The 72,089-nt window shown below is 42.8% G+C and overlaps 1 protein-coding gene and 1 pseudogene across 2 annotated transcripts in view; one reads left to right on the top strand and one right to left on the bottom strand.

Annotated features, from left to right (window-relative positions):
• The window catches only part of kcp (kielin cysteine rich BMP regulator), a 151,640-nt gene extending 131,606 nt beyond the window's left edge, over positions 1–20,034 (bottom strand). Inside the window, exon 1 of the mRNA XM_087999293.1 lies at positions 19,323–20,034. Coding sequence (XP_087855419.1) covers positions 19,323–19,437 — 115 coding nt within the window. The 5' untranslated portion in view covers positions 19,438–20,034. The remainder of the gene's footprint in view (positions 1–19,322) is intronic.
• Positions 20,035–36,552: 16,518 nt separating this feature from the next.
• On the top strand, positions 36,553–52,600 carry LOC148145852 (uncharacterized; annotated as a pseudogene). Its single transcript, XR_015761040.1, has 8 exons — positions 36,553–36,651; positions 38,503–38,612; positions 40,372–40,430; positions 41,430–41,846; positions 48,692–48,813; positions 48,989–49,101; positions 50,009–50,161; positions 50,937–52,600. The product of XR_015761040.1 is annotated as an uncharacterized LOC148145852 (transcript).
• Positions 52,601–72,089: the final 19,489 nt, after the last annotated feature.

Here is a 72,089-nt window from a genome sequence, read left to right as displayed (position 1 = left end):
TGACCATTTAAATGCCCATAAAGGTGGAGAGTCCACTACTGTTGCAGGTAGGGCATTCCACACTCTTACTACTCTGAGTAAAGAACCTACCTCTGTCCTATATCTATCACACCTCAATTTAAAGCTATGTCCCCTCATGCTAGCCACTACCATCCAAGGAAAATCCTCTGATCATCTTGTATTCCTCTAAGTTACCTCTTAACCTTCTTTTCTCTAATGAAAACAGCCTCAAGTTCCTCAGCCTTTCCTCACAAGACCTTCCCTCCATACCAGGCAACATCCTGGTAAATCTCCTCTGAACCCTTTCCAATGCTTCCACATCCTTCCTATAATGCGGTGACCAGAACTGTACACAATACTCCAAGTGCAGCCGCACCAAAGTTTTGTACAGCTGCAACATGACCTCTTGACCAATCTCTCTAACAATAAAAGCTAATACACTGGAGGCTTTTTAACAACCCTACCACCTGGGTGGCAACTTTCAGGGATCTATGTACGTGAACACCGAGATCTCTGCTCATCCACACTACCAAGAATCTTACCATGAGCCCAGTACTCTGTGTTCCTATTACTCCTTCCAAAGAGTGAATCACCTCACACTTTTCCACACTAAACTCCATTTAGCACCTCTCAGCCCAGCTCTGCAGCTTATCTATGTCTCTCTGTAACCTGCAATATCCTCCTGCACTGTCCACAACTCCATTGACTTTAATGTCATCCGCAAAATTACTAACGCATCCTTCTTCGCCCTCATCCAGATCATTTATAAAAATGACAAAGAGCAGTGGTCCCAAAACAAATCCTTGTGGTAGACCACTCGTAACTGAACCCCAGGATGAATTTTTCCCATCAACCAACACCCTTTGTCTTCTTACAGCTGGCCAATTTTTGATCCAAACTGCTAAACTGCCCTCAATCCCATGCCTCTGTATTTTCTGCAATAGCCTACTGTAGGGAACCTTATCAAACACCTTATTGAAATCCATACTCACCACATTAACTGCTTTCTCCTCAGCCACCTGTTTGGTCACCTTTTGAAAGAACTCAACAAGGTTTGTTAGGCACGACCTACCCTTCACAAAACCGTGTTGACTATCCCTAATAAAATTATTCCTTTCTAGACGGTTATAAATCCTATCTCTTATAATCCTTTCCAAAACTTTGCCCACAACAGAAATAAGGCTCACTGGTCTTTAATTTACAGGGTTGTCTCTACTCCCTTTCTTGAACAAGGGGACATTTGCTATCCTCCAGGCTTCTGGCACTATTCTTGTACACAATGACGATATGAAGATCAAAGTCAAAGGCTCTGCAATCTCCTCCCTGGCTTCCCAGAGAATCCCAGGATAATCCCATCTGGCCCAGGCGATTTAGCTATTTTCACACTTTCCAGAATTGCTAACACCTCCTCCTTATGAATGTCATCTAGTCTAATAGCCTAGAACTCAGTATTCTCCTCTACAATATTGTCTTTTTCCTGTGTGAATAATGACGAAAAATATTCATTTAGCACCTCTCCTATCTCTTCAAACTCCACATACACTCCCACTACTGTCCTGGACTGACCTAATCTTACTCTAGTCATTCTTTTATTCCTGATATACCTGTAGAAAGTTTTAGGATTTTCCTTTATTCTACCTGCCAAAGACGTCTCATGTCCCCTCCTGGCTCTTTTTAGCTCTCTCTTTAGGGCCTCCCTGACTAAATTGTAACTCTCAAGCACCCTAACTGAGCCTTCATGTCTCATCTTTACATAAGCCTCCTTCTTCCTCTTGACAAGAGACTGAACATCTTTAGTAAACCTCCCACTCGCTCGCTCGACCCTTTCCTCACTACCTGACAGGTACTATTCCTTGAATAAGCTCCACATTTCAATTGTGCCCATCCCCTGCAGTTTCCTTCCCCATCCTATGCATCCTAAATCTTGCCCAACCATATCATAATTGCCTTTCCCTCAGCTATAAATCTTGCCCTGCGGTACATACCTATCCCTTTCTATCGCTCAAGTAAACATAACCAAATTATGGTCACTATCACCAAAGTGCTCACCTACCTCCAAACCTAACACCTGGCCTGGTTCATTCCTCTTGTTGGCCTGTCTACATACTGTGTCAGAAAATCCTCTTGCACACATTGGACAAAAACTGACCCATCTAAAGTACTTGAACTACTGTGTTTCCAGTCAATATTTGGCAAGTTAACGATCCCCATAACAAATACCCTAATACTTGTGCTCCTATCCTGAAACATCTTTGCAATCCTTTCCTGTCCATCTCGGGAACGTTTTGGAGGCCAATAGAAAAACTCACAACAGGGTAACCTCTCCATTCCTGTTTCTAACCTCAACTTATACTACCTCAGTAGACGAGTCCTCATCAAACGTCCTTTCTGCCACTATAATACTGTCCTTGACTAACAACGCCACACCTCCTCCTATTTTACCACCATCTTAATGAAACACCTAAAACCTGGAACCTGCACAAATCATATGCATGTGCCTAAATAGGTGCAATAATGTAATAAATGTCCTACATTTTATTCAACAATGCTCTTCTATTTAGAGTAGAAAGGTAGATATGCTCAACCACAAGCCACCTAACTGGGCTTGAAACACTTCCCATACAACATGGTAGGCGATGGTGGGGTTACAACATGGGCATTGCTATGGATTAGTAAGCAGTGGTGACCAACACTATTTCTAAATGGTGCCAACTAAGAGAAATTGGCATTTAAGAGAAAAGAAAATAGGGACGCAACCCTGAAGATTTCAGGAGAAAAGGAGATGGCTGCTTGCTGATGTCAATGAACCTCAGAAACCTTGTGGGAAACCAAACACAGAAGAATATCTCAGGGAATGACACAGAAAGCATTTCAGACCTAACAGAAGTGAGACAAAATCAAAAGAAATTTCAAGCTCCGTGGAAGATGCAAGGCTACATCGAGGGTCGCTGGTCTGTGAAGTAATCCTGAATTGTGCTGGTGAACCAACCAAAAATTGAAGATGGTCAAAGTTGAAACCAAAAATTCTTTGCGCAAGAAGGGAAACCTTAAACAGTGCAGTAATCAGGCAGATTGGGCATGACCTCCAGGGTGAGGATACCATGAGGCAGGACTAGGAAAATTAAGCTCAGCAAGCCACAAGAAAACTCATCCATTTCAGGAGCAGCGAACCAGTCAAACTACTGACAAAGCCACTTAAAACAGATAAAGATTGAGCAATTTAAAGCACCTGATTTTGGCCTAAGAGAGAAATGTTTGCGTGAAGCAAGGAGAATGCAGCAAGAACATTAGCGAGGCTCCAAACCACAGGAAACCATTCATTCCAGCCGTGAAGCTCACTTTCGATATAGTGATGGGAGAGCCACCATTCTGCAGAATATAAAACTTTAAAAGGAGATAAAATAAACTACTTACATTCAGAAGACATGGTATCAGAAGCAGGAAAATGTAATTTCAGAAATGGGCCTAATAGACCTGAAAATTGGACCAGAAAATTCCTGATGAAGGGCTTTTGCCCGAAACATCAATTTTCCTGCTCCTCGAATGCTGCCAGATCTGCTGTGCTTTTCCAGCACCACTCTAATCTAGACAGAAAATTGGATTTTCTGGAGCATGCAATTCTTGAGGAATGGAATAGCTTCCAAACAGGATAGTATGTAATAGCTGAACAACTAAAGGCACTACTGTAGACAACAAAGTACAGAAAATGATATTATTAATCAACAAGAGCTAAATGAAACAAATTTGAAGAAGTGTTGAAAGTTTTGACAAGTATTTCAATTTCTCAACAAATATAATTCTTGAGTGGGCAAGATTCAAAATGTTTGTCCAGTTGAAGTCATAGATGATTTCATTAATTATGTCAATCGAATCATGGATATGTATGACTATGGAAACTTTATGCCAGAATTCATATGAAATTAAATTATTTAGCCTTCACTGATGCATCTTTTTCAGATTTAATACAGTTCAAGTATGCCCCAACTCTTGAGAAAACTATTCACTTGATGAGTCAAGCAGAGTTCTCAAAATTTGTTATAGGAGATCAATGGAATCTATTCATTTCTTAAGGATCGAAAAGAACCAAATGAGACAATGCAGCAAGTAGGAGATATCATCAGATACTACCAGTCCTTGCCAATGCTGTTGAAACAATAAACTTTATAGTATGTGGTACCCAGCTTTTTAAAATGAATGCTTTTAAGAAAGCAGGTCACTTACAGAAAATGTGACAAAGTAGGACATAGTCACAGAAAACAAACTCCAGTAGAAGTAAAATGCAACATTTTCCTCAGCAGAATCAGTGACCCAAACATTTATATTAACCGGAATCTGACAATTTTCAAGTTAAACCCTGAAGCATGTGTAACAGTATTGTCAGTTTTAAGCCTTGGTTGACAAAAGATCGTCAAGGGGAAAACCAGTTAACATTAAAGGTACAGGTCGATCTGCGATAACGCATGTTTCATTAACACAAATTCACTGTAACACGATTGACAAACTGGGACACTGTTTCTAAAGTGCAATTTTATCTCAGAGACCCCCATGCTCTGTAAATTCCCTGTTGAAAGGAAAACAGGAATAATACCTTCCTGAAAGTGTGAATCATGAACTTGTGAAACGTGTGTTGGCTGTAATGCGATTACATCACGAACACTTTAAGCACTGTTTCGAAAGCACTGCTTTTCCACAAGAATGCATTCATCGCGTTATAGAAGAACTGCCCGTATTCTCCAAAATGGGCATACCAAATACTTTAAAAAGTGCATGTAATTCACAACCAAGAATTTTTACTCCTGAGTAGAAGAATGTGTATTGACGTCAATCTCATTAGAATTTGCAAGGGGATAAACAAGAAGTGGGTAGAAGACTTTGCTGGGCTCTGTATACAGATGGTGAATCTGTAAAGGCCACTTTTATTTATGGACTCTGGACTGAAAATGGGAAAATATACTCCTTTAAACCAAGGCAACTGTGGAAGGAGTTGTTTACAGTTTTACAAACAAAGTTACTGGAGCATATTGTCAGTTGTATCTCTAATGATGCCATTTGAAGAGTGAGGGAGGATTCCAGACAAATCAGCAACATCTGTGTGTTCAGGGCAATTTTGCCCAGAGACCATCTTTTGATTGGCCTTTTAAATGGCACCAGTTGTAATGGGTTCAGGAGAGCTCAGCATAGCACTGAATAGTTGATTGGCTCCTGGGCAGATGGCTACAGCCCAAGTGTAGACAATAAAGTAGAAATATTCAGTCTGCAAAGAGAAAGCATCCATCTCTCTCACCCTCTATCTATTTTTTGTGTGGAAAAGTAAAAAAAAATTGTGCAAGTGTATACTTACACTTGCTCATTTTAGCTCAGTGACCCCCAAGCTCTGTAAATTCCCTGTTGAAAGGAAAACAGGAATAATACCTTCCGAGGCACTGAAAGGGTGAATCATGAACTTGTGAATTAAAGATTAAGAACTGGTATGTCAACAACATTGCGTCATCAGAAAATAGTCTGAAATAATTGAATGGAGCTGGGGAAAAAAACCAACTCATTGATGTCTGTGATCCAGAATGGTGCCAGAACTGTTTTCTCCCTTCCTCACCCATTATGTTTGTGTCTTGTCTGTGTGTGTCTGTTGATGTGTGGGAATTTAAGGAAGATGTAAAACTTAAGAGCTATAATTACCAATTCAATCAGTCTATGTTTTGCCATTGATTAAACAGTCCGATTAAAATAAATTGTTATTTCCTTGTTAATATAAAAACATGGTGTGCGTTTGCTTTTAGAATTAGACAGTTGGAGGTGTTGATGTTGGATTGGGGTGTACAAAGTTAAAAATTACACAACACCAGGGTTATTGTCCAACAGGTTTATTTGGAAGCACTCGCTCCTCCTTCATCAGGTGGTTGTGAAGTGTAAGGATCGTAGGACACAGAGGTTATAGCAGAAGTTTACAGTGTGGTGTAACTGCAATTATATATTGAAAAAGACCTGGATTGTTTTTGAAGTCTCTTATCTTTTAGAATGGGTATGTTGGTTTGAGTTCTTTCATACGTAAATTCCAGAACCTTCTTACAGTTACATTCTCAAGTGAACTTTAACAATGGGTGCCATGTTGGCCCAGACAATGCATTGAAGGTATGAGGTGCTCTGTGTGTGCCCCAATATTCAGACTGATTCTAATGCTTCCAAATAAATCTGTTGTGGACTATAACCTGCTGTTGGGTTAAAATTGAGCAATTTGACGGTTTAATCAAATTTTTGCGATAAATCTGGAAATAATGGTACTTGATCTCCAACACACAGCCCTAGTAAGTCATGAGAAGTCTAAACAAAAAGCAAATCTCCTGAGATTAGTTATGTTGGAAGAATTAAAATAAAAAGTGTAATTGTGTCAATGAGTTGGAAAGGTCCATTTGTAGCAGATTGACAAAAATGTTTTCCACTATTATTAACAACAAAGTGAGTTCAGATTCTAAGTTCCAACAAAATTCAAAACGAAATGCTCGCTTAAAGGCACCAGCTATGCTAACTATATCAATATAAGAGGATGTACAGTGATAGACATCGGAAGCATTTATGACAAATTCAAGTCTAACATTAGATGCCAAGGTAATCAAGAGAGATAACAATCGACAAAAGTATCCAACTTCTCCACCTTCCAGAGAAAAGTCACCAACATCAAGAAAGGGTGTCAGATTAGGCACGAATGAATTTCCAGGTAATACAATTGAGACTGGTTCAATCCTTGGGGGGGGGAAGAGAAGAGAGAGAGAAAACCCAAATTACTGAAGAGTACTGAAGTAATAACTTCACCTATTTTAGCATAGATTGACAGGCAGACTTAATGCATACATCTTAGAACAAGTGACAAACAACATACAAAAATTCAAGGTACTGCAAATGAAAGAAGTGCAGTTGAATGTGAAGTTCATTCTGTTTTGCCTGTGGTCAAGAGCTTAGCAAGAGTTTAATCTTCACAAAGCTAGATGTTATAAACGCTGTGTCTTTTGGTAACTTCTCCTCGGCAAACAGTCCAAAAGTAGCTTACAATCCTCTAGACATTTGGAAGCTTTTGTTTCAACAAATAATCCTTTGGCATTAAATCAGCAACAGAAATCCTCCAGAGAACAAAGTCAAGAATCCTGGAAAGATTGGAAGGAGTCGAATATCACGTGGGTGACATCCTGATCCTTGTATCCATTCAGCACAGAACTTGACACAAGAGTGCGAACTGTGCTGCAACACTTCCAGGAAGCAGGCGCTCCAGTCATCAACAAAAATGTGAACTATTGCAGCCGAGCTGTCGAGTCCCTATGGCACATTGGGGATGCATCCAGCTTTAGTTGATCCACAGATAACAAGATCAATCAAGTAGCCTCATGTTTCTGGGAATGTGACTAAGCTCCAGAGATTCATGGGTATCGTAAACCAATTTGGAAAGTTCTTGCCCAACCCTGCTTTCATCAATGAAAGCTGTTACAACAAGCCAGTTCCTGGGGTTGGTGGGGATCACAACTGGAGGAGAAAGTGAGGTCTGCAGATGCTGGAGATCAAAGTTGAAACTTTATTGCTGGAACAGCACAGCAGGTCAGGCAGCATCCAGGGAACAGGAGATTCGACGTTTCGGGCACAGGCCCTTCTTCAGGAATGAGCAGAGAGTGTTCAGCAGGAGAAGATACAAGGTAGGGAGGAGGGACTTGGAGGAGGGGCGTTGGAAATGTGATAGGTGGAAAGAGGTCAAGGTGAGGGTGATAGGTCGGAGTAGGATGGAGGCGGAGAGGTCAAGAAGAAGACTGCAGGTCAGGAAGGCGGTGCCGGGCTGGAGGGATTCGACTGAGACAAGGTGGGGGGAGGGGGGATGAAGAAACTGGTGAAGTCCAGGGGATCACAACTGAGCACTTTCAAAGAGATGATGATATTACCTGATATTTGAGCTCACAATGATCTAGAGCTACCCAGGATCATTGCTGCTGATGCTGTATCCTTTCATATACAGGTAGACGGAAAACATAGACCAGTTCATTACACACCTTATTCACTGACAAAAACTGAACTGAGATATACAAAGCACAGGCAAGGAGAGAAGACAAGAGGGGTGGGCTTGGGGGCTGAAGCAAGGGAAAGAGAGGACATGGGAGACAGAGCAAAGGAAAAAGATGGCATAGGGAGAGCACAAGGTGAAAGGTAGTGCAGGGGAAAATGGCGAGTTGGATAATAGAAGAGAATGCAGGGTAAAGAGACTAATGAAGAAGACTATCAAGGGGAAGTAGACAGAGGGAACAGAGCCAAGGTCAGACTATGAGTGGAGACAGTCGTATAGAGCAAGTGATTAATAGAGTGCACGAGAAAGAGAGAGAGCGAGAGAGAGAAGTGAAAGACATTTATTAATAGGCTCGAAGCTGTTCAGCTTCAGTGTTAAGTTCAGCTTTTGTTTCTCTAAAGCTCACTAACAAGCAGCTGTGCAATGCCTGGAGAATTGGCCGTTCCTATGGTTTTGAAAATTCCTGATGCAGACATGATTTTGATTGAGGCTGAATATTTCTTGGCAGCGACTGAGTGTTTGGCCCTCTGTTTCCCAAAAGATACATTAGAAACCGTTCAACTGTTGAACAGAGAGTGAAGGACAATTACTCAGTGTCCTCACTGTTCCTACACTGGGTCCAACAGAACCTCCCTGACCGCACGCACTTCTCTTTATGCCAGCGACAGCGAGGTCAAAACAATCTCCATTCCTGCCCAAATGAGACCGGGGGTAAAGCAGAGGCCTTGCATCTTGACCTAATCGCAGAATTTGGTCCTCATTAAGTGCTCTCGCCTTGCTATGCCCACTGTATGGTTTTTAGCACAATGAGTAAAATATTATCCTGGTGGGAGCAATGTCAGTGCTGATCCACGCGAGTATTGGGTGGGATATGGTCTTTTGCATTGCTTTTGGTGTGATGTTGAATTGGGGATGGGGATGCATCATTGTTGGAATGTAGGAAATCACACTGCAACTGGCTCCAGCCTTCCCACTATCAGTTCCTCAACATTCACACAATGCCAACCCTTCAGAACTCACTTCTTCTAACAGAGGTCTCATGATATCCATGTCCTTGAAGCAGCTTAACCTTGCCTCATGAGAAGTGTTTGAAGGGATAATGTATGGATGTTTTACTTCCTACGCAACCTGACTTGACAGCATTTTACAGAATTGTACAATGATGTACCACAAATAGGTAATTCATTTCAATACATGGTGCTGGCTGTTAGGTAAGCCATCTTATAATCCTATTGCTCTGTCTCTCACTATTATCCAGTAGTTTCTCTTCAAGCATTTATCTAATTTCCCACTTAGTGTTACAATTAAATCTGTTTTGACAGGCATTGCATTCCTGATCATCATAAATTGCTGTGTAAAAATGTGCCTCATCTCTCCTCTGGTTCTTTGACAAATATCTGAAATTTATTTCCTTTGGTTACTGACCCTTCTGCCACTGCAAACAGTTTCAAGATTTCAATATATTTACCCCACATGAACATTTCATGATTTGGATCACCTCCATCTTAATTTCTCTGAACATTCTGTGAAGATTAACCCCAGCTTCTTCAATCTCTCCTCACAGCTGAAATGCCTCATTCCTGGCACTATTTGAATCAATCAATCAATCTGGCTCAAAATCCAGGAACTCCTTCTCTAATCGCATTGTGGGTTCAGCTACAGATCTTGGATTGTAGCAGTTCAAGGCTGACTAGGAACGGGCAATAAACATTGGCCTGACCAGCAACACCCACTTTCTGTAAAAAAAAACAAATAATAAAATTTCTACGCCCTCTCCAAAACCATGACACCCTTCCAGTGGTGCCAGAATTGCAAACAGTCCTCCAGCTAAGACCTAAATAATGTTTATAACACTTTGTAATCACAGTTCTCTTGTTACTGTGCTCCATTCCTCTGTTAGTAAGTTTTTAGCTTTATTATTTTTTTCTAAATACAAGACATTGCAATTTAAGATTTCTGTGCATACAACTTTCTATTCCTGCATCTGTTAAAATTATCCAATTTAGTTCAACTTGTCCCATCAAAATTGATCATTTACCTCTGTGTTTTCATTTACCAACTGTTTGGCTAGTTCACTAGTATTTCTGTTCCCTCTGTGCATTTGAGCTAATTGTTTACTACATTTCTGATTTTTGTACTTTTTACAAACTTTGAAATTATGTTCTCTATATAAGAACTTCCTGTGGAAGGGTCGGCCCCTTTAATTTACCACACATGTGCTCCTCATAAAAAAAAGTAAGGGCTGCATGTTCAAACAATTGCCTAAAAACTTCAAAAACACTTCTCTGCAGCCAAGCCTAGGTCATTAACATGTAAGAAAACAGTTCACTACTGCGTATACCTTTCTCCAAATTGAAAAATGACCATTCACCACTGCTCCTTGCTGTCTCTTACTTACTTAGGGGCGGCACGATGGCTCGCAACTGTCTGTTATGGAGTTTACACAATCTCCCTGTGTCTGCGTGGGTTTCCTCCCACAACCCAAAGATACACAGGTCAGGTGAATTGGCCATGCTAAATTGCTCATAATGTTAGGTATATTAGTCAGAGGGGAATGGGTCTGGGTGGGTTACTCTTCGGTGTGGACTTGTTGGGCCAAAGGGCCTGTTTCTATACTGTAGGGAATCTAATCTACCACATTGCTACAGTCCCTCTAATTCCATGGCCATTAAATTTATCAACATGCAAATTTATACATGAAACTTTATTTACACCTTTGAAAGTCTAGAAACATTAACTGCACTAAGCAAATCACTCCTCTATATTGTATTAAGGAACTTAATAAAGTTTCTCTTCATCTAAAAGTTGAAGTTCTAAATTGGAGAAAGGCCAATTTTGACGGTATTAGGCAAGAACTTTCGAAAGCTGATTGGAGGCAGATGTTCGCAGGTAAAGGGACGGCTGGAAAATGGGAAGCCTTCAGAAATTAGATAACAAGAATCCAGAGAAAGTATATTTCTGTCAGGGTGAAAGGGAAGGCTGGTAGGTATTGGGAATGTTGGATGGCTAAAGAAATTGAGGGTTTGGTTAAGAAAAAGAAGGAAGCATATGTCAGGTATAGACAGGATAGATCGAGTGAATCCTTAGAAGAGTATAAAGAAAGTAGGAGTATACTTAAGAGGGAAATCAGGAGGGCAAAAGGGGACATGAGATAGCTTTGGCAAATAGAATTAAGGAGAATTCAAAGGGTTTTTACAAATATATTAAGGACAAAAGGGTAACTAGGGAGAGAATAGGGCCCCACAAAGATCAGCAAGGTGGCCTTTGTGTGGAGTTACAGAAAATGGGGGAGATACTAAATGAATATTTTGCATCAGTATTTACTGTGGAAAAGGATATAGAAGATATAGACTGTAGGGAAATAGATGGTGATATCTTGCAAAATGTCCAGATTACAGAGGAGGAAGTGCTGGATGCCTTGAAACAGTTAAAGGTGGATAAATCCCCAGGACCTGATCAGGTGTACCCAAGAACTCTGTGGGAAGCTAGAGAAGTGATTGCTGGGCCTCTTGCTGAGATATTTGTATCATCGATAGTCACACGTGAGGTGCCAGAAGACTGGAGGTTGGCAAACGTGGTGCCACTGTTTAAGAAGGGTGGTAAAGACAAGCTAGGGAACTATAGACCAGTGAGCCTGACCTTGGTGGTGGGCAAGTTGTTGGCGGGAATCCTGAGGGACAGGATGTACATGTATTTGGAAAGGCAAGGACTGATTCGGGATAGTCAACATGGCTTTGTGCATGGGAAATCATGTCTCACACACTTGATTGAGTTTTTTGAAGAAGTAACAAAGAAGATTGACGATGGCAGAGCAGTAGATGTGATCTGTATGGACTTCAGTAAGGCGTTCGACAAGGTTCCCCATGGGAGACTGATTAGCAAGGTTAGATCTCATGGAATACAGGGAGAACTAGCCACTTGGATACAGAACTGGCTCAAAGGTAGAAGACAGAGGGTGGTGGTGGAGGGTTGTTTTTCAGACTGGAGGCCTGTAACCAGTAGAGTGCCACAAGGATCAGTGCTGGGCCCTCTACTTTTTGTCATTTACATAAATGATTTGGATGCGAGCACAAGAGGTACAATTAGTAAGTTTGCAGATGACACCAAAATTGGAGGTATAGTGGACAGCGAAGAGGGTTCCTCAGATTACAACAGGATCTGGACCAGATGGGCCAATGGGCTGAGAAGTGGCAGATGGAGTTTAATTCAGATAAATGTGAGGTGCTGCATTTTGGGAAAGCAACTCTTAGCAGGACTTATACAATTAATGGTAAGGTCCTAGGAAGTGTTGCTGAACAAAGAGACCTTGGAGTGCAGGTTCATAGCTCCTTCAAAGTGGAGTCTCAGGTAGATAGGATAGTGAAGAAGGCATTCGGTACGCTTTCCTTTATAGATCAAAGTATTGAGTACAGGAATTGGGAGGTCATGTTGCGGCTGTACAGGACATTGGTTAGGCCACTGTTGGAATATTGCATGCAATTCTGGTCTCCTTCCTATCGGAAAGATGTTGTGAAACTTGAAAGGGTTCAGAAAAGATTTACAAGGATGTTGCCAGGGTTGGAGGATTTGAGTTACAGGGAGAGGCTGAACAGGCTGGGGCTATTTTCCTTGGAGCGTCGGAGGCTGAGGGGTGCCCTTATAGAGATTTACAAAATTATGAGGGGCATGGATAAGATAAATAGACAAAGTCTTTTCCCAGAGATCAGGGAGTCCAGAACTAGATGGCATAGGTTTAGGGTGAGAGGGGAAAGATATAAAAGAGACCTAAAGGGCAACTTTTTCACACAGAGGGTGGTACACGTATGGAATGAGCTGCCAGAGGATGTGGTGGAGGCTGGTACAATTGCAACATTTAAGAGGCATTTGGATGGGTATATGAATATGAAGGGTTTGGAGGTGTATGGGCCGGGTGCTGGTTGGGATATCTGGTCAGCATGGACGGGTTGGACCGAAGGGTCTGTTTCCGTGCTGTACACCTCTATTTGACCTATCCAGCCTGCACTAGCTCTATTACCTAGCCCGGCTCAATCACCTTAGTGCCAATCTCTTGCTTTTTCCCCCCAAACTCTTGCAGACTATTTCCAACCAAACAAAACCATCCAATGCCCTTGAGTGCCTCAATTGAACCCATCTCCAGCACATTCACAGACTGTGTTGTTCGGTATGGAACGCACTATGTAAAATCGCTCAAATCGCTCTTAATTTCAATCTCTGCCTTCTCGTTCTTAGTTTCTTTAAGAAGCTTCACCCTATCGACTCTATCCAGCCTGCTCATGATTTTGAAAACCTCAATCAGCTCTCCTTTCTTCAGAGGAAGTCGTCTGAACTTCTTCAGTCTATCTTCATAACTGGAACCATTCCAGCAAAATTACTTCTGCACTTTCTCCAATGCATTTGCATCTTTCCTATATGGTGCCAGAAACTGTACACAATACTCCAGCGGAGGTGTTGTCGCCCTATTGAACATGTAGCTTCTCTTCTGTGTTTGGGTGATCGCTGTTGCGGTTCAGGATCGGATCCGTGTGAGTGGCTTTTCTGGACATTTTTGTTGCGCGTTCTCCTAGATCTTGTAGTCAATGTTTCTATTAACAAATCCAAGAACATTGTGTATTTACTGCTCTCTCCACCTGTTCTGCCACTTTCAATGATCTGAGCACATATGCACCCAGATCCCTCTGCTCCTGCACCCCCTTTAGAATTGTTCTCCCGATTTCAAATTGTTTTTCAGTGTTCTTCCGACCAAAGTGCAGCACCTCACATTTTTTGGCATCGAACCTTATCTGCCACCTATCTGACCACTCCACCAACCTGTCAATGTTCATCTGGAGTACCACACTATTCTCAACATAGCTTATAATTCATCCATGTTTGGTGTCATCAGAGTCATGGATTTTACAAGCTGTTGTCCCTTTGTGTCCGTGTCAGTTATCCATTCAATCCCATTTAGCAGCACTTGGCCTGGATCCTTGAATGCTGTGATGTTTCAAAGGCTCATCTAAATAGTTCTTAAATATCTTGAGGGTTTCCACCTCTATCACCCGTTTAGGCAGTGAGTTCCACCCTCTGGGTGAATTCTTTTTTCCTCAAATTCCCTCTCAACCTCCTACCACTTATATCGATTTATAGAATTCCTACAGTGCAGAAAGAGGCCATTCAGCTCATCAAGTCCACACCGACCCTCTGAAGACCCACCCCACCCACCCCCTACCTTATCCCTGTAACATTGTATTTCCCATGGCTAACAAAGATACTCTGCACATTCCTTCACACTATGCACAATTTACCACAGCCAATCCATCTAATCTTCACATCTACTCACTACATGGCTGGGGATTCTCCACCATTACATAGATTCGAGGCCGAAATCAGTAGGCTTTTGTACTGTCGGTGAATTGAATGATACAGGTATCACCTGCTTTTTGAAAATTCACTTTACGCCAATTCGTTTTTACGAAAGACTTACTTTAGTACCTGTTTTTGGTAACCAAAAGAGGATTTTTGCTTTTACAAAAAAGTGCCAAGCACCTTCCCGAGGAACTACACTCACCATCTCAGCATCAAGGTACCACAGCCGTGAACTGTGTCTATGAGCATCTGTGCAATATCTCGATCTATTTTGTGCATCCATTAGCAAGATGTGTCCTAAGGTATCAGAAAAGCCTAAGTGAGCTCATAAGGGTGTTACGCTTAGAAACATGTCCTTACATTAAGTCTGTCTGGTTGCTGACATGACAGTTTTGAAAACAGTCAGGCACTTTTCCTAAGCTTTGCTGGTTACTCACTTCACCTCTTAAGACTCTTACTCCATTGTGAAAATGGAGCACTTCCTGCCGTGGGAAATCGCCCCAGCAGGCGATACAGTTTTCACATCGACTGGATCAAATCTGGTGTCATTAGCTGGCCTGGAGGTCACCCAGGTGGTGTAAGGTCCCGGATTCGCTCCCTTGTGAAAATGCAGCACTTCCCACGTTTGGAAATCGCTAACACTTAGTCAGAACATGTTCCCCACACGAGTTGAGCCGGGGACACCATTTGCTCTTCCTCTTTCTCCTCCACCCCAGTCTCCTGTACATCCTACCACCCCAACCTCCAACATCTTTTTACTATATGCTATTGTTAGCTTAAGTTTGAGGTGTTATTTGATATGATTTGGTAGCATATTGTTTGGGTCTGGGAAAGCGCAAAAATCTTTCCCGTACAAATTAATGGTAATTGCTTCTTTGCTTTATGCCATTTCAGCTTACGAATGGTTCCATAGGAATGCACTATTTTCGGATAGCGGAGGGGCTCCTGTATATGGAGATTGGGCAGACTGAGGTCAAGTAGGAGAAAGTGAGGACGGCAGATGCTGGAGATTAGAGTCAAGAGTGTTGTGTTGGAAAAGCACAGCAGGTCAGGCAGCATCTGAGAGCAGGAGAATCAACGTTTTGGGCAAAAGCCCTTCATCAGGAAGCTGCCTGACCTGCTGTGCTTTTCCGGCACCTCCCTCTCGAAACTGAGGTCAAGGTCAGCCAGGATCCACTGAATGGTGGAGCAAGTTTCATGGGAAAGATGATTCTGATGACGAGTCATTGATGCAAAAACCTTAACGCTGTTTGTCACCACAAATGCTGCCTGACGTGCCATTTCCAGCATTTTGTTTTTGCAAAAAGGCAGAGTACTCCTCTAATTGGTTATATTCTTACTTTATTTAGCTCTTTTGTAACAGAGAGATACCATGCATTTATTAATATTGCAGTCAGGATTAGAGTGGTGCTGGAAAAGCACAGCAGGTCAGGCAGCATCTGAGGAGCAGGAGCCCATCACATTGATTCTCCTGCTCCTCAGATGCTGCCTGACCTGCTGTGCTTTTCCAGCACCACTCTAATCCTGACTCTAATCTCCAGCATCTGCAGTCTTCAGCACTGCCTTATTAATATTGCAGACATCCCTCCACCTCCACAAGAAGATTTCCTTTTGCCTCCATCTTAACCCCATTGTTCCCTTGACTACACGTACACTGTTTATTATAATCTTTCGGATTTTGTTTCACACTAGCCATAAATGTACTTTTGTACAAACTCTTCACCCCTGTAACACCTTTTCATACAACTTCGATATTCAGCTTGGATTCCTGTGACATTATGATCGATAAAAGGAGATTAGAAGGAACTTTATGCTGTGCCTGACCTCCGCTGTACCTGCCCTGGAAGTGTTTGAGTGGAGAGAGAAAGTTTTACTCTGCATCATCCCTGCACTAACACTGGGGAGACAGTGAAAATGGTACCACGTCTCTCAGTCCCGGATTTGATTTTATTTAATTATTCAATAGAAATGTTGACAATATTCATTTTTACATCATGTTCATTGAGCATATTTGAGCTGTTAAGTAGACCCCTGACTGAGGTTGAGTGTCACATGTTTCAACAGAAAGATAGTTGTCACGAGCAACTTGGAGAAAGCACAGAGACGATGTGTGAGGCAAAAATATTTTATCAAACCAAGGAACATGAATGGTAACCTAGCATAATGGAATGAGAAACTGAGCCCACCAGTACTGTACCCCAGTGTCATACAGGGTCAGCATCAAACCCACCAGTACTGTACCCCAGTGTTATACAGGGTCAGCACCAAACCCACCAGTACTGTACCCCAGTGTTATACAGGGTCAGCACCAAACCCACCAGTACTGTACCCCAGTGTTATACAGGGTCAGCACCAAACCCACCAGTACTGTACCCCAGTGTTATACAGAGACAGCACCGTATCCCAGTGTTATACAGAGACAGTACTGAATCCACCGGTACCATACCCCAGTGTTATATAGAGACAGCACCGAACCCACCAGTACCGTACCCCAGTGTTATACAGAGACAGCACCGAATCCACCAGTACTGTACCCCAGTGTTATACAGGGTCAGCACCGTACCCACCAATACCATACTCCAGTGTTATAAAGAGACAATGCCAAACCCACCGTGTACCCCAGTGTTATACAGAGACAGCTCTGAACCCACTGGTATCGCACTGCAGTGTTTTACAGGGTCAGCACCAAACCCACCGGTACTGTACCCCAGTGTTACACAGAGACAGCACCGAAACAACCGGTACCCGTACCCCAGTGTTACACAGAGACAGCGTCAAACCCACCGGTACTGTACCCCAGTGTCATACAGAAACAGCACCAAACCTACCAGTACCGTACCCCAGTGTTATACAGAGACAGCACCGTACCCACCAGTACCATACCCCAGTGTCATACAGAGACAGCACCTAACCCACCAGCACCGTACCCCAGTGTTATACAGAGACAGCACTGTACCCACCAGTACCGTACCCCAGTGTCATACAGAGACAGCACCGTACCCACCAGTACCGTACCCCAGTGTTATACAGAGACAGCACCGTACCCCAGTGTTATAAAGGACAGCCCTGTGCCCACCGGTACTGCACCCAGACACTGACAGACTAGGCTAACATCAACATATTGCTCTCCATAGTCCACTGGAGACAGGAGAAAGTCCCCGCTAGTCCACTCTGACAGCTGATATCTGTGGAATTACACTGCCCCATACAGTGTCTGTGGGAGGGGGCCTCTACTCCAGCTTTTGTTTTGTTTTCACCCGCAGACTGAAGTCTGTGCCCTTGATCTTTCAGATCTTGATTAAAGTTTGTTTGAACAAAAGACAGGAGGCAATTGAGGAATAGAGAAGACATTACATACAAAGAGATACGTTTCAGAGGCAGAGAAAGAATAGAAGCGTCTGGCATGAGTTGTAACTGAGAGTTGCTCACATTGCTAAAACAAATGATTCTTTTATTATCTTGACCAGAAAAGCAGATAGAGAGGGAAACACCTCAGCCTGAGAGTATGAGAGAGAGGGTTGGGGCAGTCAGGGCCAGACAGAGAAAGAATAGAAACAGAGATTGATAGAGACATGGTGGGGGGGGGGGGGGGGGGGGGGGGTTTGGAAAAGAGAGATAGAGAGCGCACGCGCTAGGGGCAAGTAGTGAAAGAAGGAAGGTTGGGTCAAATTGAGAGAGACAGGGACATATAGTGAGAGTGGGTTCCTTTTGGAGAGGTTTGAAAACAGGAAAAAAATACACAACCTCAATATGTCTGAGAATACTGGTGATACTGAGCATCAGAATGCTGGATAGGGAGTGAAATCTGCTGACAATGGAAAGGGTAGTTCGCTGATCAGTTATTGATCCCTTCCTTAGAGGAATACTTCAATCCTGGGACCTGTGGCTGAGGTAGCAGCATTCTCTCCAGAAGGCTGGAGAGAATCCTATTCGAGATCTCTGGAGCACAGAACTCAAAAAGTTACCACTCCATGACAGTACTGAGGAAGCACAGTACTCTCAGAGATGTTATTTTTTCGGTGTGATGTTAAATTGGAGATCACTGGCCTCTTAGGTGTATGTAAATAACTCCATAACACTATTTCAAAGAAGAATCATGGATGTTGTGGCTGGTATTTATTTAGCATCTGGGTGGCATGGTGGCTTAGTGGTTAGCACTGCTGCCTCACAGCACCAGAATCCCAGGTTCGATTCCAGCTCAGGTGACTGTCTGTCTGGAGTTTGCACATTCCCCCTGTGTCTGCGTGGGTTTCCTCAGGGTGCTCCGGTTTCCTCCCACAGTCCAAAGATGTGCAGGTTAGGTGAATTGGCCATGCTAAATTGCCCATAGTGTTAGATGCATTAGTCAGAGAGAAATGGGTCTGGGTGGGTTACTCTCCGGAGGGTCGGTGTGGACTGGTTGGGCCGAAGGGCCTGTTTCCACACTGTAGGGAATCTAATTTAATATCTCAGAACTGTTTATTGGATCTTGCTGTGCAGAGATGGGCTACTGTTAATCCTATATTGTAATAGACACTGCACTTCATTTGGCTGCGAAGCACTTTGGGACAGTCTGTACTCAAGAAAGGTGCCAGAAAAATAAAAACCTTTTTCAAACTATCTCTGAAATCTCAACATCAGCTTCAGTGAGACAGTGCCAAATCTTCGACATTGCAAACTTGAATTGGGGTCAGCTCTTTTAATTTAAAAAGGAAAATGCTGGATATACAATGTAGGGCTGTCAGAGTAAGCAGCAGAAAGACAGACAGAGGTTTTAAAAAAGGACAGACACACAGGGAAACACAAAATGGCTCAACAAGGCCATAGATTAAGAGCCAACACTCAGCTCTTGCAATGAAAGATTCAGCAATGGTACTTCAGGGCCCCCACCCCACGGTGCCCTTTTCTTTCAATAGTAAATGCTTGGTACTGCATTTCTTTTCATTCATTAAGATGTACTTACCATTCTCCTGGTGGTAGTATGGCTGGGACATGTCCTGACCCATGGACATTCCAACCAGGATCCCAGACAGCAGAGATACCCGAACCAAGACACACAGTGCCAGCCTGCAACTCATTCTGCAGTCAGGAAGACAGACTCAAGAGATTTCAAATGTGGAGATCCCTCTTCACAGGGTCATTGGACAATTAGACACCAAACATCCAGACATAGAAGGGTACATGGAAGAGAGGGAAAGTGTCAGGAGGAGAAGGGGAGCATGGTGGGCTAAGGGGGTGGGGGAGAGGAGTAGGTGAAAGGAGCTAGTGGGAGGGAGAGAGAACAGAAGTAGGAAGGCAGAGAGAAGATGAGGATGGAGGGAGGCAGAGAGAATAGAGGAGAGAAGAGAAGGCTACAAGGAACAGGAGAGAACGAAAGAAGGGAAGAATTGGAGGGAGAGAGAGAAGGTAGGGAAATGAGAGGGAAATAGGGATGGAGTGAGAGAGGAGTTAATAGGGAAAAGTTTCGAGGATCAAACCCAGTAAATACTGGGGACCCTCAACAGGATCTTCAAGGGACAGTGTTATGTTCAGAGAGAGAATTAGTTTCAGAGGATGGGGGAATTTGAAGGATTCCCAGAGGGAACGGCTGGCAGAGTTCTAGCTCCGGAGGGCTGCTGTGTAGGAGCGGGACAGTAGCCGGGAGAGAGCGCTCTGAGCCCGGGCACCTCTGCACGGCTCGGCCGCTCAATCCCGCTCCGCTCCCGCATTCACAGCCAGGGCTGCTGCAAAACCCGGACTGGAGCCCATTCCAGCCGGACCGGCCGGCGAGCAGGCTCCTTAAAGGGGCCGAGACCCTGGGTTGGGGGGAGAAGGACTGAGAGACAGAGCCAACCCAGAAACTGGCACTAATCTCACCCACATCAGACAGAACTCTGTGATAACCTGCTGAGGAGGAGGCTCAAAGGAGCACTGTCTCATCCTCTCCATCAGTGAGCAGTGTCTGTAATTAATTATCAACATTTATATTTCAGCCTTTTCCAAAGCCTGTTCAGCTGGAGAGCAGGGAAATCTACTGGGAAACCAGCTCAGCTCTCCCTCTTCTCATGAAGAATCACTGGCCTTGCAACACTCACTCAGCTGTCTTCCCACAGGTGCTGCCAAACCTGCTGAGTTACTCCAGCAATTTCTGTGTTGTTTCTGCTCCCCCACCCCGTGTTTGGTACCAAGGGCACCGGGAAACCAACCAGGTGGTTGGGCAAGAGCAGGGTAACATGGCTTTTATCACATGTACTACAACTAACGTGCTTGGTTCAAGGTGAGATTTGAGAGGCTAAAGCTCCAGGTATTTTGCTGGGATTGTGCTTTGAGACTGAGAGTTACAGCGCTCAGTATTAAACTCTTGGCATGAACCTTGGATGGTGGGTTCCAGTGTTTATTGTGATAGTTTGGAACTAAACTGCCGTCTGCTGGTGGAAGCAGGAAGAGCAAATGTGACTGTTACTGCTGAACATGCCCTTGATGAACTTTCCCCAGGAGCCAGTTCCATTGCCCTTAGTAATAAATATCAATGGTACTTGAATGTAGGGAACGTGATTAAGAAATTAGAAGATGCTTTTTAGAAAATGCCTGATAATGAAGAAGAAAGCTGCAGACAGATATCAATGGACTATAGCCAGGTACATGTAAACATGGCCACATATGAGGTCATGCATTTGGCAAAAATTAAGAAAGCAAGGCAATACACCATAAGTGGTGCATTCTGACAAATGTGGGCAATAAAACGACCTGCGAATTCCTGCAGGGAGTCAGGATCATAGAATCCCTCCAGTGTGGAAACAGGCCCTTCAGCCTTCCAAAAAGTAACCCACCCAGTCCCATTCCCCTAACTAATGTAACCTAACCTGCACATCCCTGTACTCTATGAGTAATTTAGCTTGGCTAATTCACCTAATCTGCGCACTCTTGGACTATGGGAGGAAACCTAGACGGACACAGGGAAAATGTGCAAACTCCACACTCAGTTATCCAAAGCTGGGGTTGAACCAAGGTCCCTGGAGCTATTCGGCACCAGTGCTAACCACTGAGCCACCATGCCACAGAAACATAGTCATGAAAGCAAATTTAAAAATCACAGAACATCAGGTTATGGTATTAACTTGGTGTTGTGTGATTTTTAACTTTGTCCACCCCAGTCCAACACCAGCACCTCCACATCATGAAAGCCGATGGGATTCTTCCCTCTTTCAGCCAAAGAATAAGAACAGGGAATTAATGCTGGATGTGTATATAGAATCTTATTACTTATAGAATCCCGACAGTGTGGAAACAGGCCATTCAGCCCAACAAGGCCACACTGATCCTCCGAAGAACATCCCACCTCTCCCCTATCCCTGCATTTCTCATGGCTAAAGCACTGATTAAGCCACAGCTGCAGCAGTGTGCATTATAGATCCACGCATTATGAGAAAAAAGTGATTGAATTAAAGAGGCTACAGTGGAGATTTATTGTTGCCCAGTTGGAGATGTTCAGTTATGAGGAATGTCTGACTGATCTCGTGTGGTTTTCTTTGAAACAAAGGAGGCTGAGGGGAGAACCTTAACTGAAACCATGAGGGGTATTGATTCACAGACTTCAGTTCAGACATGAGTCCTGTGTGAACCCTCTGCACTGGTCAAGCATCAGGATTAGCACACAGTGAGTTATTGGGCATGAATAAAGATGTGCAGGTTCGTGGATTGCCACTGCTAAATTGTCCAGAGTATGTAGGACAGGTGGATCAGTAATGGGAAATGCAGGGTTACAGCAATGGGGTGAGCATGTGTTGGATGCTCTTCAGATGGCTGATGTGGATTCGATGGGCCAAATGGCCTATTTCCACACTGCCAGGGATTCTGTAATTATATGAATAGTCTGCAGCCAGACTAGGCGAACAGAATGGCTGGTGTGTCTGTCCCTGGATGGCAAGGTGCAGATGGATTTGCTCTAGGAGACTTAGATGAGACTTACCTTGTTGGGACAGATGATAGGAGGTGGTATCTGCTGATAAGTATCCACACCGAGATCACTATCTTCACACGTAGCCTCCAGCCACAGGCTGGAATCATGGAGGATCCTGCTCCACAGTGGCCTAGGCTATGATGTAGAGGTTGGAGCCCATCCTTTCCATCAGAGAAGTGGTGGGTACACACCTCCATTGCTGCACTGCTAGGCCAAACCAAGATGGAGTCCCTACTGCCCTCTGGCTCAACTTTCATCATAACAGGCATGAAATCCTGCTGGTGTCTAAGTGCTGCAGTAGGAGCTTGGGCAGACATCAATGGCTGCTGGCCTGTAGATTCAGGAGACCCACTTTTGTGGAAATGGAACTCCGTGCTCAATGGGTTCTGCAGGCCCTGACAAGATTGTTGGAGGCCTCATCTTCAGAGGAGAGGCAGAGGCTCCACAGCACGGACCTGCTGATCTCTCCCAGGACATCAGAGTAGGTGCTCACATCACTGCAACTGCCCTGATCTGGCTCCTATGTCAGCCAGGTTGAGGCTTCAACAGCGATGTGAACAGGTGTTAACCAAAGTCAGGCCCCAAAGATCCGAGCTACCCTGAAAGAGCATCTGCAGTTTTGACTGGTGAAAATCAGCTGCCTTCTCCCAGCTATATTGAAACCAGTCAGTGAATGCTGCATAGAGGTACCAGGACATCCATAGCACCCATGAAGGGAGTTCACAAGGTTAAACCATTTCTGAAATGCATTTTTGAAGTATTTCTGGGTAAAGTTATTGAGTGAAACTTTTAAAAACATAGGAGTTGTATAAAAAAACCACACAATTTAATCTATTTTAATTTTGGACTATGGGCTAATAAAAGGAAGATGCTGCTTCAAACCAAGCAGACTGTGTAAAGAAATGGTTGCCATTTTAAAAATCATGTTTACCGGAGCACTGTAAATTGTATACAATGTTACTTTCTCTGCAACAGTGAGAGCAAAAAGCAAACACCATGGAGCTGATGGGTTCGGGATGAAGCTGGATATTGTCTTGACGGAAATGTCTTGATTGGCTCCTGACCAAATCCATACTTTTCCAACACCACACTGTCAACTCCTGACCAGATCACCATGGTTTGTCGATGTGGGTGAATGTGAGTGGGTGTGTGTGTGTGAGTGTGTCGGTGTGAGTGTATGTGTGTGTGTGAGTGAGAGAGTGAGTGTGTGTGTGTGTGTGTGTGTGAGTGAGTGTGTGTGAGTGAGTGAGTGAATGTGAGTGAGTGTGTGTGTGTGTGAATGTTTGTGCGAGTGTGTGTGTGAGTGAGAGAGTGTGTGTGAGTGAGTGAGTGTGTGTGTTTGTGTGAGTGGGTGTGTGTGTATGAATGAATGTGTGTGTGAGTGAGTGTGTGTTTGTGAGAGTGTGTGTGTGAGTGTGAGTATGTGTGTGTGTGAGTGAGTGTGTGTGTAAGTGCATATGAGTGAGTGTGCGTATATGAGTGAGTGTGCGTGTGAGGGTGTGCGTGTGAGTGAGTGTGTGTGTGTGAGTGAGTGTGCGTGTGTGAGTGAGTGTGTGTGTGAGTGAGTGAGGGTGCATGTGAGTGAGTGTGTGTGTGAGTGAGTGTGTGCATGAGTGAGTGTGTGAGTGAGTGTGTGCGTGTGAGTGAATGTGTGTGTGAGTGAGTGTGCCTGTGAGTGAGTGTGTGTGTGTATGTGTGTGTGAGTGTGTGTGTGAGTGAGTGAGTAAGTGTGTATGTGAGTGAGTGTGCGTGTGAGTGAGTGTGTGTGAGTGAGTGTGTGTGTGAGTGTGTGTATGAGTGAGAGAGTGGGTGTGTATGAGTGAGTGAGTGTGTGTGTGTGTACGAGTGAGTGAGTGAGTGCGTGTGAGTGAGTATGTGTGTGAGTGAGTCAGTATGTGTGTGAGTGAGTGTGTGTGTGAGAGAGTGAACGTGCATGTGAGTGAGTGTGTGCGTGTGAGTGAGTATGTGTGAGTGTGTGCATGTGTGAGCGTGTGTGTGCGTGTGAGAGTGTGTGAGTTTGCATGTGAGTGAGTGTGTGTGTGTGAGAATGTGTGCGAGAATGTGTGCGTTTGTGTGAGTGAGTGTGTTTGTGAGTGTGTGTCTTTGTGAGAGTGTGTGATTGTGTGTGTGAGTGAGTGTGTGCGTGTGTGAGAGTGTGTGCAAGTGTGTGTGTGTGTGTGAGTGTGTGAGAGAGTGTGTGTAGGTGTGTGTATGTGAGTGTGTGGCGGTGGAGGGGCGGGGTGGGTATGGTTAGCAGATGGTATGGGGTGTAGAGAGCAACAAAGAACACAGGTTAGCCAGAGGGTGGTGAATCTGTGGACCATTGCCACAGAAGGCTGAGGAGGCCAGGTCATTGAGTATATTTAAAACAGAGATGGATAACGATTTTTGAGAAGATTTGTAGATCAGGTTGATGATAAGTCTGTAAGTTAAGTTTTTGATTGCCAAGAGAAGCAAAGGTTATGGGGAGGAGGTGGGAAAATGGGGTTGGAAAATCTGTCAGCCATGATCGAATGGTGGAGCTGACTCGATGGGCTGAATGGGCTGAAGGGCTTCTGCCTGAAATGCCGACTCTCTGGCTCCTTGGATGCTGCCTGACCTGCTCTGCTTTTCCAGCACCACACTCTTCGACTCTGATCTCCAGCATCTGTAGTCCACACTTTCTACTTCTCAATGGTCTGAATGGGCTAATTTATGCTCCAATGTGACAGAGTCATAGAGATTTACAGCATGGAAACAGACCCTTCGGTCCAACCCGTCCATGCCGACCAGATATCCCAACCCAATCTAGTTCCACCTGCCAGCACCCGGCCCATATCCCTCCAAACCCTTCACATTCATACACCCATCCAAATGCCTCTTAAATGTTGCAATTGTACCAGTCTCCACCACATCCTCTGGGAGCTCATTCCATACACATACCACCCTCTGTGTGAAAAAGTTGCCCCTTAGGCCTCTTTTATATCTTTGCCCTCTCATCCTAAACCTATGCCCTCTAGTTCTGGACTCCCCAACTCCAGGGAAAAGACTTTGTCGATTTATCCTATCCATGCCCCTCATAATTTTGTAAACCTCTATAATGTCACCCCTCAACCTCCGACACTCCAGGGAAAACAACCCCAGCCTGTTCAGCCTCTCCCTATAGCTCAAATCCTCCAAACCTGGCAACATCCTTGTAAATCTTTTCTGAAGCCTTTCAAGTTTCACAACATCTTTCCGATAGGAAGGAGAACAGAATTGCACGCAATATTCCAACAGTGGCCTAACCAATGTCCTGTACAGCCGCAACATGACCTCCCAACTCCTGTACTCAATACTCTGACCAATAAAGGAAAGCTACCAAATGCCTTTTTCACTATCCTATCTTCCTGCGACTCCACTTTCAAGGAGCTATGAACCTGCACTCCAAGGTCTCTTTGTTCAGCAACACTTCCTAGGACCTTACCATTGAGTGTATAAGTCCTGCTAAGAGTTGCTTTCCAAAAATGCAGCACCTCGCTGAATTAAACTCCATCTGCCACTTCTCAGCCCATTGGCCCATCTGGTCCAGATCATTGTAATCTGAGGTAATCTTCCTCGCTGTCCACTATACCTCCAATTTTGGTGTCATCTGCAAACTTACTAACTGTACCTCTTATGCTCGCATCCAAATCATTTATGTAAATGACAAAAAGTAGAGGGCCCAGCACCAATCCTTGTGGCACTCCACTGGTCACAGGCCTCCAGTCTGAAAAACAACCCTCCACCACCACCCTCTGTCTTATAACGTTGAGCCAGTTCTGTATCCAAATGGCTAGTTCTCCCTGTATTCCATGAGATCTAACCTTGCTAATCAGTCTCCCATGGGGAACCTTGTCGAATGCCTTACTGAAGTCCATACAGATCACATCTACTGCTCTGCCCTCATCAATCTTCTTTGTTACTTCTTCAAAAAACTCAATCAAGTTTGTGAGACATGATTTCCCACGCACAAAGCATGTTGACTATCCCGAATCAGTCCTTGCCTTTCCAAATACATGTACATCCTGTCCCTCAGGATTCCCTCCAACAACTTGCCCACCACTGAGGTCAGGCTCACCAGTCTATAGTTCCCTGGCTTGTCTTTACCGCCCTTCTTAACCAGTGGCACCACATTTTCCAACCTCCAGTCTTCCGGCACCTCACCTGTGACTATCGATGACACAACTATCTCAGCAAGAGGCCCAGAAATCTCTTCTCCCTAGTTACCCTTTTGTCCTTAATATATTTGTAAAAACCCTTTGGATTCTCCTTAATTCTATTTGCCAAAGCTATCTCATGTCCCCTTTTGCCCTCCTGATTTCCCTCTTAAGTATACTCCTACTTTCTTTATACTCTTCTAAGGATTCACTCGATCTATCCTGTCTATATCAGACATATGCTTCCTTCTTTTTCTTAACCAAACCCTAAATTTCTTTAGTCATCCAGCATTTCCTATACCTACCAGCCTTCCCTTTCACCCTGACAGAAATATACTTTCTCTGGATTCTCGTTATCTCATTTCTGAAGGCTTCCCATTTTCCAGCCGTCCCTTACCTGCGAACATCTGCCTCCAGTCAGCTTTCGAAAGTTCTTGCCTAATACCGTCAAAATTGGCCTTTAGAACTTCAACTTTTAGATCTGGTCTCTCCTTTTCCATCACTATTTTAAAACGAATAGAATTATGGTCGCTGGCCCCAAAGTGCTCCCCCACTGACACCTCAGTCACCTGCCCTGCCTTATTTCCCAAGAGTAGGCCAAGTTTTGCACCTTCTCTCATAGGTACATCCACATACTGAATCAGAAAACTGGCTTGTACGCACTTAAGAAATTCCTCTCCATCTAAACCTTTAACTTCCATCCAAACACAGTTGGTGTTTGGAAAGTTAAAATCCCCTACCATAACTACTCTATTACTCTTACAGATAGCGGAGATCTCCTTACAAGTTTGTTTCTCAATTTCCCTCTGACTATCAGGGGGTCTATAATATAATCCCAATAAGGTGATCATCCCTTTCTTATTTCTCAGTTCCACCCAAATAACTTCCCTGGATGTATTTCTGGGAATATTCTCCCTCAGCACAGCTGTAATGCTATCCCTTATCAAAAATGCGATACCCCCTCCTCTCTTGCCTCCCTTTCTATCCTTCCTGTAGCATTTGTATCCTGGAACATTAAGCTGCCAGTCCTGCCCATCCCTGAGCCATGTTTCTATAATTGCTATGATATCCTAGTCCCATGTTCCTAACCATGCCCTGAGTTCATCTGCCTTCCCTGTTAGGCCCCTTGCATTGAAATACATGCAGTTTAATTTATTAGTCCTACCTTGTCCCTGCCTGCCCTGACTGTTTGACTCACTTCTGTTTTCAGCTGTACCAGTCTCTTTCCTCACTATCTCCCTGGGTCCCACCCCCCCACCTTACTAATTTAAATCCTCCCAAGCAGTTCTTGCAAATCTCCCTGCCAGTATATTAGTCCCCTTCCAATTTAGGTGCAATCCGTCCTTCTTGTACAGGTCACTTCTACCCCAAAAGAGATTCCAATGATCCAAAAATGTGAATCCTTCTCCCATACACCAGCTCCTCAGCCATGCATTCATCTGCTCTATCCTCCTATTCCTGCCCTCACTAGCACTGGGAGTAATCCAGATATTACTACCCTTGAGGACCTCCTTTTTAAATTCCTGCCTAACTCTCTGTAATCTCCCTTCAGAATCTCAACCTTTTCCCTTCCTATATCGTTGGTTCCAATGTGGACAATAACCTCTTGCTGGCCCCTCTCCCCCCTCCGTGAGAACATTCTGCACCCTCTCTGAGACATCCTTGATCTTGGCATCAGGGAAACAACACACCATTCTGATTTTTCTCTGCTGGCCACAGAAACTGTCCGTACCTCAAACTACAGAATCCCCTAACACAATTGATCTCTTGGAAGCCGACGTACCCCTCGTTGCATTAGAGCCAGAAACTTGGCTGTTCATGCTACGTTCCCCTGAGAATCCATCACCCCCTACATTTTCCAAAACAGCATACCTGTTTGAAATGGGTAGATCCACAAAAGACTCCTGCCCTTGGTGCCTACCTCTCTTACCCTTCCTGGAGTTAACCCATCTATGTGACTGTATCTGAGACTTCCCCCCCCCCCCTTCCTATAACTGCCATCCATCACATACTGCTGCTGTTGCACATTGCTCATCGCTTCTATCTGTCTCTCCAACCGATCCACTCGATCTGATAAGATTCACAAACAACAGCGTTTATGGCAGATATAATCCGCAGTAACCCTTAAACTCTCTTTAAACTCCCACATCTGATAAGAAGTACATATCACTGCAAAGGCCATTTTTGCTCCTTCACAATCTACAGACCCAGAAAATAACACCGTCTTATTCCTCAACAAACACTGCCCCAGGTTAAATTAATAGCTATGGCTTATATTTTAAGTTTTATCTCCAAAAACATATAATCAAGAAAGAACCCACTGTACTCACTAATACAGCCTTTCTCTTGGACAGACTTAAAACCACAATGAACTTATCTGATTCTGTGTTGTGAACTTCGCCCAACAATTCCTCCAAGATTAGTTGAGAATTTCACTGTTTGTTAATTTTCCCAGACACACTCCGATGTCCAGCGACACATGAATTCAAAAACAGCAAAGGCAGTAACTGTGCAGGTTCTCTCTCTCTCTCTCTCCTGCACTGACCTCACCATGTGCTTCCTTTGTCTGCTCTTTTCCCTTTTAAACTGCTGTTGTTTTGCCTTTTTTTCCCAAAGTTTCAAAACAATGTAACAGCATATAAAACAGTAATTGCTGCTCCTGGAATTTGAGGAAATCACCTCCAGCACCTAAAATACCGCAAAAAAAGGAGCAGCTCTTACAGCCAGAAATTTTTCCCGTCCTCCATCTTGGTCTAAGAACCACCGAAACTGCAAAGGGAAAATGTTAAAAAAAACTTCTTTGGCCTTGTCTTTCTCTTTCCTGTGTGGAAGGACCAGGAAGTCCCCTGGAATAGGAAGTTGCCTTCTTTTCACTTTTGTTTGTAAACCCCTGTCGAAGGAGGATGTAACATCGCTTGACAAACAGGTAACAAATTCTCAACCAGTGACTGAAGGAAAGCACTGCGGTGAAAGCAGCCTGGTATCAACTGCCAAGAAGTAAAAAGGAATTGAAAAGGAACAGAAAGAAGGCAACTCATTGAATTCTGGGGTCCAGACCGGTGCTATCGAATTGTGTTGCCTTGATATTGTTTTCTTTCTTTGCCCTTTACATCCATGGCTTGTCTATCTGTATGTGCAAGGGGAAATTAAGAGGGGATAAAGCTTAAGTTATAGAATTCTAAGTTAGCAATTCCTAATTCCTAATTGATTGGTTTATTTGGTTATAAATAATTTGTACCAAATAAACAGTTACTTTCTTGTTTAGTACAGTAAGCAGATGAGTGTTTTCTTTATATTAATTTTCTGTTTGTCAGTCAGAGCAACTGGGGGCTTTGGATCATGTGAGTAAATGTTTGTGATGATTCCAAGAACAGTGGGACTTGCTTTTCCAGTGAATTCCCTCAGTGGGTCGTGACACGACGATCAGACTTTTCCACTGCTGGAATCTGCTCTGCCAATCGAGATAATAGCTGACCATCTTCCTCAATGTCATATTCCTCTGCCAACCCTACGTTCCTTGATGTCATTAATCATCTTTATGGATTGATGCTGGCCAAGCTGACTTTGTAATGGAGAGGCTGAGATGTTCACTTAGATAATGGTGGGTTCTTGGTGAGATGGAGAAGCTAGCAATACTGTCCCTTTCTCTGCCTCCAGTTACACCTCACGAAGATGGTCTCTTCCACCCTCCAGCTCAGCTTGCTCATGCTAATCGTGAAGTGGCTTCCAATCTCTAGTGGTGGTGGTGGTTAAGGTATGTGGATGCCATCATGCATGGTTGTGCCATCGGGGAGGTAATTATCTCGATGAATTCATGTGCCCTTTCATCTTGCTGTAATCTTCCCAGGAGGAAAAAGATGATTCCCATCTCCTTGTGTACAGTGCACCCTACCTTGTGAATAGTGCCCCTTACCTTGTATACACTGTCCCCATGAAGCATACAGTACCCCCTACCTTGTATAGATGGTCCCCGATGTTGTGTACAATACCCCCTACCTCGTATAGACTGTCCCTGATGTTGTGTACAGTATCCCATACCTTGTATAGACTGTCCCTGATGTTGTGTACAGTATCCCATACCTTGTATAGACTGTCCCTGATGTTGTGTACAATACCCACTACCTTGTATACACTATCCCCATGTTGTGTACAATAACTCCTACCTTGTATACACTGTCCCTGATGTTGTGTACAGTACCACCTACCTTGTAAACACTGTCCCCGATATTGTGTACAGTATCCCCTACCTTGTATACACTGTCCCCGATGTTGTGTACAGTTACTTCTACCTTGCACACACTGTCCCTGATGTTGTCTACAGTACCCCCTTCCTTGTATGTACTGTTCCCGATGTTATGTACGGTACCCCCTACTTTGTTTACACTCTCCCCATGTTGTGTACAATAACTCCTATCTTGTATGCACTGTCCCTGATGTTGTATACAGTACCACCTACCTTGTATACACTGTCTCCGATATTGTGTACAGTACCCCCTATCTTCTATACACTCTCCCCATGTTGTGTACAATAACTCCTACCTTGTATACACTGTCCCTGATGTTGTGTACAGTACCACCTATCTTGTATACAGTGTCCCCATGTTGTGTACAGTACCCCCTACCTTGTATACACGGTCCCTGATGTTGTGTACAGTACCCACTACCTTGTATACACTGTCCCTGATGTTGTGTACAATACCCACTACCTTGTATACACTCTCCCCATGTTGTGTACAATAACTCCTACCTTGTATACACTGTCCCTGATGTTGTGTACAGAACCACCAACCTTGTATACACTGTCCCTGATGTTGTGTACAGTACCACCTATCTTGTATACAGTGTCCCCATGTTGTGTACAGTACCCCCTATCTTGTATACACGGTCCCTGATGTTGTGTACAGTATCCCCTACCTTGTATAAACTGCCCCCGATATTGTGTACAGTACCCCCTACCTTTTATACACTGTCACCATGTTGTGTATAGTACCCCCAACTTTGAATACACTGTCTCCGATGTTGTGTACAGTACCCCCTATCTTGTATACACTCTCCCCATGTTGTGTACAATAACTCCTACCTTGTGTACACTGTCCCTGATGTTGTGTACAGTACCCCCTACCTTGAATACATTGTCGCTGAAGTTGTGTACAGTAACCCCTACCTTGTATACACTGTCCCCATGTTGTGTACAGTACCCCCTACTTTGTATACACTCTCCCCATGTTGTGTACAATAACTCCTACCTTATTTGCACTGTCCCTGATGTTGTGTACAGTACCACCTACCTTGTATACACTGTCCCCATGTTGTGTACAGTACCCCCACCTTGAATACACTGTCTCTGATGTTGTGTACAGTACCCCCTATCTTGTATACACTCTCCCCATGTTGTGTACAATAACTCCTACCTTGTATACACTGTCCCTGATGTTGTGTACAGTACCACCTACCTTGTATACACTGTCCCCATGTTGTGTACAGAACCCCCTACCTTGTATACACGGTCCCTGATGTTGTGTACAGTACCTCCTACCTTGTATAAACTGCCCCCGATATTGTGTACAGTACCCCCTACCTTTTATACACTGTCACCATGTTGTGTATAGTACCCCCAACTTTGAATACACTGTCTCCGATGTTGTGTACAATACCCCCATCTTGTATACACTCTCCCCATGTTGTGTACAATAACTCCTACCTTGTGTACACTGTCCCTGATGTTGTGTACAGTACCCCCTACCTTGAATACATTGTCGCTGAAGTTGTGTACAGTAACCCTACCTTGTATACACTGTCTCCGATGTGGTGTACATTACCACCTACCTTGTATACACTGACCCTGATGTTGTGTACAGTGCCCTCTACTTTGTATACACTCCCCTATGTTGTTTACAGTACCCCCACCTTGTATACACTGGCCCCGATGTTGTGTACAGTGCCCCCTACTTTGTATATACTCCCCGAAGTTGTGTACAGCAACTCCTACCTTGCACACACTGTCTCCGATGTTGTGTGCAGTACCCCCTCCTCAGTATACATTGTTCCCAATGTTGTGTACAGTACCCTCTACCTGTATACACTGCCCCCAACGTTGTCTACAGTACTCCCTACCTTGTATATACTGTTCCCGATGTTGTGTACAGTATCCCCTACCTTGTACACACTCTCCCCGTTGTTGTGTACAGTAATCCCTACATTGTATACACTGTTTCCGATGTTGTATACAGTAATCCCTACCTTGTCCACACCGTCCCCATGATGTGTACAGTACCCCCTACCTTGAATACACTGTCCCTGATGTTGTGTACAGTACCCCCTACCTTGTATACACTCTCCCCATGTTGTGTACAATAACTCCTACCTTATATGCACTGTCCCTGATGTTGTGTACAGTACCACCTACCTTGTATACACTGACCCCAATGTTGTGTACAGTGCCCTCTACTTTGCATACACTCCCCTATGTTGTGTACAGCAACTCTTACCTTGTACACACTGTCTCCGATGTTGTGTACAGTACCCCCTCTCTAGTATACACTGTTCCCAATGTTGTGTACAGTACCCCCTATCTTGTATATACTGTCCCCGATGTTATGTACAGTAACTTCTACCTTGTACACACTGTCGCTGAAGTTGTCTACAGCACCCCCTACCTTGTATATTCTGTTCCCGATGTTGTGTACAGTATCGCCTACCTTGTACACACTGTCCCTGATGTTGTGTACAGTAATTCCTACCTTGTATACACTGTCCTCGATGTTGTATACATTAACCCCTACCTTGTATACACTGTCCGAGATGTTGTGTACATTACCACCTACCTTGTATACACTGTTCCCAATGTTGTATACAGTACCCCCTACCTTGTATACCATTGTCCCCGATGTTGTGTACAGTACTCCTACTTTGTATACCATTGTCCCCGATGTTGTGTACAGTACCCCCTACCTTGTGCACACTGTCCCCAATGTTGTGTACTCCTACTTTGTATACACTATTCCCGATGTTGTGTACAGTACCCCCTACCTTGTATATTCTGTTCCCGATGTTGTGTACAGTATCGCCTACCTTGTACACACTGTCCCTGATGTTGTGTACAGTAATTCCTACCTTGTATACACTGTCCTCGATGTTGTATACATTAACCCCTACCTTGTATACACTGTCCCTGATGTTGTGTACAGTAACTCCTACCTTGTATACACTGTTCCCAATGTTGTATACAGTACCCCCTACCTTGTATACCATTGTCCCCGATGTTGTGTACAGTACTCCCTACTTTGTATACCATTGTCCCCGATGTTGTGTACAGTACCCCCTACCTTGTGCACACTGTCCCCAATGTTGTGTACCCCTACCTTGTATACACTATTCCCGATGCTGTGTACAGTACCCCCTACCTTGTATACCATTGTCCCCGATGTTGTGTACAGTACCCCCTACTTTGTATCCCATTGTCCCCGATGTTGTGTACAGTATCCCCTACCTTGTATACACTATCCCTGATGAGATTCATGTGTGAAAGGCAAACATTGGGATGCCACTGATATCAACTGCTCCCTCTGGATGGACCTGCTGCTCAGGCGATGGTAATTGTGAAGCATATCCTGACCCTGCTCTGACTTATGTAGGAGATCCCCCTTGATCCTTCTTTTTAGGTACTGCCCTAAAATTGGCCGGGTGCTCCTGGAAGACCTTCAGAGGAAGACCTTCTCCAGCCCCACTGCAGAGTTTGCTCCACCCCCTCATTACACCCATATCATACTCAGGCTGCAGAGCAAGTGACCGTGCAAAAACTGTCACCATGCTGACGGAATCAGTTGGTCCTTCATCCCTTTCTGTCTGCAGCAAAACCCTGCAAATTGTGGCAGTAATTTACCATAACACTTACACAAATTTAGCAAAAGTAAGATAAAAATACCTCATGTGACCTTTCAAATACAGGTCGTCACAAAGCAGTGCACATCTCACTGTATAATGCTTGCTGTTTCAGAGAGATTCACAAAGCTGTTGTTTGTCTATCCATTGACTAGTTTTAGTGTCAACCAGGCGGAGGTGGGTACTGCAGATGCTAGAGATTAGAGTCAAGATTAGATTGCTGCTGGAAAAGCACAGCAGGTCAGGCAGCGTCCGAGGAACAGAAAAATCGACATTGCGGGCAAAAGCCCTTCATCAGGAATAAGGCCTCATTCCTGATGAAGGGCTTTTGCCTGAAACGTCGATTTTTCTTCTCCTCAGACGCTGCCTGACCTGCTGTGCTTTTCCAGCAGCAATTTAATCTTGAATCTAGTTTTAGTGTCAGCCTGTTCAGCCGGCACCTTCGACGTTTTTGGACCCACACAAGGGGAGGACTTCAGTCCACCATTTTAGATTTGCAATTCCATGTGGGCCTTGCAGGAAGTGGTCAGTGATGCATTACATGTATGACAATTTACAGAAGACCAGGCAGTGCTAGGCTACTCAATTTTACATCCTTTGTTTCTTTTTACAGCTTTGTGAATATTAGGGATAGTTAAATGCGAGCATTGGGACTGTGAGTAATCCCTGTGCTCTGGGCCTATGAGGTTGGAGGTCAAGGCAACTAAGCATGGATGATTGTGATTGGCTGGTTTTCTGTGTTCTGGGGCTACTGTTTGTTTTAAGAGCTCTGCAACGTGCTGACTTAGCTGAGTTCTTTCTGCTGATTTATCATCTCACTCAACCCCTTCCATTGTCTTCACTCCACACTGGAGACAGTGAGGGTAAGGCCCTTTTATTGGTTAACCAGGAACCCCAACAATGACAGGCAAACAGTGACGTCCAGCAAGGTGCACAAAAGCTGAGCAATGCACAGACTGTGAGAGCACAGCAGTGTCAGTAACCTTGGGCTATGGTCACAGGGCCCAGCAAGTGCATATGTGTCTGATTGACATGTGTTGGCTGCATCAAGAACAGGGTATTACCGAGTGAGTGTACAGTACCAGAGTGAAGGGTAATCCTTAATCATCTCTCTGATGGTGACAGCAAGGGAGGTCAGGCTTTTTTAAACTGCAATTTTTCAAGTGTTTTACAGATGAATGTGAAATGAACTCCAAATGAGAAAATCAACAAATGCCCTCGGTTGGAGGAGAAATGAAGAGAATAACACAACTCAAAAGAGGGAATAAGGGAACAGAAAGGCAGTTAATATAATAGAGAATTCTGATGTCCTTCACTAGCATGTGAATAGTTATTCAGTCCTATGAAGTGATGTGGAATCTGTTGGAACAAGGAATGCAATAAATGCTTCGAGGTGTAGGGTAGTGCTAGAATACTTAATGAGTATTTATTAACATCTGTTTAGGAAGAGGAAGTTGTGGGTAAAAATCGGGTAGAGATACTGAAAAGGCTGACAATTAAAATGGATAAGTCACTTTCTTTGGGAAGGATTGGCAAAAAGCTTGCCATAATATGCTAATATTTCCTAAATATAAGGGAAGTGCCAGGGGATTGGAGAGTGGAAATTGAAACAGCCTTATTGAACAAAGGAATAAGGACATTTCTATAGTAAATACAGACCAGCTAGTTGAAATTCAGTGCTGGGTAACGTTTCAGAAACGATGATCAGGATAAACGCACAAGGCAGATGGAGGGATTTGAGCTAAATAAGAACATGGATTTCTAAAAGGCAAATCATACTTGACTATTTTATTGGAATTGTTTGATAAAAGTGACAATAAAAAATGATGAATGGAAAGCAGTAAAAGGCTGGCATTGAACTGAGGAATTATGAAATGATGTTTTTTAAGATGCTAAACATCACGAGAGCTAGGAATATCCCTGAAAATCTGCAAGCTCTAAGTGAATTGCAAAGAGTCATGCCGAAACATGGAAGGACTGTCCAAATACCAGGAGTTTGCAAACAGACAAATGGGAGATGTGAGAATTCAGGTTTCATGAATGGAATTATAAGGAGACATTCTAGCTCAGCTGAGGTAGCAAAAGGATGGTGATGGATTGAGACCTCACAATCCATATTCATCCTCCTGATCATATTTTCCTTTTATCTGACTTCAATCCTGACAGTGAATGTCCAGTTTTATCTTCTCAGACAGGATTCTGCTGCTCTCTTCAGAATGGAGAGCAATACAGAACTATCGGAGATTGCACAGATCCTGTGGGACAATGATATTAACAGACTGCAGCCAGGGATAGACTACAAGATCAACCTTCAGGTAGGTTCACATCAAATCACAACGTTAATTAGGAATTATCCATCACTAGCACTTAGTTCCAATCAGCGGGTTTTCTTCCTGATCCAAGAAGATTGGAAAAGGTGCAGTAAATACATTGTCAATGTACACAACAGCAAAAAAATGCTTTTTGCCTGGCCCTTCAGCTGTGTCTGGACTCCAAACTGTTTGTGATACAACTTGCCAAGTTACCTGATGAAAGGGCAGTGCTCCAAAAGCTAGTACTTCCAAATAAACCTGTTGGATTATAATGTGGTGTTGTCTGAATTTTAACTTTAATCTAATCACATTCTTCTCTTTTCCTGAACCTGTTTATAGTTTCTTCCAACTCTGAACATCACTAACAATGGTCAGGTCTTTGAATATTCTTTCCTTATATTTCCTATGTTCAAACTAATCTCTCCTTCCTCCCCCCCTCACACTCTCTCCTTCCTCCCCCTCTCACACTCTTTCCTTCCTCCCCTCTCACACACTCTCCTTCCTCCCCCTCTCACACTCTCTCCTTTCTACCCCCTCTCACACACTCTCCTTCCTCCCCCTTTCACACTCTCTCCCTTTGGTTGGCTAATGCCCTTACAGAAGGAAATTTAACATTTTTATCAGCTCTGGCCTCTGGCTCCAAAGAAATGCGACTGAGTCCGAACTGCTCTGTGAAAAGGCCCAACAACCCATTCATATCAAACTGTTAGAAAGGCTGAAAGATCAATAACCAGATGGAGCACTGATATCGAGTTAGGCACTAGAAACAGCAATGTCAAACCCAGCTCTCCTTTCCAACATCTGGAAGCTTTTGTCTAAACTGGCATCATGTCAAGCCGGGCAAAGAGACCTCCAACAGATGATTACCTGCCATCCTCCCTCGTGACTGATGAATCACTACTCCTCCATGTTGAAGTTGTACTGAGGCTGGCAGTAAGTAGAGAATCTACTCTGGAATGGGGATGTCAATGTCCATCAGCAGTAGAGGCTTGATGATACCAATACTGTTATGGACCAGGCCACACACCCACCAAAGCATTGTAAGAAGATAGCCCAGATCCTAACTTTTCCAGTTGTTTTAAGCAGGTGCAGGTGAATATTCCTGAAGTGATGCAGTTGGTCAAACCACTTGGCTTTAGACAAAACAGAATTTATTCACACATGAACAAAAGAAAACCAAATTTAGGAAAGGATAACTATTTGAAAACGCAACTGACACAAAAATGCAGTTCTGAATTCCAGTACCATCCCATAACACCCCCCTCAATCCCATAACCTCCCCCCCTCCCCGGTTGGCAAACAGGCAAATTCAAACACAGGAGAGAGATTGCAGATAGAGAGAGGGTCAGCATGGAGCTGTTTCTTTGGGTCCCCAGCCAAAAACTAACTCAAAACTAGAGAAAACTCTGAACTGGGAGAACTGTCCACTCTCCTCTCATTGCATAAGTGTTTCAAAACAAAACTTAGAAGTCTTTTCAAGTAGATATTTCCAGATATATTGGAACCTCTGCCTTTACTACCCCAGTCAAGGAAAAAACAAGGACAGAATAACTTTGTTAAAGGAGCAGCATCACCACACTACTGACTGAGCTGCTCAAGTCCTAAAAAACATTGCTGCTAGATAGGACTGCGGCAGCGAGTGAAGGAACCAATAAGAAGGAAATGTTACTTGTCCTCGGTTTCACTGATTTACCTGTCACAATATCCATCCATGATAATATCAGTTGGAGTGACCATTTCACAGCTAAGCAAGCCCCCCAAGTGGATGATCCACCTTGGCCTTCTTCTGTTCTCCCTAGCATTACAGATGCCAGTTTTCAGACAACTTGATTCACTCTACGTGATATCACGAAGTGCCTGGAGACACTGGATATTGCAAAAGCAAAGGTCCCTGACAGCATACCAGCAATAGTACTGAAAGCCTGTGCTCCAGAACCTGCCACATCCCTGACCAAGTTGTTCCAGTACAGCTACAACACTGACATCTACCTTACCATGTGGAAAATCGTCCCAGTATGTCCTGTATATAAATCCAAACCACCAGTTACCATCAGTCTACTCCCTCAATAGCCAAGTGATGAAAGGCTTCATTGACTGTGATATCAAGTGACACTTACTCAACAATATTCTGTTCGCTGATGTGAAGATTAGTTTCCACGAGGAAAACATGTTTCACATCCTTGGTCCAGATTTGGACAGAAAGGTTGAACTTGAGGCGAGATGAGAGTGATTATTATTGACAGTAATGTAGCACATGACTGAGTGTGCCATCAAGGAGCCTTAGCACAAATAGAGTCAATTAGAATTAGATTAGATTAGATTAGATTGCTTACAGTGTGGAAACAGGCCCTTCGGCCCAACCGACCCGCCAAAGCGCACCCACCCAGACCCATTCCCCTACATTTACCCCTGCACCTAACACTACAGGCAATTTAGCATGGCCAATTCATCTAACCTGCACATTTTTTTTTGGACTGTGGGAGGAAACCGGAGCACCCGGAGGAAATCCACGCAGACACAGGGAGAATGTGCAAACTCCACACAGTCGGTCGCCTGAGGCGGGAATTGAACCCAGGTCTCTGGCGCTGTTAGGGGAAGCTCTCAGGCTTATCTCCTAGGCCCAACCATCTTCTTCAACTGTTTCTGAAGTTCCAAAGAAGACTTGAAATGTTAACTTTGTGTCTTTCTCCACAGCTACCTCCAGACCTGCTGAGTTTTCCCAGCACTTTGCTTTTTACTTTATGCAAAGAAGGTGATGACAAGAGCAATCCAGAGACTAGGAATTCTGTGGTGAGTAGCTCACTTCTTGTCTCCCTAAAGCCTGTCCACCTTCTACCCGGCACGAGTCAGGAGTGATGGGATATTCCCCACTTGCCTGAACGGAAGCAGTTCCAACAATGCCCAATGAGCTTGACAACATCCAGGACAAAATATCAGCTTGATTAGCTGCTTATCTAACATCTTCAACATTCCCTCTCCCACCAACGTAGTGCAAGGAGTATATACCACATACAAGAAGCTCTGTAGAATTCTCACAGGCCTCTTTGACAGGACCTTCAAAATTTATGATTTCTACCATCTGGAAAATCTAAGGCAGCAGAAACATTGGACCACAGAACCTGCAGTTCCTCTCCAAACCACACACCAATTTTTCTTTGAACTGCACTGCACACTGGTGTTGCATAAGTACAGCTGTCCCACATCTCTGACTGATGTACTTGGGTTCACTGCTTACCTTGAGTAAATCAATGCTCTCCAGTTTCTCCTGAATGTCCCTTCAGACGTTCTGACAATATAAGATCTCAGGTATTCTGTTTGTCTGAAGATGGTAGCTTCAAATTTCCTTTTTCTTAACCAGATGTTGTGCCCTAGCTTTAAGGCAGACAGAGTTTTCACCCTGTGCTGAGAGTTGGAGCACCTCTATTGCTTTTTGCTGTGGTTTTCTGCTTCCAAGGGTGGCATGGTGGCACAGTGGTTAGCACTGCTGCCTCACAGCACCAGGATTCCAGGTTCGATTCCAGCCTCAGGTGACTGTCTGTGTGGAGTTTGCACATTCTCTCTGTGTGGGTTTCCTCTGGATATGCCGGTTTCCTCCTACAAGCCAGGTGAATTGGCCAAGTTAAATTGCATTAGTCAGAGGGAAATGGGTCTGGGTGGGTTAATCTTCAAAGGGTTGGTTGGGCAAATCTAATCATGTCTTTTGGTCTTCTTATCTGACCTCAGAGTCTTCACCAGTCTTCCTGACTCTCTGTTTGATGAAGATGGTTTGGACAATTTGTCACGTGGGTGATGCCTACCTAACTCCCTCCTCTGGATATGCCTTCATAAACTGAAGTCCATTATCTCATACCAATATTTCCTGGGAAATGTGTTTTGTAAAGATCCTTTTCAGTGCTTGCTCATGAAATCAGTTGTGGTTGAATTAACTATTGATGCCTCAATGCATCTTCAAATCTTGTTGACTGAAACAAAATACCCCTTCTTTGTAAAGTCAAACGAATCCATTGCTACCCTTCCTGTGCACCTTCCTAAGTGAAATCATTGGCTGTTGTCTGTTTGTGGCCCATAGTTGGCATGTCTTTTTGTAGTTTTGGTCTCCTTATGTAAATATGTTGGAGATGACTTGAAGGAAGTTTACTAGATTGATATCTGGAAAGAGCTGGTTGTTTTTGAGAAAAGCTCACATAGGCTAGGCTTGTTTCCACAGGAGTTTAGATGAATAAGGTGCTAGTTGAATAGTTTTGACATTGTGGATTTGGAAAGGGTGTTTCTTTTTGTGGGTCAGCTCAGAACCAAAGAGGGGACACTGTTTTTAAATTAGGGTGCCTTTTCAGGACAGAGATGTGGAGAATGTTTTTACTCCCTACCTCAGAAGGTGAAGTTATTTTTAAGGTAATTGAGAATCATTAATTATTATTTTTAAGACTAGTTTTATGGTTTAGTTGGACAGATTCTTGTGAGAAAGGGGAATTCAGCATTATTGAGGTTTAAAAGGAATGTGGAATTCAAAACATAGATAAATCAACCATGAAATAGGCTCTATAAGCAGAATGGTCAACTTCTGCTCCAATTTCATATCTTTATTTCATATGTTTTAACATGCCTGGCCACTGCTGATTGTTGTATTTTGGTTTTGCACTTTATGTTACCTAGGAGTACCATACAGTTTCTGTACCATTTATCTTTGTAATTACTTTCCTGCTACCCTCAATGGTTGCAGTAAACGAATACATTTTCCACAGTTGTCAAGAATTATTTTCACTTGTGTATCTTTTCATCAGTTGTTCTGCTGAACTATATTTTGACCACCTTGCTGACAGCGTTGGACTATATTTCGACCACCTTGCTGACGGCGTTGGACTATATTTTGACCACCTTGCTGAGAGCGTTGGACTATATTTCGACCACCTTGCTGACAGCGTTGGACTATATTTCGACCACCTTGCTGACGGCGTTGGACTATATTTTGACCACCTTGCTGAGAGCGTTGGACTATATTTCGACCACCTTGCTGACGGCGTTGGACTATATTTCGACCACCTTGCTAAGAGTGTTGGACTATATTTCGACCACCTTGCTGAGAGCGTTGGACTATATTTCGACCACCTTGCTGACGGTGTTGGACTATATTTCGACCACCTTGCTGACGGTGTTGGACTATATTTCGACCACCTTGCTGACGGCGTTGTCTGACTTTTGTGCAGTCCTGGCCAGGTTTTTAAGCTGCATGAACTTGCTCTCAGTTGCCTGTCAAGTGTTACATCTGTAGACCAAGACTCTACTTCTCCTATACGAACAAGATCTTTTTCTGCTCAATGCACTGCTGCCCTCAAGTGTGTATTGCTGTTACTTGCACCTTGTCTGGAGCATACACGAATACCACAATTGTATCTCATCAGCCTGAACTTAAATGTTTGTATGTAGGGACAGTTTTGAGATTTCTTTTAATCTCACTAAAGACTTGTAATTCATTGTGACCTGAAATTGTCAGTCTACAAATCTTTCTCTCCCCCCCAAGTATTTGCTAATGCTTCCTTCTTCACTATTGCATACCTCTGATCAGACTCTGTCAAAATTCTCATCATAGCATTCAGCATTTCATGCTCTGCCAGATTGCACTTGACTAAGTACCGTTTCTGATCCTGTGGATGATACATCTGTGGCTATGATATCTGTGGCCTGGATGGCAATGTGCTGAAACATCAGCAGAAATTATCCTGGGTCACCTTATTGAAACATACAAGATTCTGAAGTAGCTTTAATAGGATGGATGGTTGAAAGAAAAAATGTTTCCACTAGTCGGGGAATCTCAGACTAGAGAACACAGTTATGGAATGATGGGACACCCACTTAATACTGAACGAAAAGGAATTTCTTCTCTGAGACAGTAGTGAATATCTGAAATTCTGTACCTTCGAGAGTTGTGGAAGTTATATCATTGCAAGTATATAAAGAGGAGGTAGACAGGTTTCGAAATTATCAGGGAGTTGAGAACTATGAGGGACTGGCAAAAAAGAGGAGTTGAAGCATTGGACGGATCAACCATGATCTTATAGAATGGTGGGACAGGCTTGAGGGGCAGAATGGGCTATTCCTGCTCCTATTTCTTATGTTCTCATTTTTTAAACATCTTTTCAAAAGCTGCAGACTGTTCCTGATGCTAATACCACTGCTGAACTTTTTCAAAAGCTCTGTTAAGTTTTGAGTGAAACGGGTCTGTTGGAGGTAAACTTTCTTGCTGAATTCATCAAGCCTAAAAAGTATTGCACATTATTTACATACTTTGGTGCTGGAAATGTTTAGTACCTTTTGTCTTCCTTGGATCCACAGTAATGTCTCCTAGGAATTCATAAAGTGCGTGGGGGATAGTCTCTGAGGGCAATATGTTATAGAGCCAATCAGGGAGCAGGCTACCTTGGATCTGGTAATGGGACATGAGCAAATTTAGTAAATGACCTCAGAGTAAATGATCACCTCAGAAGTAGTAATGGTAATATGATAGAATGTAGTAATCAGAGTGAGAAACATTTGTCAGAAACAACTATGTTTAACTTAAATAAAGGGAATTACAAAGAAATGAGGATAGATTCTCAAGAATGCGAAGAAGCAGGCAGCAGCAGGCACTTAGGGATGTATATTGTGACTCTCAGGAACAATACATCTCAGAAAGGGGGAAGATTCTAAAAGAGGGATAAACCAATCGTGGGTAACCAGGAAGGTTTTGGAGATCATTGAGATGAAGGGTAAAGCATATGAGGAGGTAAATGTCAGTGATAGCTGTGAAAACTGGAATAAATTCCGAATTCAACATAGGTGACTCAAAAAAAAAAGAAAGAGAAAATAAACTACAAGGGCAAGGATTATCAACACTGACAACAGAGCTTCTTTAGATATATAAAAAGAAAGAGAGAAGTCAAAGTGAATATAGACCCTTTAGAAAATTAATCTGGGGAGGCAATTATGGGGAACAAGGGCAAGTAGTTAAATCGATATTTTGTACCAGTCTTTACAGTGAAAGAAACTTCAAACCTACCCATGATATTGAAGAAAATGAATTCTCATTGTGTAGGGAGTAACATAATTGCATGGATAGAAGATTAGTTGGCGGGCAAAAAAAATGGGTAGGCATAAATAGGTGCCTGGGCAAAAGTGAGGATTGCAGATGCTAGAGATTAGAGTTGAGAGTGTGGTGCTGGAAAAGCACAGCAGGTCAGGCAGCATCTGAGGAACTGGAGAATCAATATTTCGGGCAAAAGCACTTCATCAGGAATCCTGATGAAAGGCTTTTTCCCGAAACGTCGATTCTCCTGCTCCTTGGATGCTGTCTGACCTGCTGTGCTTTTCCAGCACCACACTCTTGACATAAATAGGTGCCTGTCTGTTTGGCAGGATGTAATGAGTGTAGACCCACAGGAGTCTGTGCTGGAACCAACTTTTTACAATTTACATCAATGAGTTAGATGAGGGGAGTGAAGGCATGAGCACTAAATTTGCTGATAACATCAAGAGAGTAAGGAAAGTATTGTGAAGAATACAGAAGGAAATGGCAGACAGATATACAGTAGATAGGTTGATTGAATGAGCAAAATCTGACAGTTGGTATATAAAGTGGGAAAATAGGAAGTTGTTCACTTGGGTAAGAAGAATGAAAAAAGCAGAGCAGAGAGAATGACCGTGAAAGTTTGAAGTGGATAGGGATCATGGTGTTCAACTGCCTCAGTCATAAAACATTAGTATGTACATGTGGCATGCAATCAGGAAGGCTAATGGAATGCTGTGTTTTATTGTGAGAAGAACTGAACTTAAAAGTAAGGATGTTATGCTTCAGTTATACAGGGCACTGGCAAAATCACATCTCAAATATTGTATGAGGTCTGGCCTGCTTTCATAAAGAAGAAATGTGTTCAGAGGAGGTTTGTAAGGTTGAGACCTGGAATAATTCAGTCGTCTTATTCGGATAGATTGGACAGACTGAACTTGTTTACCCTGGAGTTTAGAGGAGTGAGGGGTGATTTGATTGAACTGTATGTGATCTTGAATAGTCTTGACTAGGTCATAGAGAGAGAGAGAAAGGTGGATGGGGAAATGATGTTTCTTCTTGTGGGAAAGTCCACAACTAGAGGACCCTGTTTTAAAATTAGGGCTCGCTCTTTTAGGACTGAGATGAGGAGAATTATTTTCTTTCAGAGAGTTGTACAGTTTTGGAACTCTCTGTTTTAGAAGCAGATGGAACCAGGTTATATTTTAAAGGTAGAAGTGTTTTTTTTTCCAGGCCGGGAAAGGAAAGGCTGTTCACTTTGGGAGTGGATGGAAATGTAAATCTGTAACACAGTCAGATCAGCCACGAGCTTTTTGAATCATGAAACAGGAATCAGGGGCCGAATGATCTACTTCTGCTTCTAGTTCACATGTTTGTGCACTTTCTGAAATGATATTCTTCCCATGATACGATGGTACATTTTCCTTGAGTGTATAAGAACGTGTGTTTAGCAGCTTCTTCTGGAGTAATGCGCTGCTCCTGCTTCAAGTTTCCTGAATTTTTGAACAGCTTTGGAAATTCTTCCTGAATTTTTTTCCCCATCTGCATTCTGGTGCATTGTCGTTCCTCTTTGTAGGAGATCTAGACAGGTACACACGTTCCTCCTCACCAATGAGGCATTCTGATTCCTCATTGTATCTCATGCTTCACTGATATCTTGTCCTCTGTGACTAACATTAAAATAAGTTATCCATGCACTTGAAGATCTGTGCATCCTGGATGTTGGAGTTTTATGTCACTGCTTTGACTAAGTATGTAAGTTAGCTCACTGAGTTTGAAGGTTTGTTTTTTCAGACGTTTTGCCACCATAACTAGGTAACATCATCAGTGAGTGTCTCCAGTGATATGTCCCGCTGGTGGTATGTCCAGCCTCTCGATTTATAGATCTTGGTTTCTTAAGGTGGGTGACGTCATTTCCGGTTTTATTTTTCAACAGAAGGTTGAAAAAGTTGATGTATTTATTGATGGAGTTCTGGTTAGAGTGCCATGCCTCTAAGAATTCTCGTATGTGTATTTGTTTCACCTGTCCTAGGATGTGTGTGTTGTCCCGGTCAAAGTGGTGTCCTTCTTTGTCTAGTGATAGTGGGTCGTGTTTTCAGGTGGCCAGTTGGTAATCATATATCCTGGTGGCAAGTTTCCTGCTAGTTTGTCCAATGTAGTTTTTTTTAACAGTTCTTGCATGGTATTTGTAAGTGAGGTTAGTTTTGCTGAAGGTATCTAATGGATCCTTTAGGTTCATTAGTCACTGTTTAGATGTGTTGGTAGGTTTGTGGGCACTGTGATACCAAGGGGCCTGAGTAGTCTGGAAATTTCTGATATGTCTTTGATGTAAGGTAATGTGACTATAGTCTTTGATCGTGTTGTGTCTGCTTGTTTGGGTTTGTTTTTGAGGAATTGACAGAGTGTGTTTATTGGGTATCCGTTTTTTTTTAAAAGTTGTAGAGATATTTTTCTTCTGCTTTTTATCTTTCTTGTGTGGTGCTTTGACTGTCACAGATTTCAATCACGGCAAGCTGCGTGCCAGACTTGAAATGAGTGTTCTTGTGTTTGAGATTAAATTATGTTTCAAAGCCCTTTACCTTGATGTTGATAGGCAAGAATCTGATTTGACTCTGACCTTCCCATGAAATGATGTCTGCATCTTTTGTCCTGCATTTTAACTGCTCTTATTTTTCCCTTGTTGCATGATTTCAGTTTCTTTGCAAATTTCCCTTTTAAGGACCTTTTCTTTGTCTGTGAGCTGATGAAGGTGCTGTTAACTTGCTATTAACTTGCAGTATTTTTGAACATGTGATAATACAAGTGATCACACTGACAGTACTCAGCTCCCCCTGCAGGACTTTCGTTGCACATGTGATTCTGTTTCCACTTTTTAAAAACCTAATCAGTTGATGATGTTGCTTCCTGCTCTCTTGGTGTTTTGCTGTGCTTTTTGGATGGTGGCAACACCATCATACAGTCTACAGTCAGAAAAATCCCTGATGTTTCCTCACAGAACTGACTGATGTTGGCCTCTGATTTCTGCGTGCATTGCAAATTAGACTGTCTGTTCCAGCGTCACAGAGTCATGGAAGTGACACAGCACAGACACAACCAGCCCATGCCGAACATGTTCCCAAACTAAAGTAGTCCCATCTGCCTGCACTTGGGCCCATATCCTTCCAGACATTCCTTATCCATGTACTTATCAAAATGTCTTTGAAATGTTGTCACTGTATCCACATGCGCCATTTCCTCTGGAAATTCATTCCACACATGAATCACTGTCTGTGTAAAACAGTTGCCTCTCGTGTCCTTTTATAGTCTCTCCCTTCTCACCTTAAAAATATGCCCCCGGTCTTGAAATCCCCCACCATAAGAGAAAGACACCTGTCATTGACCTTATCTATACTCCTCTTGATCTTATAAACCTCTATAAGGTCACCATTTAACCTCCTATGCTCCAGTGAAAAAAGTCCCAGTCTATTCAGCCTCGGCCTATAACTCAAAATTTTCATTCCCAGCACCATCCTGGTAAATCTTTTCTGTACGCTCTCCAGCTTGATAATATCCTTCCTCGACCAGGGCGACCAGTGTCAAATACTTCTTGGATTGAAGAAAGTCAGATAACTTCTCATCCCTGACCCTGGCTACTATACAGTCCCTAATTAATTCATCCCTCAAAGATCCATTCCCACATAGACGATATCAATTCATCACAAAGCTTTTTATTGATTTTCCTAAATGCTGAGATAGCTGGTTAATTCTTGTCTTTTTGATCAGTAAACTTTCTTTTGTGGTTAAAATAAGCATCAGAAGAATTAATCAATGCATTATCCTTGGTAGTACCTCCTTGCACGCTGTCAAACTGGAATACCATCAGCTATTGAATATACAGCATGTAAAAATGAGCGGAGGTGATGAAGTTCTTCCCTCTTGTATAAGCCTGAAGCCCTTCTCTGTAGCATTGAGGGTGTTGCTTCCAGAGTTCCCCCATTTGGCCTCACCTTGGGCCATCCATATCATCACAGGGCTGAGCTAAAGGAAAGATTGTCACCAGAGTGCCATCCCAGCAGATTATTGTGTCCAATTGATTTGGGTATTTCCTTCTTATTGTTGAAGTGTTCTGATTTGGGGTCTTTCTTTAGAGCATCACTGCTTTGTGGTTAGATTTTGAAGTTTTCCTTTTCCTTGCCTTTGGAATCTTCAGCCTTTCCAGCGTTTATTCTCAAAATCCTCAAGCTTTGCTCAGCTCTGGGGTGCTCTCTTTCCAGCTGTGCCCTTTAGTCTCTGTTTTAACTTCAGCTCCTAGCTCTGAAGCCGTTCTTCCCCAGATGCCACCAGGCGTTATCTTTAAGCCAACCTGTACATTGAGGTACAAGTCTGTTATATCTCAGTTGTGGAAATGTGTTGCTGGAAAAGCGCAGCAGGTCAGGCAGCATCTAGGGAACAGGAGAATCGACGTTTCGGGCATCAGCCCTTCTTCGGGCTAATGCCCGAAACGTCGATTCTCCTGTTCCCTGGATGCTGCCTGACCTGCTGCGCTTTTCCAGCAACACATTTCCATCTCTGATCTCCAGCATCTGCAGACCTCACTTTCTCCTCATATATCTCAGTTGTGTGCAGCTGCACATACACTTTCTGGGAATCTGCTTGCTCCTTATCTCTATGTAAGAATGTTCAACTCCTTAGGTACTGTACATACCTTTACTTACATTTGTACACAGCAAGTTATCAAAAACAGCTCTATATTATAATGTCTAAGCCCTCCTTCTTCACATGTTTGCGCTAGATGGGTGTCTTCTCATCAGTATCATGTGATCAGAGAGTCATGATTTATGTGACTCTCACTATAGCCCCATCACTCCACCTTCTGATCCACTGTGAGTGCTTCGGCCTGTCCTCCTCCTTCCTCTTCCTTTCAAACTGAGTGTCGCTCTCCGTGAACAAATCACCTCTATTTGGCCTTCTCCAGTTTACACACAAAACTGATTACATCAGAGACAATTTTATGATCTTTTTCAGCTTTCATTTCCCTGCTGGATAATTATGAAGCTGACACAAGAGAACCAGAGACCATCACCTCAGAGGAGGAGCAAGAGATTCACAGCTTTCTGGATGTTGTCATGGAAACCCCAGTGCTGCAGGTAACGTGACAGTGCACACTTTCAGACAGTCAGCTTTATGGTTACAGGTGAACTGTGTGTTAGTTGGCTTGAAACAAATGACAAGGTGGTAACTGGTTTAAAATGTTACCGAATGTTGGACTTTGTGATCTTTGGTCTTTTCCATCTCCTATAATGTTTTGTTTTTTCTTCTGAGATTGCACACAGGTACTTAGTCAAGAAGGGGAAGGCAAAAGAGAACAAAGAATAATTCAAACAGCAATTGTATGACAAGTGGTTCTGCCTGTATGCTCGCAAAGGTTCCAGTCAGTAAGTATTATGTGTGTCTGTCTGTGTGTGTGTGTGTGTGTGTGTCTGTGTGTGCGTATGTGTGTGCGAGTATTGTATGGTGTGGATGCGAATGTGTGTTTGTCTAGCAGTTTGAGTGTGGTCTGGTTACGTAATTTTGTGTGTGTGTCTGTGTGTGTGGTCTAGATATGAATGTATGTGGTTTCATACCGGAAATAGATATGTGTGCAAATCTCTGCAGGTGTAAAGTACAAACTTCCACTTATCCCCATAACAATATCATGAAGGCAATGTCAGACTGACCAAAGATGAGAATGAATGCTGGTCCTAGTGACAGTTAATGCCTATGCAACTACGCACAGTGAGAGTCAGAGCCTGTAGTAGTGTATTTCAATAAGAGTCAGTTTCTGTGGAAATGTATCCCAATGGGTGTGAGCTCTTCAGGCAACATACCCCATGAAGAATTAGTGTGTAAGACTGCAGTCAATGAGAGACATTGTTTGTGAAACTGCACACCTGTAAGACACAGTATCTGTGGGATTGTTAGCCGGTGAGAAACACTGTAGAACTGTACCCCAGTAAGAATCAGAATTGTGTGGAACTGTACCCCAGTGAGAGTCAGTGTGTGTGGAACTGTATCCCAGTCAGAATCAGAATTGTGCGGAACTGTACCCCAGTGAGGGTCAGTGTGTGTGGGACTGTACCCCAGTGAGAATCAGAATGTGTGGAACTTTACCCCAGTGAGAGTCAGTGTGTGTGGGACTGTACCCCAGTGAGAGTCAGTGTGCAAGGAACTATGCCCCAGTGAGAGACAGTGTGTAAGGAACTGTACCCCAGGGACAGTCAATGTTTTCCCCAGAATTGGAAATTGGGAAACAACTGGATTACCTGTGCTAATTTTCTCTTCATCCTACTTTTCTCCCTCCAGCCCCGATTCATCAGGTTTTGAGCATGTATTTGTTGGTGAAACACGAGGTGGACGAACAGTTATTGGATTCCACAATTGGATTCAGTTCTACCTTCAGGAAAAGCTGGGTCATGTGGATTAAGAGGATACACAATGCAAGATAACCAGCTCAAGGTGAGCATTGCACAGGTCAGAGAGGATGCTGAGGTACAGACAAAGTCTAATCAAGGAGTTCACATAAAACACCAAGTACCTGCAAGTGAGTTACAGACTGCATGTATTCAGGGCTATGGGATGGTGGATGTTGGTTGAATGGTGTACTGATGGAATAACAGAGACTCAGGAATACGTCAGACGCAGGAATTTAATCGAAAGGTTCAGGCAATATATTCTTAGGATGAGTAAGGAGCAGTGGTGATTGTAATCAATTGAGTGGCTCAGGGGAACTTTATATAAAATTTAATAAACTCCTGTTGTGAGTTACAGACTGAAAATAAACAAAGTAACTAGGTGAGGTGTACAGTTATGTATGGAATAATGATATCCACAAGTAAGTTACACCAGTTCTAATCTAGAAATTCGACATGGCTTTATTACTGTATAAATAATAAAAGGCAAAGTCCCCATAGTCCCACTCTCTAATTAGAGAGATATGACTGATGTTGAGTTTCACCTGGAAGTTACCATGTCCCTAGAGAAGAGTAAAGTTGTGAAGCAAGGGCTGTCATGGTAATCTCAGCTGGTGCGGCAAATGAACCTGTGCTGTTGGCGTCATTCTGCATCACAGACCAGCCATTCAGCCAACTGAACTAACCATAGGGGACTGGAGGGATTCAGGGTTTAATTGAGGACTTTGTGGATTTAGTGGAGGGATTGCAGTAGATCATTCGAGGCGATTAGGCACTAACACTCTCCCTGTTTGTTTTGGCTTGTTTTACCCTTCTCACAGCCGGATGAGAAAAAGCATCTGATCACGTTGCATTTCTACTGGAAGAATGGGGTTAAGCCTCAGTGCAGCTGCTTTATGGGGGTGAGCCCAGTGTTTGATTTTGCCCTCTACGCCATCATCTTCCTCAGCTCGTCCAGTCAACACCACAAGCTCCGGTTCAGTCAGTACGGGGTGGAGATCGTGTGTCACAGCAACAAATACAAAAACCTTGAGACCGTCTACCCTATTTTATTGCAGTACTTAGCCGAAGCTTCATGGCTGTGAAAATGAACCTGAGGAATCCTGAAATCATCACAGATACATCAAGTTCCCAAAGCATTTGAACACAGTTATTGATATTATCAGCTAACTAGCCCATTCTCCAAATCTGTCATCAAAATACCATTTGAGAAATTTAGTTTGAATTAAATCTATCTAATTTCTAATAATGCTGTACACTTTCTCACCTCTATTGTTGAATCTGTTCTGATTTAATTGGAAATAATGCAACAGTAATAAAGCCCCACTATTTCACAAGCCATCACAAATGTGTAAATTACCAAGTAAACCACGAAGATGATCAATTTTCCTGATGGGACTTTTATTCAAGACAAAAACACTTCACATCAGGTTTCTTCATTAACAGGAAATAACTCTATTCATTACAAAAAAACAACTTATTCTTCAATGAATAATAGAGAAGAAAAACATTATTCTGCTACAATGCAACTTAAACTATAGCCTCTTAAAACTCCAAGCATACTCACATTTATTCACAAATAAGGCAAATGAAAATAAATAGATTGACACATATTGTGGGTAGAAAAATAGAGTCTGGAAAAGTAAAGTTCTGAAGATTAAAAAACCTGACCAGAAGTTGGAAAGTTATTTCTTACAGTAATTTTGGTTTTAGTAATGATGACACACTGTTTTCTATTGATAAATGTTCTTTAAAGCAGTAGTTGATCAGATAGATTAATTTTAAAATCCGTTCTTTAAGTTTCTGTTTTTTTTTTAATCACCAACATAGAGAAAGAGAGAGAGAGTGCTCTGTTTACAGACTCGATGTTTCTGACTGCATGGTCCTTTTGCAAATTGCAGCTCAACCAATCCTTGGGCTGTCACCAGGCAGTTATTACCCAACTCAAAAACTCCTGGTGTTGTATGTCTCAATAATGGAATGATCTCCCTCACAGCTTCGAAAAATAGTCTTGAACAGCTAAAAATGTGCACGACCTGTTTCTTTCAACAAAATTCTACTGGCATTTTACCTATATAGCAATATCCAGCTTGCATTCCAACTTATAGTCCAAAATGAAACAAAAGCAGTCCCATACATGTCTCCACTCTTAAACAGATAGAAAGCTAATTTTAAATACATTTCACCACTAGCTGAACATGACACATTTACATGAAACCACAAACAATTACATTCTGTCACTCTTACTCCTTGTGAAGATTTAACCAATGTCTTGTCAATTTCCTCCCAAATTCCTAAAGTATTTCAACAGAATCCCATTTAGAATAATGTCAGCTATTATCTTTTCAAACTATGTGAACAACTTTCAGATTAAATGGTTAAATTAATAATCTCCATTGAAATCATCTTGCTTTTTTAGTCTTAAAGTTTTCTGTAAAAGTCACGCATTTATGGTATATTTTAGTATTTCTTTGCTGCTATGATGGGTTTAGACTTTAAAATATTGAAGACCAAATAATAATTCATTGCAGAAGGCTTTGTCTGATACAGGTTAAATTTCTCAGAAAAACACAGCACTAGTTTCTGTATTCCTGATTCACCACCCTACAATATGAATGAACCCATTATATATGAATTTTGTAAATTCAGGAGTGGGTAACCCTTGTTCATTTATTAGGATTGTGCTCAACAAAAATTACTTGGCTCTCTGCTGACCATAGTAACTTTTGCTGTTTTTATAACCAGTTCATCAGAGGAAGAACTATTGTGCTGAAGTTAGGCGTAAATTTCAGATAAAACCCACACATTTCCAGAAATCTCCTGATTTCCCACTTAGTTTTACAAACAGGACTTCAATCAGAATCTTCCCTTTTATTATCCTTGGAAACACTTGCCCTTGCCCTGTGATGTGTCTTGGGTAACCATGATATAGAGGTGCTGGTTTTGGACTGGGGTGATTTCAAATTAATCTGTTGGACTTTAACCTGGTGTCATCTAACTTCTGAAGGTGTCCCGGATAAGGCACCCTTGCTTTTGCAAATTCACTTTTGGCAAGTTATTACATAGCCAGCTAACTGTAATTGCTTAAAACAAGTCCCGAATTGCTTTACATGCTCTTCCCTGGAATTAACTATATATTATGACATTATCCAAACAATGCACAGTTAAGCACTTTAGATATGACTTGATTCAGAAATCTTTGGAATGTTGGTGGGATTTTTTAAAAACCTGAATGGCATGATTCCATATTGATGTAACCCATTTTGTGTATCTCTTTAGATTTTGATATTAATGATAGTCACCATAACCCCTTCAACTGATCAATCTCAGAAAGGAATGAGGTATTACTGACCCCATTAATCCAATCTTCTAACTGAAGAATTGGTTAGGAATCTCTTTAGCATTGCATTTACTTTTCTTTAATCTATACAGAATCTAGTTAAGCCATCTGTTTTAGAAATTAACCCCACCAATAAACTCTAACTGCTTTGGCTAGGTTTCATCAGGTGACATTCTAGCATGTATTGAATCTCCATTTTTAATATGAATGTTGATCTCTCTCTCTGCACCTTTTCAGTACTTGTAACAGTGTATCCTGCACTCTATTCTGCTACCCTGATGCACTTGTATAGTACAATCTGCCGTTAAAGCACATAAGACAACACTTTTCACTGTACTTCAGTACATGTGACAGGAATAAATCAAATCCAAATCCATTTTTACCTGAGCTTGTTTATCTGGTTTAACTGATAAGGGTGTACTTTTATTTGGTATTGATTACAATATCAAACACAGGTTAAACATTTGTAAGGCCTTTGTAATATAGAGACCTTTCTTTCAGCATTACTGCCTGCGCTTTCCCTGAGGATCATTTTCCCAGCTTGCAGCTTTCCATACTAAATGTAAAACTCCCAATTTTGAATCAGATAAATTTTGGCCTGCTTTTGGTTAAAGTGAGTATATTTACAAACGTTTCTCCTCTATTGAGGTTACTGTTCTTCAGATGGGATTAGAGCCCTTCGGTCTTCACAACTGCCATGGTTAATACCATCTTTTGAAAAGCTAGCTGCCACCATGATGTAGTTTCTGGGGTTAAAAACTGCTGCAAGTATCATATGGACTGAATGTTTCCTGAAATTTTCGACCTGAAAACATGTATGACAATGACTGGGTTCCTGCTAAGATAAATACACTGAAGTTTATTAGCAGCTCTATTTACACAAATTTCAGATTCACAAATTGTTTGAGTTCTATGCTGACTGACATAACGTCTCCATTACATGACTGTATCACTCCACATGGTAGATTGGGTAAACACTGCACTGCCTCCATTGTACTGCACTGTTAAAGATGAGGACCTTTGTAATGAAATGTCATACCATAACGTCATCTTACTGTTTTAAAGGTTTTTCTGGTTTAGACTCTAAGCTATAATATGAGAGGGACTATATTGCCAAGCCATATCCCTCTGAACCCTGACTTAGTGATGATATGAAACCTGCTATTTTTAGTTCTAGTTAAAATGAGAAATTGTGAATAATTCTGAGTTTTTCAGCCTTACAATGGTTTCGATATCCATTGAGAGAATTCTTTCTGTAGTGGTCGTCAGTTCATTTCTTTCCTTCTTTTCATCACTTTAAATTCATAATTTTTAAACAAAATGGTATTAGATTTGGAGAAGTAATTTTATACACTGTGGTTTGTTGTATTCATGTAACCTCATGGAGATAAAGGTTTCCAGGACACTGTCCAGGTTACACTCCACACGGGACAGACAGCCATGTTGAAAACTGAGTTTACCCAAGTCTCTCTCACCTGAGTGAGTGAAGAGGTGGGCAGGAAGTTGTAATGGGACAGAAAAACTGCAATAAACAAGACTCACACAGCATCAAACACACAGTGAAGGTGCAATGACATTTATTGTTGACTGAGAGACTTGGTCAGCACAGCCGTCATGGGCTGGAACTGCAGCTCCACAAATCGAGATTCAGGATCCAGTCCTGGATAGGACCCATGGATCATCACCAAGTTCTTCTAATCTACTTGCAGTTTGTGGGCACAAATAAAAGCTTTCTTTTTCAAGCAGAAATGCATCTCCCATTTGTTGGGAATGTCTACAAAAACAAAAGTTAAAGAAACCACTAACCATCAGTGAATCAGCTGCTGTTTGTATGATGATGTCATCCTTTCTGTTTTGATCAAGGGATTGCCAACACATCAATCTGTCTGAGCCAGTGGCTGGAAACTTGTGCTCCTGGACATGGTGATCTTACCGTCAGGAATGTCACTTTACTAGATGGGATGGTGTTATACTCAAACCCCACTGCCTTCTCACCTCCTGGGATTAATTCCTGGGCAGGATGGCCCACGGTTGACATTCCTGTCCTACAGCCAGTGGAGGTTCCTAAATGGCAAATGAAGGAGCAGTGAAGGAGCTGAGGCCATCGTCACTGAGGTGAACCCAGCTGCAGGGAGCCTGTTACCATGTGGAGTTCCTGAGAGCTGCTACCCTGCAGGGAGCTTGTCACCCCGGGGTGGGGAGCTGTCCCTCCATTAAAGGCACTCAGTGTGTAGGCAAGGGACTGAACAATGAATTGGGGAGTGGTCGCTGAGACCCACTCTCCTCTGTTTCCAACCTCCTTCCCCTCCTCTCCACCAGCCCCCAATTCCAGAAAATACTGATTGGCTAACTGCTCTTCCTGGTGCCATTGTCAGGTCAAGGTGAAGATCTGCTGGTGACCTTGCCAGTGCCTGAGAAGTGTTAAGGTCAGCAAGCCTTATCTGAGAGGGCAGCATGGGTCTCACCAGTTCTGCAGATGGTTGATGGGCCTCCCTATCTTATCAACAGGATTCAGCCCAGTACCTATGATGGGTTAATTTTCCATGTGCTGTGATTTTATAACTCCAATGATAATGTAACTTCAATGTTACACCCAAAGCATGATCCTGTAACTCCAGTGTTCCTCCCAGTGTATAACGTATAATTCCAGTGTAACTGCCAGTGTGTGTACCTCTAACTATGGTGTTACACTTGGTTCCATTGTTATCTTTCATGTACAGAGGCTTCTTTGTAGTTTTCTCATCTCAGTGTCAGAAACAGTGTATAATTGCCTGTCTAGGTATTACACTCTGTGCACATTCCTCTAACTGCAGCATTAATCCCAATGTTCTTTCCTCTCTCTGTACTGTTAGAGCCATGCAGATTCCTCTATCTGAAGGGTTATGTACACTGTGTGCATCTCTGTCACTGCAGTACATCCATATCTCTGTAATTGTAATTGCAATGTTACACACTGAATTCGAGGAGAAAGTGAGGTCTGCAGATGCTGGAGATCAAAGTTGAAACTTTATTGCTGGAACAGCACAGCAGGTCAGGCAGCATCCAGGGAACAGGAGATTCGACGTTTCGGGCACAGGCCCATCTTCAGGATTCCTGAAGAAGGGCCTGTGCCCGAAACGTCGAATCTCCTGTTCCCTGGATGCTGCCTGACCTGCTGTGCTGTTCCAGCAATAAGGTTTCAACTACACACTGAATTCCACCCTCTCACCCCCACTGCATTGCAGACTCTCTATGTTTCCTGAAACAGCTCTGTTACACACAGGGTCCGAATGCTGATTAAAGCTCAATGATGGGAACAATGTTTGTGAGGAATGATTAACCTATGTCTACTCATTGTGATTCCAGGCTGCACCCAACTTTGAGGGTCCTCCAGTTTCAGATGCTGATCAAGAGGCATTGGTGCACAATGGTCGTTCTGGAGGACAAAGGAATATGGGTCACAATGCACCTGAAATTCAGGTCGATGGGGCCAGTCGGGCAAGGTCAGTGAAGGAGCAATGGGGTTGCTAAGGACAGTCCCTGCTTCTATTTGAAGGTGTCCATTGTTGCCAAGAACACCACTACTGGACAGGGGATACCCAAAAACAAGGGACTGGTGTGGAGCTCCCAGGGAGGCCAATAAACTAGACCAGGGGCTAGTCCCCCAGGCAGTGGGTCCAGAATCCCTCCAACAGAACCAGCGAATAGACCATATCCAGAATCTTCAGCAACTCATCAAAATAAAGATAAAGTACACCTGATGCTGAAAACCTGAAATAAAGCAGAAAATGGCACAAAAACTCAGGGTCTGGCACCATCTGTGGAGAAAGAAGCAAGAGTTAACATTGAACATAAGTTTGATTTGCTGAGGATTCATATTCAGTGTGAAATAATAATTCAGCTTCTTGCTTCACAGATGCTGCTAAAGCTCAGCAGGCTTTCTAGTTATTCTAGCACTTTCTTTTTTTTATTATGTATGTGGCTCAATTGGGTGAATGGCATCAGCTCATCAGCCAGCTCCCATGTTGCTGCAGCGTGACAATGCCATATCTGAATGTGGCTGTCTTTAGGATGTGGACATCATCTATCTGTAGTTTTATACCCATTGTTCATTTTGATATCTGTAGTGTTACACACAGTGAACATGCCTCTGACTATAGTGTTATATCCAGCGTACATCCCTCTACCTGCAATCTTCCAATTAGTGTATGTTTTTCTTTATATACAGTATTGCACACAGTGTAAATTCATCTATAAGCAATGCTCCTCACTGTGTAAATCCATCTACAGAGATGAGTTTTATCTGCACTCCCATTGTATTACACTGAAAACATAGCAAGACATAGAACCCAAAAGAGAAAATACTGGAAAATCTCAGCAGGTCTGGCAGCATTTGTAAGGAGAGAAAAGAGCTGATGTTTTGAGTCTAACTGACTTTGTCAAAGCTTTTATTAAGACATAGAACCCTGTCTAAATCTAAAATTCAATTTCACTAACCCTGGTTAAAATCCACATTAATTTCATCAGTTGATCTATACTTTTCTCTGGAAATAATTTCATATTAATTTGGGTCAACTAACCAAAGTTAAATAAGACACATCTCAACAACAACCTCTGACTTAAAATAGGATTCATGGAGTACCAGTCTGTTTAATCTGTATCAGATCCATCTGTCCATGTCAAAGACTCCAACTGTAGGAGAGAAAAAAATGCCATCATTTTAAAATGCAGACTGCAGTCACATTAAGCAATTGGTAATGTAGCAGAAGTGAACTGAACAGTTAAAAGCTTTGCACTTAAAAACAATTTTAAGTAATGGTTGGCTGACATGGATGGACATCTAGGTCCTGTCAAATGTAGAAGCCAAGTCCTGCCAAGTAGAAGCGAGGAAGCATTTATTATGCACTTGCTGGTAAATACAGGAACAAAGAGGTATAGCACATGAATACATGGCTGGAAAAGATTTACAGGAGCGTCAGCTACTCCGTTTCTGTTCAGCATCACAAGCACTGGCTTTAGGCTTCTGTGGGTGTGTTGTATACATTGTCAGGTTCCATCTGGAAGGAACTGGTTACAAACAAGGAAAGTAGTCATAGCTCCTTCAGCTGCAAGCACTTCCTACCAATAGGTTGGTTCGAGATCACACTAATATTCTGAAGTTCCCACACTCTGCCATTGCAACACATCACCTGCCCTGTCATCTTCTGTCTGTGCTATTGATTAATTAATTTCTAAATCATACACCCTACAACTCCCATTAAGTTTTATCACTGCCAGTGCACTTTACGATACTGATAGTAATATAATTTTAAAAATTATTACAATAATGATAAAATTACAATTTCTACTAATACTGATTTATGAGATACTTTTGCTGCACAAAATTTGAAGATAAAAAGAATATTTATGGCTGATTAAAAGAGTAGAAGAGTGGGTTACTTTTTGGAGGGTCGGTGTGGACTTGTTGGGCCGAAGGGCCTGTTTCCACACTGTAGATAATCTAATCTAAACAAAAAGTTCCATTGATTGATACAGCCAAAGAAATGTCAGCTTTTGCACATCACATGGACCTACTCAATGAAAAGCCAGGCTATTTGAAATGAAAAATGTACCAGAAATCTTTCTATGATCAGGCAACTAGTTTTGAGAAGGATTATGGAACTGTGGTGCAAATATTGATGACTTGCTTGTGTTCACCCAAGCCTGAGAAAAAACATTTACTTGAGTAAACAGTTTAATCAGTTACAAAGAGCCAATATTGTCATAAATTTGGTTAAAAATGAAATTGCCAAAGCAAACGTGGGCCACAAAACAAAATAGCTGCTCAAAAAACAAAATTAAATTGCTTTTTGGGTTTTCCTGTGTTTATAACAAAACACACAATTCTGTGATATATTGGCATGAGTAAATTTTAATTGGGGTTGAAACTTTATTGCTGGAACAGCACAGCAGGTCAGGCAGCATCCAGGGAACAGGAGATTCGACGTTTCGGGCACAGGCCCTTCTTCAGGAATGAGCAGAGAGTGTTCAGCAGGAGAAGATAAAAGGTAGGGAGGAGGGACTTGGAGGAGGGGAGTTGGAAATGTGATAGGTGGAAAGAGGTCAAGGTGAGGGTGATAGGTCGGAGTAGGGTGGAGGCGGAGAGGTCAAGAAGAAGACTGCAGGTCAGGAAGGCGGTGCCGGGCTGGAAGGATCCGGCTGAGACAAGGTGGGGGGAGGGGGGATGAAGAAACTGGTGAAGTCCAAGTTCATCCCCTGCGGTTGGAGGGTTCCCAGTCGGAAGATAAGACGCTCCTCCTCCGACCGTCGGGTTGTTGTGGTTTGGCGGTGGATGAGTCCAATGACCTGCATATCCTCGGTGGAGTGGGAGGGGGAGTTGAAATGCTGTGCCACAGGTTGGTTGGGTTGGTTCGTCCGGGTGGCCCAGAGGTGCTCCCTGAATCGCTCCGCAAGTAGGCGGCCTGTCTCCCCAATATAGAGGAGGCCACACCGGCTGCAGCGGATGCAGTAGATGATGTGGGTGGAGGTGCAGGTGAATCTGTGGCGGATATGGAAGTTTCCCTTGGGGCCTTGGAGAGAAGTGAGGGGGGAGGTGTGGGCGCAAGTGTTGCACCTCCTGCGGTTGCAAGGGAAGGTGCCGGGAGTGGTGGTTGGGTCGGTGGGGGGTGTGGATCTGACAAGGGAGTCGCGGAGGGAGTGGTCTCTACGGAAAGCTGATAGGGGAGGGGAGGGAAATATATCCTTGGTGCTGGGGTCTGTTTGGAGGTGGCGGAAGTGACGGCGGATGATGCGCTGTACATGGAGATTGGTGGGGTGGTAGGTGAGGACCAGTGGGGTTCTGTCCTGGTGGCGGTTGGAGGGGCGGGGCTCAAGGGCGGAGGAGCGGGAAGTGGAGGAGATGCGGTGGAGGGCACCGTCGACCACGTCGGGGGGGAAATTGCGGTCCTTGAAGAAGGAGGCCATCTGTGTTGTACGTATTTTGAACTGGTCCTCCTGGGAGCAGATGCGGCGGAGACGAAGGAATTGGGAGAATGGGATGGCGTTTTTACAGGGGGCAGGATGGGAGGAGGTGTAGTCCAGGTAGCTGCCTGACCTGCTGTGCTGTTCCAGCAATAAAGTTTCAACTTTGATCTCCAGCATCTGCAGACCTCACTTTCTCCTCGAAAATTTTAATTGGACATTTGTTCTGAATTTCTGGCCCATAATGGTTCATAATGGAAGACAAGAAATTTGAATGGACTAAAGAATGTCAGTGTGCCTTTTATCAAAGACCTCTGTTATCAACAGGAAAGGAGGATGACAAAATGATTCAATTCAACTCTCCCCTTTGTCCATGACAATACCACAGGTTGGCAGCAACAGTGGTCATTTAGAGTACTACATTATACAACTGAGTTGCTTTGTCCTGAACATTATTGACATTCTTGAGGAGCTGCACATATTCAGACAAATGGAGACTGCTCCTATTTTGTGCCTAGTAGATGGTGGCCAGACTTTGGGGAATCAGGAGGTGTAATACTTGCTACAGAATTCTCAGTAAGCGCTCTCTGCTGTAGTCACAGCATTTATATCACTGGTCCAGTTCTGTTTCTGGTGAGTGCAATCCCCAATATGTTGATAGCAAGGAATTCAGCAATGGTTATGTCCTTGAAAGTTAAGGACAGATAGTTAGATTCTTTCTTGTTGAGATGATCATTGCCTGACAATTGTGTGGTTCAAATTTTCTTCTTGGGTATGATGCGATAGGATCGCTCAAATCAGACATGTGTTTGAAGAGGAAGAACTTTCTGAGTTAAGGGAAATAAAAACACCTGAGGTGTGGAACTAAATTAGACAAATCTTTCAAAGAATATGCACAAGTATCATTGGCTAGTTTGACTCATTATGCATTTGATTATATGATAATTCCATTGCAGTAACTCACAATTTTACCTTGTAGATGTTATTCAGACCGATCCATGTTTCAGGATCTTCTTCATTTGCTTCATGTATCAGCTCTCTAATGAAATCGTTCTGTAATTTTGAGTGCATGGAGGCAAATGGCCACCTGGAGCAAATTTCTGACAGTAGATCTTTAAATAAAAATAAAACAGGTCATTTGTTGTTTATCTTTGATGATATCCAGTTCTGTTGTTCCAAACATTGAAACATTGTTCCTTTAAAAGGAGAACCATAAAATTTACAGCCTCCTATTAATCAGCCATGGCCTACAATATGGATTGCCCCCAAATTAATTGAAGAGTGGAACGTAGACAGTGGTTACTCAGAAACAAGCCTCTATTCGGCTGGTCTAAGACCTCCTAACAGTAATGACAAAGTATAGAAGATGAAATATTAAGTACTTGCGATACAAGGATGACAATAATCATGTGTGGTTTTGATCTACATATAAACTGAAAAAAAGACACAGGTTAGCAGTCATAACGTAGAGAAGGAGCTCATAGAATGGTTTTCCTTAGAGTTTCTTGGAGCAGCTTGTTTTGAAACTAGCCAGAGAGCACGTTATATGGTGTAGCATAGTGGCTCAGTGGTTGGTGCTGCTGCCTTGCAGCAGCAGGGACCCAGGTTTGATACCCTTGCTTGACTGTCTGTGTGGAGTTTGCACATTCTCCCCATGTCTGCATGGGTTTCTTCTGGGTTTTCTGGTTTCCTCCAAAAGTCCAAAGATGTGTAGGCTGGGTGAATTGGCCATGCTAAATTTCCCATAGTGTTCAGGGATATGCAGGCTAGATGGATTAGCCATGGTATTTGCATGGTTACAGGGTAGGGATGTGGGCCTGGTTGGGACGGGCTGAATGTCCCGTTTCTACACTGTAGGGATTCTACGATTAGATTGCGGATTGTGTAATTTAACAGAATTAGTCAATGAGCTCAGAAATTAGGCACCTACCCAAGGTACAGAGACCACAATATGATTTAATTTTTCATCTATCTGGATAATATTGCATTTCAAATTAATTTTTAAACCGAATTGCAACTATGTGTTCATGAAAGTTGAACTAGCTGAAATGAACTGACATACTAAGCTAGAGAATAGATCAATAGAAACACTGTGGCAGACATTTAAAGAGATATTTGAGAATACTCAAAACAAGTATATTCCTGCTACAAAGAAAACTTCTGAGGGGAGAACCCACTATCTGTGGTTAGCCAAACAAGTTGGGGAAAGCATCAAGCTGAAGGAAAAAGCATTTAATTCACAAAACTGTGGAGCAGGTCAGGTAATTCATCAGGATATGCCGGAGGACTGGAGGGTTGCTAATGTTGTCCCTCCTGTTCAAGAAGGGTAGTAGGATATTCCAGGTAACTACACACCAGTGAACTTGACGTCAATGGTGGGAAAGTTGCTGGAGAAGTTACTGAGGGATAAAATCTATTTATATTTGGAAAAGAATGGGCTTATCGGTGATAGGCAACATGGTTTTGTGTGGGGAGTTTGTGCCTTAGCAACTTAATAGAGTTCTTCGAGGAAGTGACCAAGTTGACAGATGAAGGAAGAGTTGTAGATGTCATATACATGGACTTTAGTAAGGCATTTGATAAGGTCCCCCATGGTAAACTAATGGAAAAAGTGAAGTCACATGGTGTGCAGGTTGTTCTAGCGAGGCGGATAAAGAACTGGTTGCGCAACAGGAGACAGAGTGTGGTCGTTGAAAGGAGTTTCTTGAAATGGAGAAAGGTGACCAGTGGTGTTCCACAAGGATCAGTGCTGGGGCCACTGTTGTTTGTAATATACATAAATTATCTGGAAGAGGGCACTGTTGGTCTGATCAGCAAGTTTGCAGATGGCACGAAGACTGGTGGAGTAGCAGAAAGCATAGGGGACAGTCAAAGAATAAGAAGAATATAGATAGACTGGAGAGTTGGGCAGAGATGTGGCAAGCAAATGTGAGATGATGCATTTTGGGAAGTCTAATTCTAGAGCGAACTATACTGTAAACGGAAGAGCCTTGGGAAAAGTTAATGAGCAGAAAGATCTGGGAGTTCAGGTCCATTGTACCCTGAAGGTGGCTTCACAGGTGGGTAGAGTGGTCAAGATGGCATATGGTATGCTTGCCTTCATTGGACGTGGTATTGAGTATAAGAGCTGGCGAGTCATGTTAAAATTGTACAAGACTTTGGTTTGGCCACATTTAGAATACTGTGTACAGTTTTGGTCGCCACATTACCAAAAGGATGTGGACGCTTTGGAGAGGGTGCAGAGAAGGTTTGCGAGGATGTTGCCTGGCATGGAAGGTGCTAGCTATGAAGAGAGGTTGAGTAGGTTAAGATTGTTTTCATCAGAAAAAAGGAGATTTGAGGGGGTCCGGATTACGTCTACAAAATCATGAAGGGTATAAACAGGGTAGATAGAGATAGACTTTTTCCCAGCATGAGGGATTCAATAACGAGAGGTCACGTGTTCAAGGTGAGAGATGAAAAGTTTAAGGGGGATACATGCGGAAAGTACTTTACACAGAGGGCGGTGGGTGTCTGGAATGCGTTGCCAGCAGAGGTAGTAGAGGCAGGCACGGTAGATTTGTTTAAGATGCGTCTGGACAGATGCATGAGTAGATGGGGACCAGAAGGATACAGATGTTTAGGAATTGGGCGACAGGTTTCGACAGTGGATTTGGATTGGCTCAGGCTTGAAGGGCCTGTTCCTGGGCTGTAAATTTTCTTCGTTCTTTGTTCTTATATATGATGAAGGGTTAATGAAAAAGTTGAAATTAGAAGATAAGAGGAAGCTAGCAATAATTGTAAAAACAGGTAGAAAGAGTTTCCGTAGTTACGTAAAAAGGAAAAAGTAAGTAAAGTGACTGTTTGTCCTCTCGATAGTGAGAATGAGGAGTTATTAGTAGATAATAATAAAATTGTAAATGAAATGAACAGGAGGTGGAAGGGAGAGAGGAACTGAATGAAATTACAATCATGACAGACTACTAAGCAAATGATGAGCTGTGGGCTGACACATCTTCGGGTCCTAAGGGACTACAGCTGAGGATATTAAGAGGTTGTGAATGAGATAATAGACATATTGTTGATTTTCCAAAAAAATCCGACATTCAGGAAAGGCTCCATCTGACTAGAAAGTAGCAAATGTTCAAGAATGGAGGAAAGCAGATTACAAGAAATTATAGGCCAGCTAGCTTGACATTAGTCATTGAGAAGATTCTAGAATCAATCATGAAAGAAATTATAGGCGCAGACTGAGAAAAACTCAAGGTATTCTGAAGAGTCAGCACAGTTTTGTGAAAAAAAAAATCATGTTTAACCACTTTAAGGTATTCTTTGCAGAAGTAACATATGCTCTGAATAAAGGAGTGCCTTGTTGTACTGTTCTTGAATTTCCAGAAGATAATTGATAAGGTGCCACATCAGAGGCTATTACACAAATTAGAAGTTCATGATATAAAGTGTAACATATTCGCACAGATAGAAAATTGATTAACTGGCAGAAAATGGATTAGAGTAAGGGTTAAGGTCTGTATAAATGGGTCTTTGATTGGCAGGAAGTGATGAGTAGATTCCTGCAGATGTCATGAGTAAGGGCTGAACCTCTTGCATTTTACATCAATGACTTAGATGAGGGTAGTGAAGGCAATTTAGCTACATCCATGGAGATCTAGGTAGGTCAGAAAGTATGTTGTGAAAAAGACAAAAATAAGTTGCATATGGATATGGATAGGAGAAAGTGAGGACTGCAGATGCTGGAGGAGTTAGAGTCAAAAAGGGTAGTGCTGGAAAAGCACAGCAAGTCAGGCAGCATCTGAGGAGCAGAAGGATTGAAGTTTCAGACATTAGCCCTTCATCGTTGCCGGAAACATTGACCCTCCTGCTCCTCGGATGCTGCCTGACCTGTTGTGCTTTTTCAGCACCACCCTTTTTGAATCTGGGCATGGAGAAGTCGAGTATGTTTACAAAAGTCTAGCAGATGGAGTATAATGTGAGACAATGTAAAGCTGTTCATTTTGAAAGGAAGGATAAAAAAGCATATTACTTAAACAGAGAATGCTGAAGAATTATGAATTTAGGTGTTTTCCTTTGGATCACAAAAAGTTAGCAACTAGTTACAGCACATAGTCAAGCGGGACACTAAACTTTGTTAGGAGAGAGATTAAGCTGGAATATAAGGGTGGCATGTTTCAGTTATGTCTGTCATTGGTGAGATCACATCTCTCTTACCATATTCAGTTTTGATCTCCTTATTTGAAGAAGGATACAAATGTGATGGAGGCAGATCAGAGCAGCTTTATTAGATTGATACTTTGATGTGTGGTGTCTTTAGAGGATGGATTGGATAGGTTGAGCTTGCTCCTATTAGATTTCAAAACAGTTGGGGCTGACTTGATTGAGGAATGTAAGATCTTGAATGGTCTTGACAAAGTGGATGTGGATGTTTCCTCCTGTGGGTGAGTTCAGAACGAGGGTGCATTGTGCTTTCAGGGCAGAGTTGTGAATGTATTTTCTCTCAGTGGGTTGTTCAACTTTGGAGTTTGCTGCAACAGAAGGTGCTGGAGCTGGGTTCACTGTGTACTTTGAAGGCAGAGGTAAATGGATTTGATCTAGTGGGATCAAGAGTTAGTGGGTAAAGATGAGAATATGAAATCCAAAACACAAACAGATCAGCCATGATCTCATTGAATGGTGGAATAGGATCAAGAAGCTGAAAGGTCTAACTCTGCTCCTCATTCATTTGTTCATATGATCATGGCCTGCTAATTTCAAAGAATTGTGCAGGTATTCTCCAGGTCTCTGTTCCTGCAATCCTTCTCAAACTGTTTCGTTTGGTGACCACTCGATGTAAAATTCTGTTACTAAGACCAAACCCAGATCAGGTGAATGAAGGCTTTTGGAAATGGCCAAACACTTATCTGCAGAGTTACAGTATTGGGCTTTGAACAGGATCTGACCTTTCAATTCAGCATATCCTTTAAAGCTCCCTGCCTCCTTGAATCTGAAAAGCAGGATCTGACCTAATCCTGTCCTCACGAAATCCTGCATTTCACTGAAAGATGGTAATCAGGTTTAGGGAGCAGTGCTGACCTTAGTCTTTTCTAATTCAGAGACACTCAGGTCAATTGTGATAGTCTTACCATTATCAATGGATAAGTCAAATGCAATGTCTGTGGCATTCAATATCATAGTTCATTTCCCTTAGGGTTTGATGTAAAACACAATGCAGATCATGTTACATGGGTGCTGGAACACATGGAGTCCATCAGAATTGTCCAGATACAAACACTAAGTTTTTTTCATTCTCTGTGTTTGCTAAGTTTAGAGAGGAGTAAAACCAATCATTTACAGATTCCGGCGACATACCTCAACATTTATCCAAGGCAATATAGTTCCGACGAAGGTGTAACAATAACCATGATAAAAACAACCATGCGAACAATATGCATCCTGAGGGACTTGGCGATTTTTAACACTCCAGCTATGTCGGGTCTTTATCTCCTGCTCACCTTTCTCCAATTCTTCATTCAGAGCAACAGCAGCTGCAGTTAAAGGGAATTGGATTGGCAGAAAATTAAGAGATTGCAAATGCTTGCAGCTTCTGCTACTGACATTTTAAAGGGTCTGGATGATTAACAATTTTATTGGCTTGTTATTAAAGGAGATTTTATGAGAAAAGTGAAAAATAATACATTGATAACTTTTTGATGCTTTGTGCATACACTTCCTATTCTGATGATAAGCTTCATTGCTTCTGTACAGTCTATAGTGGGCATGAAAGTGCCAGGGCTTGGTGTAGGAAAATGAAGAGTTACCAGTGGTGGGTGAAGGACATTGCCTGTAATGGTTTATTAGAGGACCTGGAGGTGGGTGAAAGTGCCTATATTGAGACAAGTTGGAAAGGCATATCTGGTATAGGAAGCTTGATAAGCACCATTAGAATATATGAGCTAAAGTGTTTCTCTATGCGCAGTGAGCCACAAATCATTCAATCTGGACATGGTTCTAGGAAATTTGCTCAACATTTGACTGTACTTTATTCTCACTACACAGCCAACTGGGTGGGAGTGTAGGTTACGCGATCACAACCTGAACCAACCAGCATTCTTAACAATCAGAAATTGCAATAATGGATTGAGAATCCTGGAAACAGAACATAGTCTCATTTTTAAAGGACTCTCATTGCATTCGAACTCAATGACTATAATGGGCTATACATTTTCTCTCATATGTTTTTAGATTAGATTAGATTACTTACAGTGTGGAAACAGGCCCTTCGGCCCAACAAGTCCACACCGCCCCGCCGAAGCGCAACCCACCCATACATCTACCCCTTACCTAACACTACGGGCAACTTAGCATGGCCAATTCACCTGACCTGCACATCTTTGGACTGTGGGAGGAAACCGGAGCACACAGAGCAAATCCACGTAGACACGGGGAGAATGTGCAAACTCCACACAGTCAGTTGCCTGAGGCGGGAATTGAACCCGGGTCTCTGGCATTGTGAGGCAGCAGTGCTAACCACTGTGCCACCGTGCCGCCCACATGTATTTGAACGTTTTTGAATTTCCACTATATCTAACTTTCAGGAAGTAACCTGTTTTATCTTCTTTTTAAAATTTAAAGAGGATGACTCACATTTGTTTATTTTGAAACCCATTTGTCACTGTTTTGCTCATTATGTAATCTTTCAATCTTTTTGTAACTCTATCTACAGCACTTACAATGCTGCTTATTTTTGAGTTGTTAGTAAATCTAAATCCATGGCTTTTTTGCCCATCCCTAATCTCTGTTGTCTGCCTCTCTAGTCAATACTTATTCCTCAATTCCTGGACTTCAACTTTTAACTAACAGTTTCTTCAGAGGTATTTTATCAAATGCCTTCAGGAAATCTATTTCAATAAAATCCATAGGCATGTGACCATCCAACTCTATAATCACTCTTCAAACATGCTTTCAGAGTTATCAGGCATGATCCACTCTTTTCAAATCCATAAGCAGATGGGCGTGCTGGAAAATGAATTAAAACAGGCAATGTTCGAAATTCTGAGCTTGTCATGCATTATCTGTGGGACAAAAATAAAGCTGAGGCATTAACCTGAAAAGTTGGCTGAATCTAATCATATTTTGGTTATGTCATTTCTGTTGAAATGTTCTGGAGGGTGTCTCTCTCTGTGAAGCTGGGTGAGTTGATCTGGAGGTGTGAGTGGTAAGCTGGAGTCACCAGGTAATCCCATTGACTTTCATATCAGGAATTCTCAGCGTATGGTTTCTATCTCTTCAGACATACAATGGGTAGCTGTATATTAATGAGGCTGATAATGAATAATATCCCTGCTAAGGGGCATTTTGTCACTCCTGAGCAAGAACCTTGCCTTGACCCCGGAACTACAACTAGTTGCTTTTAATACTTAGAAAGGCCTCTCCTGACCTCTCACAGGGACAGCCCACGTCATTCAGGGTCTGGAAAAATTCCACTCCCGTGATTTCTCTTTTTCTGAGGCTGCCTGACCTGTTGAGTATTTGCAACATTTTCTATTTTTACTTTACAAATCCATGTTGTTTCCCTCGGATCATCTGAAAACGTTCAAGGTATTGAATCATCTGAAGAACAAATGGACTGGCCCAGCGACCTTCTTTTCCTTTACCATCTTCTTCAATGAACAGAATAAGATGCACAGATTTCTAATCTGAAGTAACACACATTCCTGAATTGAGCGGTTTAGGAGATTATAGTGAGGGCAATAGTCTGACTTGCTTCCATTACATCCCTGGGAAGGAAACCATTAATCCTGGGGTTTTGTCAGATTTTGGAGCCATTATTTTATTCATTATTGCTGCAAAGAGGGGCACGTTGCTGAAAGTTTTCATCTCATACCCATCATGATGAAGGCAAGGACACCTTATTTCAAATGATGGTAATGCATGCTACAGAAGGAAAGGGTGCTGATTGGTTGGGAAGTTTGATTAACTGATGTCAATGAAGACAACAAAGGCAAGCTATAGCTTCCCTCTGCTTCTAGGCTCAAGCAATGAGCAAATCCCATTGTTCATAGGGGTGGGGTCCCTGCATAAATTGCTCCTATCAGATGTAAATGAGACAGATCACGAACACCACAGTTTGTTTTAAATTAGTTGCTAGTATAATGAATAGTGCAATCGTACATAGATTTGTTCAGCAGGTAAAATAAAATGAAGAACTGTGGACACTGGAAATCTGAAACAACAAGAGCAAGTATGACAGAAACTCAGCAGGTCTGGCAGTATGAGAAAGCAGAGTTAAAAACTTACGTCCAGTGGCCCTTCTTCAGAACTGAGTTTCTTTAGGGGAGACTGGAGTCTGGTTTCCTGTAAATGAATCATACAACCATTGCTGTTAACAGTAAGCTAGCTCTTCCCAGTGTTAAGAAAGATGGATCAGAAATGACAGTTGAACATTATCCTGTGCTGAAGAAGGGGCACTTGACTCAAAACGTTAACTTTGTTTTCTCTCCACAGATGCTGCCAGACCTGCTGAGTTTTTCCAGAAAATTCTGCTTGTTCAGCAGGTGTACTGTAATGGATAAAGTGGAAGGTGGATTGAATTATTTTTAAATCTCTCCCCTTTGATCTGCAAACTCAAATTAATTTTTATGATTTTGTTATTTTTCTTTTCCCTTTTGAAATGAGGAGGTGTGCTCCCCCCAATCCTCTGCTTGTGAAGTCCAATTTTTAAGTCATACTCTTTCAGGCTAAAATAAAGACAAAAGGTCTGTTTTTGCTTTGAAACCTAGAGGATGGTTGTCACATGCGAAGATGTCAGGAAGGAAGACAAGAAAAAGAAGGAAAAGAAATAGGTTACAACTAAAAGTAAGTGAAAAAGTTCAGCTTTCATTAAGTCCATAATTCTGTGACTAGTGAAGGATTGTTCCTACATGCTGATCTTACAGAATCCCACTGCATAGTGCTTGGAAGCACATCAGTGTATTTGGTCAGCTTTTCAGAAGAAATAGGTTTGGAGAGACTGAGAATAAAGCAGTCTCAGCTGAGTTTTGAGTCTTCTTGATGAAGGGCTTTGGCTCAAAATGTCGATTTTCCTGCTCCTCGGATGCTGCCTGACCTGCTGTGCTTTTCCAGCATCACTTTAAACTTGACTCTATTCTCCAGCATCTGCAGTACCCACTTCCGCCTGAGTTTTGAATCTGGTATCCTGTAAGTGAATCATAGAGCCAGTGAAGTTAACAGCAGGCTAGTTCTTCCCCAAATCACGAAAGGCCGACCAAAAATTGAAGTTGAACTTTATCTGGAGACCGGGGGTTTGAGTTAACTGATGGTGTTCCTTGATGAATCAATGTAGATAATGAAACAGAGTCTGTGCTCCTGGTTCAAACTTATTTTCATAGTCTGAGTGCTCAATGGATGGCCCTCATCACCTGTTCAGGCATAATGAGTTTCACTGGTCTTTTTTAGATTAGGTTAGATTCCCTACAGTGTGGAAACAGGCCCTTCGGCCCAACAAGTCCACACTGACCCTCCGAAGAGTAACCCACCCAGATCCATTTCCCTCTGACTAATGCAACTAACGCCATGGGCAACTTAGCATGGCCAATTCACCTGGCGTGCACATCTTTGCATTGTGGGAGGAAACCGGAGCACCCTGAGGAAACCCACGCAGACACGAGGAGAATGTGCAAACTCCGCACAGACAGTTGCATGAGGCTGGAATCAAACCTGGGTCCCTGGTGCTGTGAGGCAGCAGTGCTAACCACTGAGCCACCGTGCCGCTCTAAATGTGAGATGTTTGGGGAGACAAAGGATGGAATCATTCCAGACGTTGAAAGATGTGGACAATAATAAATGAGTTGGGAAAAATTGTGAGATAAGAAAAATTAAATTCTCAATGTTGGGAAAAGAAGTCAAATTTTCCAACCAAGGCTTTAACAATGAGATGAGAATCTTGTTAGTGAGCAGTGAAAGATCACTAACCATGCATTATATTTCATTATTAACTAATCTCAACTCATTTATATGCAAGTTACTAAGGCAATGGAGAGAAACTAGACAGCGATAATTCCCACCATGAAGGCAGTGACAACTGTGGCAAGATGTCTCATTGTCCAGGCCTCCACCGTGGCTGCAATTACCAGACATCTCAGGCCATGTTTCGTGGGCAGTGTGTAACTTCCCAAGCCCCATCCATGGAGATTGGCATTGGAAAAGCACCAGCCCCACATCATCACTATGACATATCTCTGACTCACCTATAATATACCTCATCACTTCAAGACTGTGGAAGTGGACTGTGCACATGAGTGATCTGAGGTCCTTCAAAGGCACTAAGAAGGTGTTTATGAAACACAGACTAAAGACATCTGTAATCACAGAATTCTGCATACATACAACATGTAGAGATTGGCTCTGTCAAATACAAACTCTGGCCACAAGAAATATTGACCATATCATTACAAAGTGATCACACAGTCTTCTCTGTGAAGCAGAAATAAACACAGACAACTTTTAAACTGACATCTTCCAGCCACAATTCCCAAAGATCTCATGGGCTGCCCAAGGATGAAGAGCTGCCTTCTTCTCACCTTGATAAAAACAGGGTAAAAACAAGGACTGCAGATGCTAGAAACGAGAGTCAAGACTAGAGTGGTGCTGGAAAAGCACAGCAGTTCAGGCAGCATCCGAGGAGCAGTAAAATTGATGTTTCGGGCAAAAGCCCTTCATCTGG

This window comes from Chiloscyllium plagiosum, unplaced genomic scaffold (assembly GCF_037043375.1).
Source record: "Chiloscyllium plagiosum isolate Xiang-an unplaced genomic scaffold, Cpla_swu_hap1 HiC_scaffold_23, whole genome shotgun sequence".
In the NCBI taxonomy this organism is placed as follows: Eukaryota; Metazoa; Chordata; class Chondrichthyes; order Orectolobiformes; family Hemiscylliidae; genus Chiloscyllium; species Chiloscyllium plagiosum.
Note: the sequence above shows the minus strand (reverse complement) of the source record. Positions and strands in the feature narration are given on the sequence as shown.